This window comes from Condylostylus longicornis, unplaced genomic scaffold, assembly GCF_029603195.1.
Source record: "Condylostylus longicornis isolate FDR11 unplaced genomic scaffold, ASM2960319v2 ptg000010l, whole genome shotgun sequence".
Classification (NCBI taxonomy): domain Eukaryota; kingdom Metazoa; phylum Arthropoda; class Insecta; order Diptera; family Dolichopodidae; genus Condylostylus; species Condylostylus longicornis.
In genome coordinates, this window is record NW_026577979.1 from 7,913,851 (window position 1) to 7,985,939 (window position 72,089).

Sequence of the window (72,089 nt, forward strand, 5' to 3'; positions counted from 1 at the left end):
AATCTGCTTGAATTTTTATTTTGTGTTTTTTTTTTTTGTTGTTATTGTTCTGTTTTATTTATCATATAATTCTTTTTTTTTTTTTTTTTTTTTTATTAAAAGAGAGAGAAAAACAAAATTATATTATCCTGAATTTTAACCACATCTATTGATTTTGATTTTTTGTTGTTGGTTTAATGATAATGATAGTGATGATAATGGTTATGTGAACATTTTATATTATACGGTATAGGTTCTTAGAGTTATGTGGAAATATTTGGAATAATTTTTTTTATCATTATTTTAGTTTTTTAATTTTGTTTTTGGAAACATATTAGTTCTTATTGTAACTATTGTCTCTCTTATTTGAATAATGTGACATTTAATGGTACTATGAAAGTTGTTCGAAAAGAGATAGAATTTACTACATGCGAAATTCACGATAATGTTGATAATGTAATTAGAATATTGGATTTTTCTCCAAGCTCTTAAATTTTGTAGCCTAAAGAATCAAAAATAGTAAACGGTCTCCATATTTTTATCATAAGAGATTATTGAAGTTGCAGCTTAAAAGATATATGCAAATTTTGAATGAGAAAGACGAAAATTACAATTTCATATTTGAGTTTTGTATAGTTGAAGAAATTTTTCAAAACAGGAATTCAGAGTGTTTTGAAGAATATTACAAAAACTATTATTAATTGTTGATATTTTTAATAAATTTGTTGCGAAATATAGACCTAATTACGGTATGATCTATAATATGATATATTCAAAATATTCTTTAAATGTACTTGAATAAAGGCATAAAGTTTTGCATATGGTTTTTTTTCTGGGAAATTGAACTCAATTTCAAATACTGCAATACGGTGTTTTGTGGTAGAAAACCAAACCAAGTAGTGTTGAAACAAGGGCGCGAAATCAGCTAACCATGATATTGAAATGAAATTCTAGGAAATTTTTTATCAAACCTGGTGAAATAAGGTAAAATTAATAAAACTGATTTTTTACTAAAAATGTTGAAATTTTATTTGCAAAACAGAACCAGGAAACATGATTTGGTTACTTTTAATTAAACTTTTTTAAAATTCGCGTTGTATAAGAGAAATTATTGATTAAAGCATCGTATAAAATAATGAAGAGTTTGGGAAAATTTTTTACAGTTTACAACTATTTCAGTTTTTACTGTGTTGTTAGAATTTTATTAAAAAATTGTTCAGAATATTATTAAAACTTAATAATTATTCATTTACAAAATTAACTTTCGGTTCGTAAAACTGATGAGGAAGAACTGATGAGGTCATATAACAAATTTAGGGTTTTTGCATGTATTTCAAATGCAGAAGATTATCCAAGATATTTCAGTTCATGACGCAATTCGTCAGAATGTGCTTCAATTTTTAGAATTTGAAAGTTCCTACTTTGAAAAATTCTATTAATATTTGATGATTTTAAATATCTACTTTAAAACATTATGTATATTGAATTAGGAACCTTGTAACATTCAAATCAATCAATATCACTGTATCTTGTAAATTTTATTCAATTTCTATGTCTTATTTTAATTTTATAAGAAATTGTTGCATAAAAATTTCATTTTAACCTATAAATTTCTAAACTTATTTATTTTTATTTATTCTATACTGACTTACTTCTATACAATACTACGCAGTCTTTGTGACATGTTCTTTTTTTTTTTTTGGACATAGAAATAAAACCTGAATAAGAAAGAAAAAGGAAAACACAGGAAAATATAAAACAAAATGTAATGCAAAAAAAAATTGTATTTTTCCATTTCAATGTATAAACATGTGTGGTATTAATGTGCATATTTGTGTACCAGTACCACTAAAATTACATATGTACTCTTATTTCTTTCAATGATATTTTCAATAAAGTTGGGTCAAACCAATGGTTTGTATTGTAGCACTTTTCCCTTCAACAAGTAAAAATTCTGCTTTTAAATACAGTCTATGTGTACCTACCACACTATTAAAACTATTTTCATTCATATTTAACTATTTCTAGGATTGCCTATATTTAGGATGACGCATACGAGTATATGCAGTCTTTGAAATAAATCAAAAATTAATATAAAAAGGGGTTAACATAATGCTCGATTTTAAGGGTTAGTTGTGTGAGTTAAGAAAAATAATTATATTTTTTAATTTCATGGAATTTACCGTTAGCTTTTTGCGTTTATAAAAATTTGAAAAAACTTGCGGTTTCGGAAATATGAGGTGTCAAAAATTCAAATTTTACGAATTTCAAGAGGCGATAACTTGAGAGGGGGTGGAGATGGAAAAAAATTTTCTTCCAACGAAATGAACTGTTTGTTAATGTCTAAAAGCCCCTAAAATTTCAAGCTTCTGCAGACTGAGGTCTAGAAGAAAAACGACATCAAAAATTTGGAAAAAAATAACTGTAGATAACGGTAAATTTGAACGGCCATTTTGTTTTTCTAAAGTTTAACTATAGTATACCGCTCTAGGGGAAACAAGCCGCTGCCTTTCTGCGTTTTGAAAAATTTCAAAAATGCTTATGGTTTCATTGCAACAAATATTTAAAAAAGGCCATTTTTAGGGTTTTGGGGGGGTATAACTTCTAAACGGGGGGAGATAGGTAAAAATTTTGTTCCACGGAAATAAGTTTCTAGTGAAGGTCTATGTACGTATGAAATTTCAGCTTTCTATCTTCAAGGGTGTAGAAGTTTTGTAAACAAAAAAAGTGTCCACGGACGGACGGACGGACGGACGGACGGACGGACGGACGGACGGACGGACAGAGTGAAACTAATAAGCACTTTTTTCAAAAATTTTTTTGGAAAAAGTGCTAATAAGTATAAAGGTCATATAATAAGTATGAATTTCGAGAGTATTTAAAATTAGTGTTGTTTGCAGACAATATGAAGTACATTAGAAGAAAAAATTTTTCTTCCCTTACTTTACATCAGTATTAAATTCAGAGATTGTGTAGGAGAAGCATCCAGTGAATAAAATATGTGCCCACTTCTACTCTTTAATTCTATGTAAAATTTAAATATTGGCACTGGTAAAAGTAGAACTTAACACAATTGAAGAACCTCTTAAATTACAAATGTAGAAATGTTAAGTTAATAAAATACAAGTTCGATTTGAAGAGATTTGTTCATGTGAAGGAGGTTTAGCCATATATTTGTCAATATGGTTTTTTTATCCTAAAACTAGTTTCGAAGCCCTTACTTCATTTTATCCAAATATACGAGTATGTCTTATAATATTTTCCATTAAATATCACGTTCTATACAATTCTTTCGCCTAAATTTAGAGCATAGTAGAACCACGTTATAATTTCTTCATCCTGATCTGGCATACTCTATACTGTTCAATATTTTCATATGTGAAAATAGTAAGATGTTAAAATTTATTTTGTACATATTAAGTGCATACATACAACATAAATTTAAGGATACGTGAAGGACAAAAAATTTTTTTCTTAAAGAAATTTCATTACAATTAGAGCGTATAAAGAGATTGATTACATTTTACATTTTTCTTTACACATTTAGTAAATACATACATATACGTGTATATGTAAGGTATAATGTGGTTAACAAGTAAAAATAAAAAGAAAATTGAGAATTTGTCCCAGAAAATTAAAAAGAATCTTTTAAAGTTAAATTGTATCGACTCTGTTCAAATATTCAGAAGAAAAATATATTTTAAAAGGCAGTTTTATTTATTTCTCATTTACTTGAAGCGAAAGGAGTAGAAATGAGAGTGCGGGAAAGGGATAGGAAAACAAGTAGAGTGGTTTGTTTTATTATAAGTTACTGCAGCTTTTTAAAATTTCATAAAAGATTCTTGTAATCGTTTCTATGCTCATGGTTTTTTGGAACAATTTTCTTTTTTTATGACTAGTTGTTTTATTCTTTATGAGTACTTTATTTTTTTTATGTTTCTTTGAGAGCTACTATTGAAATTTAAGAAAATTTTCTATTCAATTTTTTTCTTTGACCTTCAACTTTAAGATATTGGAAATTTGGTTTTCTTAAAATTAGGTAAATGATTTTTAGATATTATTTGAAATGAGGACATTTTGGAAAGGAAAATATCGAAAATTTCTTTTAATTTTTTGTGAAAGAAATTTTATATAAAGTTAATTTCTTCTATATTATCACAAAGTGTCAGTGGTAAGATTTTAAGTCGAATCAATAGAAGATTTGGTAATAGAAAAATTTCCCGTATGAAATTGTAAAAATATTCTTAATATTACACGCTTGTATGTAGTAAAATTGCATGAAAAGAACGGATCAAGAGGAAGAAATAAGATAATCTTTGAGGAAAATACAAAATTTGCAAGTTCCTTGTTAATAGGAGTTCCCGATAACCAATATATCATAAAGTCTCTAAAATATGTAATATTATAATCAAATACTTAAGTCAGTTTGGGCTTACGGGATCCGATTTAGAAGCTGTAGGTACTAATTATTTCAAAAATTTCAAAAAAAAAACCTATTTTTATTAGAGATGATATAGAGATGTGGAGATGATAGAGATGTGGTCAAGCTCTTCGATACGTGGATAAGATGTTTATTCAAAAGTTTAAGTTTTTCGAATGCCGCATTTGCAAATATATTAAATATTAATTTATACAAAATTAGCTAGAGTAATACAAATTGAAAATCTATCTGGTATTGTTTGATTATGAACTATTACGCCTGTTTATCTTTATTCGCGCAATTTTCGATTGATTACTCATGTTATTCCTAACTTGGATTGACATGAAATTTGTTATTTGTACTTAATCTTTCATATTTTTTGCATTGATTCAGAAGGCATTTAAAAACACATACGGAATGATAATAATTTTTTACAATATAATAGTAGAAGAATGAGAATAAGCCTCAGGTAAATTTACCTAGAATCACAAAAATTTCTTCAAAGAGCCACATGTAACTCGTGAGCTACAATATTGCCACCACTGATATATGATCATATTATTTTGTTCAAAACTATAAACCTTAAGTTTGTCTCGAATTTTATCCACAATACATCCTTAATTCTTTAGTCTTATCAATACCACAATCGTTTAGCGTACTCTTAATTGAACACAGTATTAAGTATACTTTCCATGTTAAAGTTACTAAAGTTATTTGAGATCTAAAATCTAATCTTATTAATGTTCTAAATTTACATATACTGCTTATATTTTTCATATAAAATATACATAGACATTAAAATTTTTGAAAGAAATCACAAAATTTTCATATTAAAATTATAATAATTTCTCTTGAATCATAAGGTGTTTAAGTATTAAATTTAAATTTCCACATAATTAAGTTGGCTTTATTTAATAAGATAAAAAAGGATATTTGAAATACAAATTAGAAATACAAGTATATAGAGAAGTAGTATACTACAGCATAAAATAATGCGTGGTTTTTCTATGACTATAACTTAAATTATCCTTGCAAAAGATTAACATCTAAATTTTAATAGTGAATATTCAAATAAGGTATAAAAGAAGAACTTATACATTACATGTAAATTTTCTCAATTCAAGGATATAGTGATTTGCAAAAGATTTAATCTGAAGATGTTCTTATATTATAATTATTTTTGTATAATTTGTTAACATACATACACACATTTTGAAAATGGTTTTTCTTGTTTTTATGTTTGTCTAGAATTTTATTTTGTATTTGAATAATAAAAATTTTGAAAGTTGTTTTGGTGTTTTAGAAATAATTGTTAAAGTAATTGACCCGAAAATTGTGATAAGAGACTTAGTAATATTGTTAAGACTAAGAGATGTTTAGAATGAAAATATGTAAAAAATTTTTATGGATTTTGGAAAAATTTTATGTTATAATTGGTGTGCAGCAGCAGTCTAATTGACTAATGGAAATTTAACTTCAAATTTTAGTTTTGTACAATTGATGTTTATTTTATTATTTGTAATAGTTTTCTTAATAATTTTGTGTAGTTCTTTATTAGAAACATTAATATTATCTTTCTATTATATGAAATTAGTGCAAAAAGAAAAATTTACTTATTATTTTTGAATATTGAAAGAAAATTTTATAAAATTTTGAAATTTATTAGAGGTCGTTTAAGAATTCCCAGAACATGAAATTTGTTCTGTTTCAACCAAAGGAGTCACCATTTACCACATTGAATATATCTCTTGTGTCTCAGTAACCTTTTTTTTTTTTTTCCTTTGTTCACTTCTAGAAGGAGCATAGGGCTAGTGCATGATTTCTCATGCACTAGTTTCATAGCGTCATAGGGTTTAACTAGGTAGGTCACTAGCCTACCGTAGTTTTTATTTATATATTAATTATTTGAGGTTATTAATATTTACTATTGATTTTTCTTAGTTTTTTTTTTTTAATATCGAATAATAGGAATATTTGAAAATTACTTGTATAATATTTTTATTAGTATTGTATATTAAGTTATAATAATATTGAATATAATTTTTATAGTGACCTGACCGTGGTTTGAACCCGAGACCCTTCGGTTAAAGGACCGGTGCCATAACCACTGCACCAATGGTCAGTAACCTTATAACGACAAAAAGATTTTTATTGTTCATCATTTAGAAGATGAATTTTCAATTTTCCATCTTGTGATTAGTGGGTTTAACTCAATGGGTTTCAATAGCTTCATGAATGTAATTTTTTGAATATTATCAATATTTCCAGGGACAATTTATATTTGCTAATACAAAAGCTGACTTTTGGCTTTAATCTATCTTCTAGTTACGCCGAAGTTTGGTGTTCACATTTTATTGCTTTGTAACAATATCACTCTCATATTAAAGTGTGAAATATTTAATATTATTAAACAAGTATTATATGCAATAAAATGATACACCCGGTGTGATAACACAAGAACTTAAAATAATTTATCGAAAGAATAAATATGAGAATCCTCTTGTTATCATTTCCCTCAAGATACTATAGTGTATTAGGGAAATTACCAAAAAAATAAAGACTTTAATAAAATTATTGTCTTTAGATTTGCTACTAACCAAGAATACCCTGATAGTAGTCTTTGTTAAATTTTGTTAAGAATGTAAATATTAATAATATTAATAACAATTTTTTTGGATGTGCTAAACTGGCTTGTTTAATTGACCTGTAAAAAAATTATTGCATCGAAATTGAGTTTACAATTAAGATTTACTTGTAACTAATTTTATTTCTGAAACAATGTTAAGATTTGTTGACCATTACACTTGTTAAGAACCATACTTTTCATATTTGAAAATAATATTGCATACATTTAGGGGCAATGTAACTACTTCCTTTTAATATTTGTTTGTTCTTTCGGCTTCAATTTTGGACAATGCCAAAAAATATCATGTTGAGTGTTAAATATTATCAAAATATCAAAACCGAAGAAAAAAATAAGGTGCCCCGAAGTTTATGCAATATTTTTTTTAAATCTTTAAAAGTGTACTGTTCCTAAGTATCATGATTAACAAACGTTGACATTCTTTCAAAAATTATTAAGCGTAGAGCAATGCGTGTAAAATTTTATAATTTTTACAACTTTTGATTTTAATGTGTTTCAGGGAAAAACTTACAGTATTAAAAAATAATTTTATAAAAGAAAGGAACTGGAAGAAAAACTTAAATTTAGTAAAATTCTTTATTTAAAACTAAAATTTTTCAATGTCTTGTTTTGCTGTTTTTTTTTTTGCTGTCCACTTTCAATAAAAAAATATTTAAAATTGTAAACAATTTAGTGAATAATTGTTATGCAAGTATAAAGCAATAAAATTAATTTTCATTTTATTAACATAAACGTCGTAGACGGTAATCCCAACGTCAACATAGTCTGTTCATATTGTCAACATTTTATTATAGTCTATTTTGATAAATCAATTTAAAAAATAAAAATTCAATTTGTAGACTATAAAATTTTTTTATAAAGATTACAGGATTTATTAAGACATTTTATAGTACTCTTATATAGTTACATTATGTAGAACTACATTCACATAAGAGGTGGTATGGTGACTATATTATATAATTATTAATGGACAGTACGTAACGCAACGTTTAATATCCTCAATATTATTTGCATAATTTTCTTTTAAAAATCTATGTGCTTATTAATTAAATAGTAACAGTCCATTTAGGTTTTTATTGATTATATTTCCGATATTTTGAACGAGAATACAGGGAATTGATAGCAGATTTAGAAAATGTTTTGAATTTCAGTCCTAGATTTTTAAAATTTTCATTGTTTGAAAGTTTTCTGAATAAAAATTACAAGAATTTTTATAATAAAATAATTATCTCTCTCAGCGATTGCTGTTGTTCTTATATTCTTGTAATGATGTTATTGCACTCTTCATGGTTCATCGTCAAATGCATGAAGTCGCCTATGTTTGATATGCCAGCCCAATTTGTGTCGCTTCTCAACCATGATAATTCGTGTAATAAGAATTTATTCACGAATGCAAGAAAAGTGATACCGTTATGATATTAAAAATTCATATTGGCATGGCAATATTGTTGGCATTTTGCTTATCTAATTTTTTTTACCGCCGGCATTATTATAGAAGAATTATTTTAATATGGTGAGAAAATTCCCTTGACTTCCCCATTTTATTTCTTAAAGTATTTTCTTTTAAATATTGCTTAATTTGTTATTGCAAACAAATGCCCAATTTACTCACAGTTATTATTTAATTGTTTCTGACAATTACTGACTACTGACAGTAATATTATTGCCTTATTGCCAAGCCCAGAAAAGTAAAAAAGATCTTGTCGCTTTTTAAAATAACAATAATAATTTCTCATTAAACGCAAATGTTCCATTTTCAAGTCATTACTTCGGTACAAACTTGTTTTTCTTGTGTTTTAAAATTTTATTAACTAGAAAATGTTATTAACTTTAAAAGTTTTTTTCTTTTTTTTATTTTAAACTTATTTAAAATAAATTTTTCCTATTATGTAATTGTATATTTATGTACGTATGTATATTGTTATTATTTAAATGCAAATGTATGCAGTTATTTTTTGTGTACTTAAATAAATTTCCTTTCTTTTTTGTATAGCATTGAAAGTGCATGAGATCTTCTTATTCTAGCAATAAGTTAATTCTTTTTTAAATAATATATATGTAGGTACCGTTAGAGAATTTCTCTAGAAAAGAAAATATAAACGAAAAGTAATTTTTTAAGCAATTTTCTATAATGTTTTTGTCCATCATGTTCCATTTTATGTACGAACGGTTCCAGTTCCATTTCATTCTATTTATAGTTTACGAACATTGGAAAAACGTTTTTCGTTTACGCTCACTCTCTCTCTTCATTCCATCAATTTCACTTCATATTTTTTTTTCTCCTTGACTTATCAAAAAAACTAGTTGTGTTGTGTTGTATAAGCGCTCAATGCACTCTGTTATTCCTGTTTATTGTTGTTCTTATTTTTCTATCTTTTAAGTTTTTAATTTTTTTCTTGCTGTTGTTGTTGTAGTTTCTTCCATTTCTTTTAAAGTTTTGTTGCTTTAATTTTTTTATAATTTTTTATCCTATTCATTTTTATTTTTTGTTGTGTTTTTAAATAAAATTTACTTTTATAAAAATATTATAAATACGCGCGATGGATGTGAACAGTGTCTGCAAGTGAAACTTTTAAACAATTTAAATTCACTTCTAGTATCATTGTCCTGTCTAAGCTATTAAGAAACTTAAAAAGGATAATAAAAACCAAAATCAACAGTATAATAAAGACAAAAACAAAAAAATAAAAGAAAAACCAAAAAAAAAAACGGAAATTTTTTGAAAAAAAATAAAAATGTATAAAAAATTATAAAGAAATGAGAACATGAAAAAAGGACAGTTCTATGAGAATATGGACTGGGTGAGGAGGGTGACGAAAAAGAAAAAACAAGAATGTTGAATTACAAAATAAAATGCCGGATGCTGTGGCTGTGATATAATAGGAAAAATATAAAAATAAAATAAATAAGTAAAGTTTTTAAGGAACAGGAAAATTTCTGTATTTTTGTTTTGGATTTTTTTCTGTTTTTGCAAAATAATAATTTTGACTTTTCAAAGTTATGGCGAGAGAATAAAACAGCTGCAAAAATTCTTTATTTTGCGGGAATAGTGTTGATTTCGTTTGTGATGTAAGTAATGTTTCCGTTTTAGTGTAAACGTTGTCAAAGATAGATTATTATTGCAAAAGTATTGAATTTCCGAACTATCAGTTTATTAAAAATTGTTTCAATTCTTTCAATTAGTAATTAAGGAAAATTCTGTGTAAATTATGAGTTTTTGATGCGTCATCAACTGCTTACCTATAAAAGTATCGATAACTTTGGATTTTGTGTCAAAGTACCGGTAAATAAATTATAAATTTGATAAAGATTTATTGAAAAAATTACTACTTTTTTTATTTATGTATTTTGATCTGATTTAAGATATTGCCACGATTTGGTTTATTTCTGCAGAAACCTTTGGCAGATAGGGAGAGCGTACAGGTATGGTCAATCAAAAAACAAGGATAAGATTAAGGCAACGGAAAGTAATTTTCACTGGGCATCGTTTCTTAGGTAAGATGGTGAAGAGACTGGGTTTTGCAAAACAGGATATTTGTCGGGATTTCCGGTCCATAGGGAGCTGTTCCGTCTGTTATGGAAAAAGAAAAAATATCTCGTGCGGAACCAGTTTAGAGATTTGTAAAAAGTGTGTTGAGATTTCTTGAGTGCTACTTCTTTGGGCGAATGTAAACTTTAAGGATTTCGGCCGATTTTGGAGAAGCTCTTGCTGGTTCGAATGAGAAGAGAACGAAAAGAAGACTGGCAGACGGCAGACTGCGACAACTTAACCTAAGCTAACTTGGAGGTGTTGGGGGTTGTTCATGGATGATATGTTGTGTAGGTGGCGTACTGTGCTTGTCGTTAAACATTTTAGTGAGTTAGTGAGGCGGCGTTTTCTCTCTTACTACTTATATTATAATCATTACTTCTGCTGAAAAAAATATTAAATATGCTAGTCTAAAAACTGTTCAACGGACACCCACATATAAAATTTTTAAATTCTAAAAAGCATTTGTATTCCCTATATATACCTCTCATTAATATAGGTTTTTTTTTAGGAGTCGGCAGGTTGCACATGGTAATGCCCGAATATCATATACTTATAATCTTATTGAAAATTTATTTATTACATTCGGAAATTTTCTTGTTTTTAAACTAAATATCTTAATTTAACATACAAAAAAAAAATAGAAAATTTTATGGTTAAATTAATGAATTCAAGAACTATATTGTTTACATTGCACTATTGTATGTAAGAGTCTAGTAAAAATATTATTAAAACGATTTCAATTTTCAATGCAATTGTTTCATAATTATCACTAATTGTTTTTTTCATTTTACACTTTGTTAAAAATTATTAATTTAAATTATTATTAAATTTCAATTATTATAGCGAGATAATGAGTAATATACAGTATGTATATTTCACCAAAGTGAAATTTCAAATATAAAAATATCACACCTCAAATCAAAATTACCCTGAAATCTAACATAATCTTGATTACTGATCAAACCTATAAAATAAACTTATAATGCTTTAAATGACAATTTTTTATTATCTGGCTTTCAAGCTTCAAAAATTCTTAGATTTATTAAAAACTAAGATTAATTAATTTTTCTAAGCAGACTTAAACATGAGAAAATATATTCGAATTATTCATTAGAAACTTCTTCTATAATATAAATCGTCATTCAAAATTTTCTCTCCATGAATCTGACCGCAGAGCGTTCATTAAAAATAAAATATAAAAACCTAGTTAACGAAATTTATTTAATTATCAATTGCATCCTATACACTTGTGATACTTGCATTGCATATAAGAACAAGTTGAAGCACCAAAGTTTTTTCAAAAAAATTATCATTTATGCCTTAGTTGTAACAAGCTATACAAATGTAAATTATGTAAACACAGTAGAATATATAAATTATTTGAAATTCTTAATAAAATTAGAAGTAGGAAATAGCTATTTTTCGAAAAAATATTTCTCAAAAACCTTAATCAAAATTTTAATATAAATAATTTTAATATAAATAAATTGAGCAAATAATTTGGTGTATACAACATGTTATAGGAAAATTGCTTGGTATAGTTGGCTGGTTGATGTGGCAAATGTCGCAGGTTCGCACCCCAATTATCACAATTATTTTGCTGCCATTATCCCGTGATCATCAGTCCTTCATTGAGCATACGATAACGGGTAGCCCATCTAAGCCTATCTATTACTTGGTATAGTATGGGAAATTTTTAATTTGTTTAATTTTCGTTAAAAGGCTATTGAAACACCATAACATTTTATTATTTTTAATGGTCACGGTTACATAATTATGAAACAAAACTTTTAGGAATTTTTAGTTGCATTGAAAGAGAAGAAAATTATGTTCACCTACAAAAAACCAAAAACTTCAAATATTTTTTTTAATATACTTTTAAAGAGAAAAGAAAAAATTTAAAGTAAGAAAAAATGAAGAAAAGAAAAAAATTCTTCAAAAGGACACGATTTTCATATAAATATCTTTTGTTTCATTTATTTTTATTATTTTTATTTTTTTTTATTGGAAAATATCTTCTCCCTCATTTATCTGACAAATATACTACATATTATATTAAAAAGCACATTGTGTATGTGGCAAAAATGTTAGCTAACGCAAGTGAAATTTTTCATTTTATATGTGAGTACCATGGATGTGTTTAATGTATATGACTTTGTACATGTGTTTCTACATGACACGTGTATATCTATATAATGATATCGTATATAATATGTGAGTGGCTTTAAATGGATTTGTGTGTGAATATAAGTATGTGCGTGTATGTTATACATTAAAATCGGTCGAAGTGCTCATAAATCTAATATAAAAGAAATAAAAATCCTGTTAGCTTCTTTCTTTCTTCGAATCTTGTTTTTTTTTCATTTTTATTAACTTTTCTTGCTCTTTTAATACTTCTTATATGGTGTGTATTTTGAAAACTCATTTTAACGCAAAAATTATAGCTAAAACGCGTTGGTTGTGTTATCGGCTGGTTTAATACTCAATAACGTTATGATGCCATTTTTTCTTCCTTCTTACCAGTTTTCTTGTCTTAGCTTTTGTTTCGCTGTTTTTTTTGTGTTTATTATTGTTGTGTTGTTGTTTTTTATTTTGAATAGTTCGTTGTCGTCGCGACGAGACATGGAGGATCTTTTTTTTGTTTTTATATTAAATTTTTTTATTTTTTTTTCTTTCGCGCTTCGAAATTTTTTGTTTTTTTTTTTTGATTTTATTCTTAATTTTTAAAGGATATGGTTTTGCGCTTACTGTTGATGTTATTAGTAGGATTCTTAAATATGATATTTTGTTGTTCTTGTGTTATCTTCATTTTCTTCTTATTTTTATAAGAAGAAATTGAAGATAACATATGTGCATGTGTGTGTAGTTTAAAGAGCATTCTGTTTTGTATTTTTTTTAAAAAAAAGTAATAAACTTATGAAATGCATTTTGATTTTACAGTCTATCAAAAGTCTGGCAAAATTATTTTAGTTGAAGTTGAATTTTACATATATGCATGGATGTGTGTGTTTCAATAAATTAATTATACAAATGAAATTTCGAATGGAATGAGTGCAATTGAGATTTTATGAAATATTTTGGAAAAATTTAATATTAAATTAATTTTTATGTATTGTGTGAAGTTTTATTTGTTATAATCTTTAAACTATGGGATACCAGGAATCAGAATACATTATGAATGTTGAGGTTCAAGTCAAAACAGGCTATTCAAAAATGAGAGTTTCTTATGTTTAAACGTTAACAGTGGTGATGCGAAGAAAACGAAATAAAATGTTGTTGGCTATTTGTGAAAAATTTCTTAACTTAGGTACATAAAATTAGAAATTCAGTTGAATTCAGTTGAACACATACTAAAATTGTTTTAAAAAATTGCTGAATGTAATAAAATTTCGAATTTCAAAAATATGTTTGTCTGCCCCTAAAGCTATGCAAATTTATGTGTATTGTATAAGCCATTTTTTAGATGTAGGTTTATTTTATTTAATTAATTTTACAATAAAGCGTTTGGTAGTTTTAAAATTATTTGTGGTACGTAAAAGAAACGAGATGTAGTAATTTTTGAATAAAATTCGTCTAGATTTATAGCAAATTAAAAGTATTAAAACTAGTAAGTGTGCATGGTGATCACACTCACAATATTATGAATTTTTGATTAAATCTGTAAGGATGGCAGTTTTTTAGAACAAAACTTCAAAATTACAATCACTAATAAATCATTAATTTTAGACTTTTGATGAAACTGCAACGCCGCTGCAAATTGTTTTAGGGTTTTCTACTATGTATAAAAACTAAAACAAAAGTTTATTAACCCAATTGTAACAAAATATAATATTTTCCGTGAAATAATTTGTAAATTGCATTTTTTCGATATATAACTAATTGAAATGAAAACAGTTGAGAAAAGGAAGTTTTAAATGGGAACGATTGGGAAACAATGGGTTAATTTTCTATTTTCATTTTTTTTCAACATCTTTTCTTCAAGAGCTTTTCTTAACAGCTTCATGTCAATAAATTCAACTTAATTACCCGTATACACAACCGTTTGCAAGATTTTTGAATGCGCTCAATACAGATTTGCTTAAAACTCATGTTATGAAAAGGTCCAACAATATTTCTCCTATATTAACTAAATATATGTGTACAGCTCTGGGCGCCCAGACTGGTCACGTGAGGCAGAGCAAGGTTGACGAAGCTATACGAGATATTGAAGATCATTCAATCATCGCAGATTTAAATAGATTCTTCAAGGGAACCGTGTAGCTTAGATAGACCACTTGGAATCGAACGTTCAATAAAGATCTAACAATCAGCGTGTAGTGGTAGCAAAATGGTTCATTTCTGCAAATAAGAGTGCAGTGGAACCGCTGAATCGGCCAAATCAATCAATCAAACAACTAAACATATTGTGTATGTATAAAAAATCAAATTATATTTCATAAATTTTGACATTTATAAAAATTCAATTTATATGCAAATCAATATTATTTCTCGATCTTATATACGAAATATAAACGTAAACAATTTTTACTTTTACAAATCTCATAAAATTATTGCAGTAGAGATTTGTTATCAGTCAATGGAATATTGCGGGAAAAATTTACTATAATATTCAATAATATAAGAGTACTAGAGGGACAATAACACTAGGGACAATTTTCTAAGAATAATTGAAAAAAATATTTCAAATCTATTTTTTTTTTTTTTGTTATACAAGTGTGCATAGCATCCTTATTAAATTGATCTGTGTGTATATTTTTATTGTCATTGTTCTTATACATTTTTTTTTAATAAAAACTATTGAGAAAAAGAAGATTTTATTCAAAGCTCGTCATCTTGGCCCTTGAATGGCATAAATTATGTCTAATGATTCTTACAGTTATGAGTGTAGACTTCTGATGAAGTTTTATTATCATATTGAATGAAAAAAAGAAAAGGTAAGAACTTTTCTTTGCCAACAGGGTGACAAGGATAAAAAGAGTTGCAGTATACTCTGGAAAATTAAAAGTAGAAAAATTTTAATTTTTTCTCCAATTTAAATAAAAAACCTGAAATTTTATTAATTTGATTTACTTTTGGTAATAAAATTTTAATATTTTCGTACTATTGTTGTGCTTATAGCTTTAAGGGCTAACTTGAACTATCTGAACTTTATTCTTAATATTTAGCCGACTGAACGATTAAATGTCTAATACGCTATTGCAAACCTATGGATATTGGTTTGATAACCTACGGATATTCAGCAGGTGATTTATAAACACAATACGGACATATGGTATAAAAGAGAGTATAATTAGAACAAAATAGACTGCGCTATTAAATAAACATAATATGTGTCCGGCTCTGGGCAACCAGACTGGTCACGATAGGCAGAGCAAATGTAACAAGGCGAGATATCGAATACCATTGAATTATCGGGAGTTCAGATAGATAACTCAAGGGACTCGGGTAGAATAGTGTAGAACGCGCTGGAGTGTTTAAATTTTGTATAGTTTTTGGCCCTTTCCCAGTATGTCAAAGATTTGACGATCATGTCAATCACGTCAATCGCTTGATTTAGCAAATGACAATCACCTGTAATTTGAGCAATTTTCAAACAAATCACTTATGCATTAGCCTTTAAAAACATGCGAAAAAAAAACTAAAATGACAATCAATTGCGTAAGCAACATATGTTGGGATTTATGACGCTAGCGTCATGTTGCCTTGGGATTCATGACTAACGTCAGTTGCATGCATTTGACGATACTGGGAAAGGCCCTTTTTAGTAGCTCATGCAGGTATCATTTGAATTTGAGCTCATCGTGTCATACTTTTCTTAATGAATTAAGATTTGATCTTATCTAGCAATTTGATAACTCTTGTTTGCCTCTTGGTTTTTAGTGTTTTAATTTTGAATAATGTTTAATTTTTTTATTCTAGTGAAAGTCCGATAATTGGTTCAAGTCGAAATCAAAAAATATGACTTTAACATTACTTCAAATCTTCATATTTCTCATTCATTCACAATAAAGTTACCACTCTGTCATTAATGCGGAACTTCAAAGAGCAATTATTTAAAAATTCTATATGTACCTACCTACATGCTGGTACTCGTACATAATATTGGTAAGGAAACACCCTTGTATTGTATATAATTTTTTTTTTATTTTATTTTCTATACACTAAAGAAGAATATGATATATTTAGTAAAAAAATTAAGTATTTTTTCATATTTGTTATTTTGCATACAGCAAGAACCATATAAAATCAGAAAGATGAAAGGCAATACTTTATTCTTATATAAAAAGAAAAACTTGACTATAAAAATTGTTTAGTAATTGTTATATAGAATAAGTTCTCGTGTACATTTTTCTTTTTTCATGATAAAATATAGTGTTGAAAGTTCTATATTACATAGATATAAGGAGCAGGACTTGAAATAATTTCAATAGAAATATGAATGAGAAAATTTAACTTAATTTTTAAAGTGAAATAATAAATTTATACTCTTAAAAATTCAAATACTAAAATAACGGTTTAACAAAAAAAAATCAGATGAAAGAAAGACGAAATAGGAGAAATAAGGGGCGGTTGCAGAAGACGTTACAGACGTTTTTTTCTTTCTCCTTGTATAGATTTTCTTAATAAATATGATAATAGTCTACACAAATGTATCCGTGTGTCTTGGAAGGAAAGGAATGTGGGGGGAGAGGGGGGTAGAAGGATGATGGCAATACTGTGATTACATTGTTATTGAAATGTGATACCAGAAGTCTCTAAAATATTTTTATTACAAGAAATTATTCCTTCTTATTAGATTTATTTTGAGCGAAAATTAGTAAAGAATAGTAGTAAATTTCAATGAAAGAAGAAGTCAATTTGTTCTTTTATTTTTTTATAGCTTTATTTTTATTTCTGATATTTTTAGATTAATAAAGAAAATGAAAATGATTAAATTATTTAATTTTATTTTTCATATTTTACCCCTGTTTGGTAGCAACGAAACAAATCAAATTTTTAAGGATCATATCATGAAGATTAAAGTTGTAGTGCACAATTTAATAAAGAACAAGTAAAAACGTTTCAGTCGGTATAAACCGATTGAATTATACCCTGCACCTTTCGTTATTGTGTAGCAATTACTCGAACCTGTGAGATCATTCTATAGAAACTTCACGGACATGTCTGACCTATGATTGGACATCCGACTGCCAAGTTTCATCAATCTGACCTTATAATTTTTCAAAATATTTAAAATTAGCTTTTGGAGTTGTATGGTAAGTACCTAAACCTGTCAAGCAATTCCATCAAAACTTCACAAATATATCTGATCTATAATCGGACAAACAACTGCCAAGTTTCATGAATCTGACTTTATTATTTTTCCAAATATTAAGAATAAGTTTTAGACTTGTATGGGATCTACTCGAACCTGTTAAGCAATTCAACCACAACTTCAGAAATATGTCTGACCCATAATTGGACACATGACTGCCAAGTTTCATGAATCTGACTTTATTATTTTTCCAAATATTAAGAATAAGCTTTTAGACTTGTATGGGAGCTACTCGAACCTGTCAAGCAATCGCACCAAAACTTTAGAAATATGTCTGACCCATAATTGGACACACGACTGCCAAGTCTCATGAATTTGACTTTATTATTTTTCCAAATATTTAAAATAAGCTTTTGGGGTTGTATGGCAAGTACCCGAACCTGTCAAGCAATTCCACTAAAACTTCACAAATATATCTGATCTATAATCGTACACACAACTGCCAAGTTTCATGAATCTGACTTTATTACTTTTCCAAATATTTAAAATTAGCTTATGGAGTTGTATGGCAGGTACCCGAACCTGTCAAGCAATTCCTCCAAAACTTCGGAAATATATTTGACCTATAATTGGACACATGACTGCCAAGTTTCATGAATCTGACTTTATTATTTTGGCGAATATAAAAAATTTGCTGTTGGAGTTGTATGGCAGCCACCCGAACCGGTGCAGCTATCCCATTATAATTTTTAGAGCATGTGTAGAATATAATTGGACACATTTATACAAAATTTTATATTTATAGCTTTATTAGTTTTTGAAATATTTAAAATAAACTCTTGGAGTTGTATGGCAGCTACCCGAACCCGTTGTCCGACTTAATCCAATAACAATAGGGTTCGTCCTTGGCACAAAAGAAAAAACTTGTGAAAGTTTGGTGTCGATTGCATTATTCGTTTTTGAGTTATCGTGCGATCGGACGGACGGACGGACGGACGGACGGACGGACGGACGGACGGACGGACGGACATGTCTAAATCGACTCAGAATTTTACGCTGAGCAAGAATATATATATATGTCCATACCGCAGATGACTCCTTCAAGTAGTTACAAACTCCATACCAAAGTTAATATACCCTTCACGAAGTGCAGGGTATAAAAAGAGAAAAATATTTTAAGGCCTTCTCTTTTATTATGTCATTTAAAGAGTAGGCAATGAAAATTAAAAAATCATTTTCTGACTGTTTTGTTGGTGAATAAAATAATAAAAAGATGTGATGAGAAAATTCTCTGCGTGCCTTTTGAAGAAATTGTCTTGAATATTTTAAACATAGACTTGAACCATTATTTTAAAAATATGTGATTTTATGAAAGAAGCTTGCTAAATCTAAAGATTTTGTTTAAAGTAAATTAAGTTCAAAGTTAAGATTTATTTTTGTTTTTAAAAATAATCGTTGCTTTTTTCAATCCACAGGATTTCCCAACTATGTGAACAAAATTAATTAAAATAAAAAAATTAATTGAAAATTACGGAAAATAATTGAAAGTTAAATTCATTTTAATAAAAAAATTGTTGAAATTTTTAACTATTAAGTAAATTTATTTTTAACAAATTTATTATTAACGAATATTGACAATACAGAGATGAAACTATGAGAATTCCAAATTAAAGTGTAAGCAAAGAATTGCAAGATTCGACTTGATTACTTGTGAGATTTTCCACATGTACGCAATTTGCAAATTAAAGCAATACGACTTTCCCCAGAAATCTGGGGAAAGTCGTATTCCAAACACTGCTATTTCATATTTCAACTTACTGTATATATAATGAAAAAGAAGCATGTAGTTTTTATATTAACGTTGTGGTGTCGGGTTTTCTGGAAAATTATTCGCAGTTTTTTTAGAAAAATTATTTCGAAAATTACTACAAATATAATTCGCTACGTGGATAACTTGTAATGTGTTCTACTACAATGAAATTGAACAAAAAGACTGATAGTTAAACCTTAATATTATTTCAATAGCTATGTATATCTGATATATTCAGTATAGCTGATTCAGTATAGCTAGTTCTATTTATACATTTAAATAATAATATATACAAAATTTTGACAAATAGCTTTGTTAAATTTGAGACGCAACATACTTGTGTTAGTCCTGAACTCATAACAATATCAAAAATTTTAACACATTTAGTTAGATATGTATGCTTCAGATATAAAAATTGTAATTACAAAAAGTAAATTCTACTAAAAAATTTACTAAAATAATTTTCAGAAAATGTATTCATATTATTATTCTAAGATAATATTGAAGTTTTTCTAAAAATAAGTTTCTTTTTTAAGAAAAATTACTATAAAAATGCTTATATGGGGGAAAATGTGTTGATCGAAAGAAAAGCATTTTAAAAATGTACCGAAACTATAGCAATACTTGTAACACTGCAACAGTACAAATTGTGACAAAAATTACGATAACACGGCATGCTCGATAACAGAATTATGATAAAACGGCATCTTTATATGATGCTTTATTTTGAGTAAGTCGCGCTCATTTTGCGTAATCAAATTTATTCACTCGAAAACACAAACTTCTTAAAAGAAGACTACTTCATTTAAGCATTCTATGTAGTTTCTGTCTGCTATCTTACAAAATTAATATTTTTAGTAATTAATAATGTTTCCTGGATTTAATCCTTAAATATGACAGTTTTCCACATTCTGTTATTACAAATAATAAGGTACCTATTATTTTTTTTTCAATTATACATTATTAAAATTTCATTTTATATTTTTTCTTAAATGTAGTTATTTACGTAAATAAATAAATAAAAATATTTGGTCACAAAGAATTCGATTTACTTTGATCAAAAAATATTATTTTACATCTTGTTACTCATACAAAGTAAATTGGGTCAAATATATTTTCACTTAAACTTTACTGTAGGCTGCCATTATAAGGTTATGCACAATATTTAATTTTTCGTTTAATTATCGAAATACAAATATAATATTATTTTCTCTTAACAGAATTACAAATTAAAAGAAAAATTTAATTTTAAATAATAATGATGAATTTTATTTAAAATTAATTTTTGTATGGGTAAGCAAAACTATAAAAATTAATTAAAATTTCAGTTTTACAGCCATTTTTAATGCTTTCAATATGCAAGTATGAGATAAAATAAAATTTTTGATACAAAGAAATTTTGCTAAATTTGAAATTTTTTTGTCATTAAATTGGAAAAAAAATTTAAAATAAAACTTAAAAAGTTAATGAACTTTTTTACCAACAAAAAGAAAGAACAAGTCAGAACTGATATTTTCTAAAAATATGAATTTATTTTTATTATTAGGTATTCAAAGGGAATTGCCTAAAAGTATGCAAATTTTATTGACTAGACATTTAATGATTTAATTTTAAAAAACCTTTCTGGTTTTTAATTTTTTTATTTATTTGTCATTTATTTTTTCATTGCAATTAACCCTATATTCGTTTTATCAGTAATTTCAAATCTTGGTAAGGTACTAGGACATATGATGCTCCTATATTTCAAACTCAATTGGATTTTAATTAATAAAATAAATTGTATTTTCATTCATTTTAGAAATTGCAAAATTTTCTTGCTGTAACAAGATGTTTTTAAAAGTAGCACAGGTCTTCTTGATTCTATGCAGAAGATGCGGTGAAAGTATAGCTAGAAAATTACACGTAAACTTCGCTAGATTTAATAATTGACGATTGTTCAAAATTTTAATTTAGAATAATTATTTATCATTTGAACAAGATTTAATTGTTTGAAAGAAAAACTTTTTGTTCATAACAAATTGCTTAGGAGAAAATACAACAATAATAGCAATATTTTTCCGTTAAACTGTTAATTAATTTTGTTACATTTAATTGATAATTAAGATAAATTTCGGAAGAATTCAAGTTCAGTTTAAAATATGAACAATATTGAACTGAAATATGTGATATTAAAAATATTGACTCTTATTGGAGAAAATTTAAGGTGATTACATTCAAATGAACTGAATTGAAAGGTGGAAATCTGAAAATATTAGTTTTCTAATTTAAATACATTGATTTTTGCCATTAATACAGATTTAATTGAAGCGTAGAATAAATTTTCAACAATAAAACCAATTTTAGCTCAATTACAGTTTCTGTACTCGTAACAATTTTTATTCAAAAACTTGAAAGTTGATTTTCATCAATAACATTTAAGGACGTTTCTTCTTTCATATATTGAATATGATATCTTGATATCTTGAATCTCATTTTGCCATCACTTTCTAAAATATTTAATACCGTGCTCTAATGCAGCTATTTTTAGACTTTGCAATTCAGTCCAACAATTGCCATCCAAATTTGCCATTAATATTCTTTATATTTTTTTCTATAAAATTGAAAATTTATTTTAAATTCTTATGAGTCAACCATGAACTACATTTTTGTTTTTTTGCTTCTTAAATAATTCAAACGGCCGAAATAGGTTAAGTGTGTATAAGAATATAATAAGTATTTTGAAATATTCAATGTCCTTTTTTGAATAAACAAATTTTCAATCAATAAAAATGATAAAAATAAAGATGATTATATTACAAAAAAAAAAAAAGTAAAGCCAATGACCAAAAATTTGTTTTCCAGTTTCAATTCAAAGGATAAAAATTTTTTACTTTTGTTTTCGTTTGTTTTTTTCTTATATTATAAGTAAAAGGAGACAAAAGACCAAGTCATAAAATTCATAAAGTGTCTGTGATTTTGCATAAATATCCAATTTTTGTTCTTGTTTTTTTAGAAGTTAACACAAAGTACACATAATAAATTAACAAGAGCAATACACAAAAATAAAAAAAAAACAAAAAAAAAATGAACGTAGTAACCGAGAAGAAGAAAAAGGACAAAAAGGGACGAAAAATTAAGAGTAAAACTTTTTCTTTCATGTTAAAAATGTTATTTTTTTTTTAATTTTTTTTTTTTTGTAAAACCCTGTAAGGTTTGAAAATTGATCGAATTGGAGCATAAAATGTACATAAATCTTCCAATTAAAAAGGTATTGTGTAAAAATTTTTATAAGGACGAATTATTATTGCAAATTGCTTTCAGGATTCAAAGTGTATTTTGTGAATTTTTTTTTTCTTAATTTTTATTGTCGTTTTTTTTTTTTTTGTTATAATTTTTACTCATATTATATTTGTTATGTTTTGTTATTTTTTGAATCGGAAAAATTGAATTTCAATTTTCTCGGAAATTTTTTATTTTAAAAAAGGGATTGCAAATTTTACATATACTTACATACATTTGTAATATTATTATGATTTGGAAATGGCGGAAGTGAAAAATTTACAAATTACATATACGTTATACAAACATATGGTTTCATGTAATATTCCTGTGTGTGTTTGTGCCTTTATTTGATATTTTTTTTGTTATGATTTGAGTTTAATAAAAAAAATTATTTTTATTTTTTTAAGAAAATATTGAAAAATTTTTCAACTGAATTTTTTAATTATATAAAAAACTGCAATCATATATGTATGTATATGTGTGTAATTGTTTAATAGGTAAAAAAAAAAATATTTTTATTTGTGTTGTACTCAGGTAAAATTCAATTGTTCATTTTGATGATTTAGCGAACCGAAACTATTTTTATTATTGAAAATTAAAAAAAAAAAAATGGATGAATTTAAAATTTTTTTTTTACTCTTTTAATTGTTTTTTGATAAATTATAGAAATGTGTACAAAAAATTGCATTTGCTCATTGGTGCTTTGTATGGTTGTAACGATTTTTATTGCTAATTGTAATTTCGAAAAAATCTATTTTAAAAATTGACACAAATCAAAGCATGGCATTCGAACACGTAATTTCAATTTTTAGAAATGAGCATAATTGTTTTCCATATTTTCAGTAATCCTTTGTATTTCGAAGACATATCAAATACAGAAAAAAATAATTCAATTTCGAGCCCTTAAACAGAAGCACGTATGAGCAACAAGTACCTGTAGTTTTCAAATTGTCTAAAATTGACACCAATTTCTAAGTAAAAGTTTTACCAATTTTGGATCCTCTCACCAATGGTATATGTGTTGTATAACCTTTCTGAATCACTCTGTATATTAAAATACACTATTGAGTAGTCTTTATACAATGATTAAAATAGAATTTGAACCGGACATCCTTTGGGTTTCCACAACTAAAGAACTGTTTTCGTAACTACTGCATCATTGACACTATTGAATGGTTTAGATGAGTGTATTTGTAAGACAAGCAATCAACTTACAACAAGGTATTGAAAGCATGTTATATACCATAAAATCGGCTAATTCTGTTGAATATTTGACAAAACTTAGAAAAATTATTAAAATAAAGTTCAAATTTTAATGAATTCTAAAAAAAAAATAATTTCGGAAATTCCGAAATTTTGAATATTTTCAAAATTTTTCAGAAATGTCCAAATTTTTGACTGTCATCAATGACTAAACAATCTGCGTTGTAACAAGTTGTATTTTATTTTTGAATAGCCTTCATATACAGTTTACCATAATATTCTTTTATCATCGTTCATTTGCACAAGGGAACTTTATATTTTAATTCTGTTTTTAGTTAATTATATACACCTATTTCATATGTGAATCTAAATCTATGTTAAAGATCACATTTAATATTATAAAAATAACTATTTTATTTCACCGTAACATTGCATTAAAAGTACAAAAGCTCATAGGACACACTGATTGACCTTTATAGTATTATAACATTATCATATTCACTTTATCAGTGCCCGTATTCACATTACAATTATTGTCATCATCATCAGAATCATCATCATTATCGTTGTTATTATTTGCAGTTTAAATGTTTGTTGTTTCAGCAATTGATCTATGTATAACATTCAGATTTAGTATTATTCTCTCCTTTCCTTCTCATATTATATACTTAAATTGAATTTCCCAAAAGTCATATTGTATACGAACTTTTAAAGGATATTATTATCCTTTAGGTATATATATATTGTCTTTTATTTTTTTCATTTTATTGTTATTATTTCTTATATATATATATATATATATATATATACACCTACAAGTACGTAAAGTACTTATAAGTAAAATTTTGCCGAGTTTCGCTTAAATACTATAATATACCTTCTGTTGGTTTGGTTTTTTGAGAAAACCGCATTCACTCAGTAATTTCTATTATATCATAATATAATATTACACACATTTTATTTGAGCATAGAAAAATAAAGAAAACAATTTACATGGCAACAATTACGAACTTATATATGTAAATATGTAGAAATACATTTATTAGGAGAAATGAACATTTAAATGCATACACACATCCTTAAATATTTCAGAAGCTATAGAAATTCTTATATTTTCCTTATAAAATGTCATAATTTTTGATTTTCCTCCATAGGCAAAATGAGTTCATTTTAGACTAAAAAAAGAAATAATATGAAATAAATACAGAAAAAAAAAATAAATCCGTTGCGGTCAGCACATGCCCGACTAATTTGTCCTATTTTCTGATTTTTGTATCAAAAGTAGAAATTCCTATATTCCAAATTTTAATTAACTAGTATGATGTAGGAAAATATAAAATTTGTTAATTCTTGATAGAGTTTTACTTTCTAGAATTCGAGTTTTTCCCAGAAATTTGCTAGATAGTTCAGTAGGCAAATATAATTTAAATATTATTAAATTTCAATAAATTTTCTTCTGGTATTTATGATTAAGGGGAAAAAATTATCCAGATATTTGTTGTCCTACTTAGTTTATTCTGTGTTCCACCAATCAGAATTAAAATATCATATTTTAAGAAAATTCTTTAATTATTTCTGTTTGTACATGAACAAATACTCAATCAAACCCATTGTCAAGCCCAAATAAAAATCCAATTGCTCGCACCAGATTAATCCAAAATGCTTGACTGCTTCTCTCCAGAGAGAGAGAAAGAGTTTGCTGATATTATTTCAAGAAAATCGGTTTATTATATTCTAGAAATAATAAAAATCAACAAATTAGCTCGTGCTAAAACTCCAGTAGTTGGAACTTGACATACATCAATTCATCAAATTGATTCAGATGAAATTTTTCCATCAAAACTATCTTAGTCAGAAGTGAAATCAGTGAATAGACAGACCAACAGTCCGGCAAACTAAAAAAAAATAACCGTCATTCATCTCTGCTTATATAATTTGATATTATGACAATACCACCCTTCTTGTATAATGCAGTGTGGTCCCGATAATAAAATAATACAAAAAAATTTCATGGGTTAAAAAAAAAATAAAAATTCTATACTATTATTTTTACCTAGTTCTAGTATGTCATTTCCCAAAAGTCCATTTAACTTACATGAAATATAACAAGCAAAATAAGAAAAAACAAGATACATTAAGTGAAAGGACATTACTTTCGCAAAGCAACAAACAAAAAATCATAAAAACAAAAAAGAAAGTACATAAAAAAATCGCATAAAAATACTGAAATTTTGTGGATTTTTCTTAAACTCATTCATATCTCTCCATATTTTTACAGACGTGACATCCCTAGCAACAAAAAAAAAACCATAACAATAACTGAACTACCCAAAAAAAAAAAAGGTCAAAAATATCAAAAGCACGTATCCGTGAACAATTTTGCCCCTTCTTCTGATTATTCTTCCTTTCATGTTGTTACTGTTGTTCCGCAAAAAAGTTAACTTTAACTTAAGATAAAACCAAAATTTAGACTGTATATACAGGACAAAAATTAAACACACAGAAAAAAAAGATATTAGAACAATATGAGAAAAGCACGCAAAATGAAATCATGTCAAACCGAATGCCGAAATATCTTTATATTCTAAGTTCCAACAAGATATTGAGGACACACATTGAACATTTTATGTGTATTTTGTAAAAATGAAATATAAAAATGGAGAAATTAAAATGGAATGAGAATTTTAAGGACTCTATAGATAAGTTCATATGTAAATAAAATATATTTGAGCAAGAGTATTGCCAATGATATTAGAAAATCTTAATTAAGTATTGCTGAAGCAGTAAATGTCATGAGAGTTCTAACACATAACGTTTTTTCTTAAAAGTGATTAATTTTTAATTTCAATCAAATTTAATGATGATTTTACGGGAACTAGCTTTCGGCTTAGTTGACTCAATAAGAGGAGAGAAAAATATGATGATATTGAAGTTGATTTGATTGAAACAAAATGCTTATATTTCAAATACGAAATTTGTAATTGACTTATGGAAAAATAGAAGGAATACTAGATTTATTTGTAAGCAGAGGAACTGAATTTTGGCTAAACGAGTTTGTTTGTAGAGTAGCACTTTGCTTTGACCAAATAAAAACAGATATTTAATAAACAACCATCCAGCTATTTGATTTCTTTTAAAATATCAAAAAAAATATTATCTTACCATTTTTTGCATACTTTTGGGGGAAATAATAAAGAATTAGAGAAAATGTTAAGATATTCTTTGGATTCGAGATTATTTCAACACCCATTTTGTCGCTGCTATGTTTGACTACGAAATTTCGCGATAGAAAAATCAAGCTGAGAACCTAGCTTTTATTCTCAGTTTGCTCCCAAATTTCAAAAATCCTTATAGTAAAAATTTCCAACTGGTAACTATTTTACAAACATAAAATTTTAGAGAAAAGATTTTCCTTTGATAACAAACACAACAAATAAAAATATTTTTATAGAGAAAAACAAAGAGGAAATCGACAACATGGCACGGCATGTCGGCAACGATGACGATAAGTTTCTTTTCTATTTTATGTTTTTTATTTTCACCGTTTCATATACAAAAAAAAAACAAGAACAACAACCAAAATAAAAAACAAAAAATGGTATTCATTTTTATTTTTTATTTGTCTTAAATGCTAGTTACTTTAAATAAAAAAGGTATGTAAGGATTCATTCTCTATGTTATTCTGAATGACAAAACAACAACAACAATAAGAAATAAAGCAGTAATAAAAAGAATATTGAAGGGAAAAGAGAAAGGAATGTAAAATCAAAAATAAAAATAAAATAAAAACAATAAAATAAAAGGAAAATCAACAAGCGTTGCAAAATGAAAATAAAAAGCACACAAAAAAAAAAACAAGCAAAATAGAGGAAAAACACATAATTTGGGTAACACTTGCCCTCAAAACAATAACAAAATAAATACAAATGGAAAGGAACGAAAATAAGTACTAAAAATTTTGTGTGCATATCAACATTATCTACGCTATGAATTGTGTGTGAGTGTGTGACTGTATGTAGAGTAAAGAAAGAAAACTTGAAAAAAATACGCAGACTTAAGTAAATATTAAAGCACTATGGAGAGTATCCATTGTATAGGGTAGAAGGACGTAAGTAAGTAAAAACAAAGTAAGGTCTGATAAAAGAATACAAGTTACTCTCCCATATAGCAAACAAGAAGAAAACAAAATGAAAAACAAAATAATTTCATTTCCATTTTTAGTTGATTTTTTCTTTAAATTTCCATGTTTACTGTATTCTGTTTCTGTGTTTGTGTGTGATCCTCTAAATAAACTTGTACAATAATTTTTATTCCTTTCTTCTTAAAAAAAATATGAAACTTATATAATATTTTTGCAATTTTAAATCAAAATATTATGCAATATAAGAATGAGAATTTAATTTGCTACTTTTAAATTATAAAAAATACAAAATCTGTTCTACTTTTATACTTTACATACGTATACATTATTTACATTTCTTTTAAATGAAAATTTTTCTACAAAAATTCGATTATAAATAAATTATAATGTTAAACAGAAAAGAATGTACTTACATTCACTTGCTGTTGTTGTTGGGCGTCCATGAATTCCATAATATATACTGGAAGATTAAAATTATTTTATAATCATTACAGCAAAGTAGATACGAAGATTAAAACAAAATGGCTATACAAGATCATTCGAAAATATTATTTTTTTTGTAATTATCTTGGTTTGGAGTTTATTAAAAAATATTTTTTAAGAAAGATAATTTTAGGAAAAAAAAATCAATAGAAGCTATAACCAAGTTTTGAGCTGTTTAAGGAACTGCAAAGTGTTGAAACAGTTTTGTGGAAATTCTGAATCATTTGACCCCAAAGTGTGTGAAAATTACAATTTAAGAATTAATATTACTGATCGTGTGACAGTTGCTACAATTTATAAGGCCTGCTTTAATATTTTCTATTTAGTTATTGCCCCAGGTTTATACAATGTTTAACCGACTTCAGTTTCAGATTGAAACTGAAAATGAAATTCTTCAAATAAAAATTCGCGTCATGTTTTCTTGAATAGCGTTAGGGGATGGATTTTGGGTTATTACCACGACAATATTGAGACTCAATTGGTCACTGTTGTACAAGTATGTATTATTGTTAAATAAACAATATAATTTTGTTCTGAACATATGATCACAATAAACGAGAATTTTTCGGTTTCATTTTAAGTTTTTTAAATATTTTTCTACCTTTATTATAACGGTTATGTGTATTGTGTATTAAACTTTAGTCCTTACACTCTTCTCATTCAGATTTTTGTTTTGCATTCTAAAGACAGAAAATAAAGAGCAATCAATTGCTTGTTAATCGAGCAGTTACTCTATGTCGCAAGAAAAATCTGGTATCTCTTTTTCCAATAAGCTGTAGTCGAAAACGAGAATATTTGCACTGCACCCACGCATACAATTTTTTGCTAGAAATCAATCAAAGAATCCCTGAAATTACATTCCATCTATGTGATACACCTTGTATATCGAAAAATATTTTGCTGCAACTTAATATTGTTTTTCCCTTCATTGCTTCGTATGTCATATTATTTTATACTTCTTTTGCTTCTTTTGAGCAAAATTATTACCATAACTGAAATAATTTTGTAAAATATTCAAAAACCATTGTCGAAGAATGATGCTCATATATATTTTGTGATTAAGGGCTTAGAGATTTTAAAATTTCGAGAATATTTGAACACAATTAGTTACAATATTAAGCTCCGGAAATTCATTATCCTCGATTTTTTTTCTAAATTTCTGAATTTTTATTTTATCGAAATCATTTATGCGATATATAGTTTGAAAGATGGCAAAATATCAATATAAGAGTAATTTAATTATTGTTATAATTATTAAGATAAAATTTGATAAAATTATTCATGAACATTACATCATAAAATTTACAAACTCTTTCATTGGGAATTCATGCTTTTAGTTTTAAAACCAGTCTTCAATTTGATTCCAATTTAGGTTGATTTTAAGTGAGCGGACTCACCAGCAGATGAACTAGTGAGATACACCAAGGCAATCTGGACAAAATTTACAAATAATACGTCGATTGATATATGTGTATACAGATATATATTTAACCTAGACAAAATAAATATAACAGAAGTTAAAAGGCTTAAAATAAGGCCTAATTTATTCTAGCTATCATTTAGAAATTAATTTTTAACTCATTTCATTTGTTTTAATAACCATAAATTAGGTGAAAATTTTAATATTCTAGTTTTCCCTTTTTCAAAACTAATTTTAAAAGTTAGTAAAGACAAAAACCAAATTAAAATTTAGTTTTCGTTTTTTTTTATGTGTTTTTTTTTCATATCGCATTTTTTTCTATAAAACTTTACTTTTGACGGCGCACAATGAATTTAGGGCGCTTAATATTATTAAAAATTTAATTTTTTAATTCAAAAATAAAATTAAAAATAGTAGGTAACCAAAAACAAAAGAAAAATTAAAAAAAAAATAAAAAATTTTCTTTTTGAGAAAATCGTCTTTTGCAAGAGTACGAATAATTTTCTGGCACTTGTTATACAATAGTATAAGACGTTATACGCGACGCAAACGACGTTTTTCTAATTTAAGTTCATTTTTCTACTTTATTTTCTTGTTCTGCTTCTTATTTTTTGCTGTTAATTTTAATGAAAATTTCATAATTTTCTTCATTAACTAAATTAAGGATTTTTAATAATAATAATAAAGAATAAAAACAAAAATAAAAGAACACAGTGCAAACACAACCCATCAACTATTTTTTTTTTTAATATTAAAGTCTAAAAATAACTTTTAATATAAGTTTGAACATCTTAAATGTTAGTGGTTGTACAAAAACTACAAAATTTTCTATATATATGTAAATGTATTGTGTATAGTAGTGTGTATTTATAAATTATAATAACATTATAAAAGTTATTTAAAGGCGAACTACAACTAAAGCATGCAGTAACAGAGTTAGAAGGAGAAAGTGAAGGGGAAAAAAGTGCGAAATGTAAAAAAAACCACTGAAGAACAAGTAAATAAAAATGAAAAACAAAGAAAAAAAATCAGCAAGCAAACAAAATCTAAACAAAAAATATTAAACAACGTCCTTCGTGTCCTTATAATAATTTCCTTACATTTTTACTTCTGTTTGAATTCGTTATTCTTTTTTTTTCTCTTGTTTTTCTACCGTACAACTTGCTATATGGTTTCTTTATTTGTTGATATTTTTTTCTCTCTTTTTCCTCTTTTTATGTTTTTATTATTCGGCAATGAATAATATATTAAATCAGTTATGTTTTCTTTTGGGGCTCAACGAAAAACCTCTTTCTTAATAACATATTCTTGAAAAAAAACTGAAATGAAAAAAAAAAAACAAAATTTAGGAAAATAAAAATAATCACAAGAAATTGCTATGGTATTTTTTTTTCTCTTCTGATATTGATTCTATCTACATCTTTGGTAAACCAATGTAGGAATTATAGGCTTGAAAGAGTATACGAATAGTACTAAGAATTGTATAGAAGAGCCCAATCACAAAATTATAAATTTACCTAATATATTTAAGAGTTGTTGATTGCATTTGGCGTATCCAGAATCAATGTTTTCTAATTAAATTGCAATGATATGCGAACCTTTCAAAGACAAAATGAGATTGGTTGAACATTGAAAAAATCGAGACAAAATAACCGTTCAAATTAACTGTTATCAAAACCCATTTTTTTTTTAAATTTTTTATATCGGCTTTCTTCTAAAAGGCAAGTTGCAATGGTTTTAAATTTTAGAAGCTTCTTTTTTTCAAGCTATAGACTCTTGTAATACGAAATATTGCTACTTTGGCACTTTTTATTTTAAGAACTGCAACATTTCTATAAAAACAAAAAGTTAACCGTTTTCTGCAATTCCATTTAAAAAACATAATTATTTATCTAAACTCACCGGCGGTTTCGATCCTGGCTTCAACTTATTTTCTTTCATCCTTAAAGTATTCAATTGTTTTATATATTTGATACATAATTGCGAGTAATGTAAATAGCTAATTGCTTTTAAAAAAAATTGTTTAACAAATTAATGGTTTCATCTGAATTTATTCTTCCTAATATTCATTTAGATATTATGTTCCAAAGATAAAACTTTCGGAAACTCAAAATTGAATAATATCTTTTGTCTGTATATTCAAATTAAAAATTATATTGTAATTTGTTTACATTGCACTTGTTCACACCACATTTTGTATAAATTTCCAAATACACAACGGCTGATTTTTTTTTTGCTAGTTAGATTCATTGTTTTGATTATTGACATGCTCATTCACTGTGGTTCAATCGACCCAGTTTGATTTCCCATTGACAAACTATGAAAAGAATATTGAAAACAGAAACTGAAGCAATATTTCATATTACTTGCATCTGCCTTTGAACCTGTAATGGTAATTTCCCGAGATATTCTAAAAAATTGATTAAAAATTCAACTATAAATTTTTCCATATTTGTTTAAATTTAAAAATCAAATGCTTTGAAAAATACACTATTATCAAAGAAAATATTATTAATTGCCAATATTTTTTGAAAAACCATATGAAAAATTTTAATTAAATTTACATTAATCATGTTATACGAAATTTATTTTTATTGACACACTTTATTACTTACCTTAAAATTTTCAGAAAAATTTCGGGGAATTCCATTTATTTTCTCAATATTTTATTTGTTTTTTTATATTATTTAAGGGGACATTGAGCCAGAATAAACAATAAATTTGCAGCTTGTAAGTTTTCCTGTACGTTCTTTAAATGTTGTTGTATATATATTCGTATAATATAGGTACGTTTACAAATGTACAAACAGTAAATTAAATAATAATGAAATGAACTGATCTGAAAATTTTAAGTACATATGGTTGGCCCATATATAAAATATTTCATAGAACAAATTATTCTATAGGATTCCTTCTTTATATTTTTTATTATTATATTTTCTTATACCACCGTTTCCACTAAATTATTTCCGTCCAAGACTACAAAGTTAGTATGTTTTTTCTAAAAGTTCATTGAGTTTAGTTTTTATATCTCAAAAATTCATTCATATAAAATTAAGAGAATAAAAACAAATACAAGAAAAAATAAAATAAATGAAAAAACAAAATAACATCCTTTTTACCTTTTTACCGTAAAACATTGCAAAAGGAGGTGAACAAAGAAAAGAGAAAATGGTATTTAAACTAAAATAATAAAATGAACATACGAACGCATCAATTACACACGCACATACAGAATCATATGACTTTTAATAATAATATAAAAATGTAAAATAAAATAAAAATAATAAAAATGTTAAAGAAAATAGAAAGAAAAAATAATGAAAATCAGGACGACCAGAACCAGAAAGGAAAGTGATTTTAATAAAATATGAAGAATAAGAAATAAAACGTTGTACATCTGCACCAAATGGAATTTAAGCGTATATAAAAGTCGCAATTCAAAGTAATAAGGACTCTAACAAAATGTAAAAAACACCAACAACAACAACAACAGTGTGTACAGTAGAATTAAAAACAAGGAAAACGAAAAACATAAAAGCAAAACTGCTTTTATAAGTGTACAAAAAAATAATTTAAGGAAAATCATATAAGAATAAAGAAGGGAAATTGAAATAAAAATAAATAAAATGTAAAGAAGACAACACGAGGTGGAGGGCGAGAAAGATATCAAAAAGGAAAAGAAAAGGAAAAAATTAAACAAGATGAGAAGGTTAAAGGGAATAAGAGTAATATAGAGTTACGCATTACCTTACGCATATTATTTTAATATTCAGTTCAGCATTGTTAACTTATTAAAATTGGTAATTGGTGTGCAAAAAGAATCTTTTTAGATTGCATTACTATTTGACCAAGCTATGCGTACATGGGCTCTTGAAGACTTTATAATGTTCCAGCTTGCATACACGAAAGATTCGGGAAAAATTCTTTAAAAAATTCTTGAAAATTTTACAAAATTTTTAAGTTTATCGAATTGATAAAGCTTATGAATAAGTCTTTTCTTCAGCTCGTTTAACTCTAAAATGGCAATAGACGACATTCTAAGAGGAGGTCAATGATATTCTGATATAGCTGAGTCTTTAATTAATAATATAATTTACCAAAGTTCCACATTTTCCTAATTCAGATAACCTTTTAAGACACAAAATAAGTAGCTCCTGTATTGCCATACAATAATGTTAACCCAAGATTGTCGTTACTTTGGAATTTCGTTAAGTTTAAAAACATTGATACATGCATACTATTGTTTAAAAGAGTTGCTGCTTGGCGTAAATTTTACTCATAAATTATTATAAGGCCTTACATTTGTTTTTCATTTTTAAAAAGCTGCTATTAAACACATAGCAATAATATAAAACAATAACCAGTTCTAATTAGAAGGTGGCAAAAGTGGACAAAATGTTTTACGTGTAATAAAACTGCTCATGTTTCAAAAATTTTGGTATTTTCGTTACAGTTCTATTATACAGCGCTAAGCTTTACTGGTATTGGAATTTATTATTTAAATTTTTAATTATGATTTAAGTTATTGTATTGCCTGTAATAATAGCGTATAGACCTAGAGCCTACACATGATTACCCGTGCAACTCTGCTTTGTACTTATTTGCATTTAAATACGAAAATCTTTATTCAAGGTTTGAACTTTGTTCAGACGCGTACAAAAAATTTAGGTTTGCAATTTATTTCAAGAGCATGGCTTTGCGTCAAAGTCAAGAGCTTGAAAACGCCCAAATTATTTCAGCGACATCGCTTTAAAATTTTCGAAAACGATTTATAATTTCATGTTCAAAGAAAATTTTCTTTAAAGTTGTCCTTTTCTTTTTTTAATACCAAATTATGTCCTTTTTATCCAATATAACAGTTATTTCTTATTTATTTTTTATTAAATTTTTTTTTTTCGTATTTTCTTAAATTTTTATTTTATTTTATTTTTCAAAAAAAAAAGAAACAAATACAGATTTAGAGCAATAAAAAATCATGTTAAAAAAAAAAAGAAAAGAAAAAGAACAAGAAAAGTTCAAAGTGTACAAGGAGTCAAAGCATTTATCTCTCTATCCCAATATCCTAAATATTCTGATAGCGGGGTAAAGCAAGTCGTCACTTTCCAATTTTACAATATTAGACTGCAAAATTTTGTAATTTTTATCAAAAATGTACGATTTTTTTGATGGCCCAAATTTACTGATTTTCAATTTTCTTGTTGCGTTATTTATTTTTTTTTTCTTAAGGTTCTTTTTCTAATTTTTAATTTTTTGTGTTTTTTCTTTAACTTTTTATCAACCTCAAGTCCTGTTGGAAATCATTTTTTGTTTTCGCATCGCATATAGGATACAGGACGGTATCATTTTCTTATCAATTTTTTTATAAGACTTGACTGTAATTTCAAAATATAGAAGCTTTAACAGTATTACAGTAGCGAAATATACACACTCAAGGATATACGCGCATATTTGCGCATATACGTATCAGTCGTGGCTTTAATAAAATTGAGACACGTGGATTTTTGTATTTCAATTGAATATTTGTAAATTTTGGTTAAGAAATAATAAATAAATTTTGCTTAGAAACTGTTGCGAGACGTTTAGAAATACGAAAATAAATTTTTTCATTCAATCTGGAAAGCGCGAAATTTTGGCAGAACTGGGACTTTAATATAATTTTGTTTCAAAATTTATCCATTAAATTTCGTGACGAATTAACAATTTTTTAAATAAGAAACTAAAACTTATGCACGAATAGCTTTGAAAAGCGGTTTTTCTCTGTATTAGCAAGCTTACACTAATTCCTTGAAGGATATTTACAAGGATATTGTAATTGATACTGAGTATATTACCCAGATAGGAGAAGAAGGTATTGTAACTCCTCATCGTCATAATGACTGAGACTGGTAAAAAGAGAACGGTTCCCTTAAAAATATCTGTTTACAATTCTAGAAATATCTTAAATCTAGAGCTTACCCCTTAATACATTTAGGAAATGTATTAGGCCTAGGGTGTAAAATTTAATCAAAAATATAATATTTTTGCATATATTTAGGCATTTACCCCATCTCCTGCTGCATATCGTTTAATTTAGTCTGAATAATATTATTAAAATTTCTAAAATTATTTCAAAAAAATATTTAATGTGGTCGTTTATGTGCTGCTCAAGTCCCACTTTTTTTTATCTTTGTTTTTCCAATATTTCTTGTTGTAAACGTTGTTTTTTTTTCTACTTTTGATGAATTTTATTTTTTAAAGTGCTCGACTTTGATTTTAACATTTCACCTCAATTAATTTTTGATGAGGTGAAAATGTGTGAAGAAATTTATAGCAAAAAAATAATAATAAACAAAAAATGAAATAAGAAAAAAAAAAGTAAATGTGAATTTAAAAAATATTAAGGACCGTTAGTCTTTTTGTTTTTTTTATTATGTTACTTTAGTAAGGAATTATGTATGTATGTTTGTAGTAGGTAATATGGCCACTTAAAATCTTATAATATCTAAATAATATTTTCAAGGAATTTCACCAAAAATTTATTTTTATACTTGACAATAAGAACAAAAAATAATTTTTTAAAAAATTTTGTTTAATTAGAAAATTTAAAGTTGGAAATTTACCGAAAATTATTAAGTTTTTATTTAATTCTTTAATAATTATAAGGTTTATTGTTGAGTGATATTTTTCACCTAGGATTCGGTTAGGAGTCTATGAAGCAGAAGTCTTTTACATAAAATTGCATTGAACTGCATTATGAGCCTAAATCAGTTTATGCATTAATGTAATAAGGATATGAAACGAATTCAACAATTTAGACTATTAAAAAAACGCCATGAATTCATTTTGTGTTTAATATGGTTAAACGAATAATGTAATATACAAACGGACTGTCCGAATTGAAAATTTATTTTCGTGACTATTATTTTTCTGTGGAAAATTTATGATTGTACGTAAAGGAAGGAGCCTGGCGAAAATATGTAGTAATTATGAAAGTGAAATCAACATAATTGAGCAATAACGAAAATTAATAAGTTCGACTATTAAAATTTTCTGAATACAATTTCTTCCTTTTATCAAACAGCGTTTGGATGGCGAACACCAGGAAACATGAAACTTACATCAAAAATTCATGTGAGTAACACAAACAAAAATGAAATAATATGCAACAAGACAAGGAAGTTGTGGCCAAGCTTCTCACAAGGGATCTTATATTGGCGCGGTAATAAGGATTTTTGCTGAACACTGTTTGATTGACGATCATTCTAGGAGGATGGGTCGCTCCACAAACGATCTCTGTAGAAGCTGCTGTAACGACGAGGAAAAGGAGAAGGTGACCCACTTGTTAAGTTCGCGTTCGGCGTTCGTAGGTTTCAGGCAGAGATTGCTCCGGTCCTCCTTTTTTTAGCGAACTACGAACTTAGCGAACGCAAATGCTAGCGACTTTGGCCGGTTTTTGAGGAACTCTGGTTGGTGTAATGAAGGGGAAGGTTAGACATTCGGCGCCACCACAACTAGCCTAGGTGGTTTAAGTGTGCTTTTCGGGGGGTTGCAGAACCTACCCTTACCACTTCCTCTCATTCAGGTTCATATTTATGATTCTAAATAGCGGCAATCAATCTTCATATTATATCCGACCACTGAACTTATATAACAATTTTTTCAATATCTTGTTGAAATTTACCTGCATTTTGAAGTGTTATTACTTATTCTCTTTTCTGTTGTACAATGAATAGATTGTCAATTCCGAATTGATAATCTGCATCAATCAAACTTATAATGAAAATTTTAAAAATAAATTCAAAAAATATTTTTTTATATTGACTGTATATGAAAATACATATTTAAACAAATTTTTTTTTTCACTTCACATTTTTACAATATTAACCGTTAGAGTGCCGATCGTCGATTTTCGTCGAATCGAATGTTCCAGAAAAGTGGCGATCGTTGATAATCGTCGATTGCGCAGGCGTCACTTCCCACACACGCTCCCGCGTACAATGCGCATTTACCGGCCGTGTTTTTTCTTCACACTGTAAACCTAATTCGTGTTATTCTTTGAATTATTTTTGAAAATAATATTTTATTTTATTGATTCTTATACGTAAAATGTCGCGGTCAAATACTTTGCGAAGCGTCCGAAACTTGTGATAGTTCAAGTGATGATTATACTGACCAAAGTAATGATGTGTCGCTGTGCGGTCTATAGTCACAAGGATGGTGCGGGCTACGTCGATCAACATGGATCTGCATTCGGTGTAAGAAAGGGGTGCACATCAAATGTTCAGGAAAACACAATTGTTAATTTTTTTTATTTCATGTTTTTTTTTTCTCTTTTTTCTAAATAAAATATTATGTTCATTGTATTGTTTACTTTATTTCAATAACTACTATAATTCTTCAAAAAAACACAGAAAAGATCAAGAAAATCGGTTAATTATCGATGAAAATTTAGAAGTTTTTAGAAAATGATTTTTATTTTTAAAAAGTCACTTTTTATACGGCATTTTGAGGTAAAGATATGCAAATTTTTGGCACTCAAACGGTTAAACACATTTGCTTTATTTTACTGGTCATACTTAAAATATTGACCATTTTACCTACATCATAAAATAATCGTTATTCATTACATAGAGTGAATATAACATTTTTTTCCAAAATTATTTCTGATAACATAATATTTTTACTTTTTGGCAACAGTATAGTGATGCCTAAATGTAATTACAAAGTTTGGTGGTGTTATGTGATATGAAGGCAATTGGCTATGTTTCTATATTAACCACTGTACGAGACTTTTAACACTAAAATTTACATAAAAATATATTATATAATAATATTCAAATTCTTCTATATTACAGCAGACCCATTAATACAAGATTTGCTTATATAAAGAATTAACCTTAGAATACAATTAAAATTATGAGTACAAACCATGAAATTCTGCCGCAATCAAGTCTCAACTGTTTTAATAGTTAAGATTGAAAATATTCTTGCAATAAAATCCCTTAGATTAAGAAAATTTTTAATCAGATTTTCACATAGGTATACGAGATTTTCTTCTTGATATTATAAAAATTTAGTTATGATTAGAATAAAATGCAGAAAAATATGAAAAGATTGAAAAGAAATTAAAAAAGAAAAAAATCATCCATCGTTTTTTTTTTTTGATTTTTGATTTTTCTTTTTTTTTCAGCTTCAAAATCATTTAAAAAGTAACAGAAGGAAATTACAGATAAGAAGCGAAGTGGGTATAATTATAAAGAGAATACAGAAAATTCATACTTTTCTTTTGAAGTTTTTCATCATCTTTTCTTATATTCTTCGAAAATAATTTTTCTTTTATTTTCATCGTTTTCCTTTTCCTCGACAATTACAAATACAAAAAGAAAAAGAAAACAGAATAAATTTTTATACTTTTTGGTTTGTGCCCCATACTTAAGACTAGTTTTTTTTTTTTTTTAATTTTTTTTATCTATTTGATCAGTTTTTTACTGTTTTATTTTCTTTTCATTTTATAATTTCTTTACTGGCTTTCTTGTTATCCTGTTTGGTTTTTCTTCTTTTGTTGTTTTTTTTCTCAGATGATCAAAGTAAAAGAATCAAGAGTCCTGATGGAATTAAACAACATAACATCAAAATCACCAAATTGTACTCTATGGTTGGTTAATATAAAAATGAAAATTAGAAAAATGGTGGTTAACTATAAAACGTTGAATGTAGTATGTTGTTAAAAACGCACGCATAATAACGATTTTAAAATAATAAAATAAGAACAATTTAACTCTATAGGTATTATTGTAGGGTTTCAGAAGCCAGTTAAGGCTAAGAATAACTCATTTTTTAAAATATGTATATATATATACAATTCTTATGTATTAAGTATATAATGAATAATTTATTGATGATGATTATAAAATATAAGAAAAAAATTATTATAATACCGTTGATAACAATGATGATGATGAGTATAATGATTGTGATGATTGCAATGATTATAAATGATGATTACGATAATACCACTTGAAAGATTATGTGTATAAAGGGTACGTTAAGAAGAAGTTTAAATTTAGTAAAATTTATACGTACACTGTAAAAAATTTTGTATTCAATTTTATTACAATTACAATGGAAAATATGTTCTAGGTAAGTGGGAATATAGATTTTCTCTAAATCTGTGCAAGTAGGGTATGAGTAATTTTACACAAGTTTTGTGTATGAAATTTCTTTCTGATATAGAAGAAGAAAAAATAGAAAATGCTTTTTTCTCTGGTTTTGTTGTCAATTTTCAAGTTTACTTTATATAGAACTTGAGCTCACTTGATGCTTATTATTAGTATTAGTATAGCGTTGAACAAAATTTTGCTTCAAAAAGTACGTATAAAAAGTAATTATTCAATTTGATTTTCAAGGAGGTACACTGAAAAAAAAAATAATGAAATACAACATAATAAAGCAACCGTTGGCAAAGTGTGGGCCATTCAACCTCAAAATGCGGCCCATCATTTTGCTTGCAAGAAAAAAAATAGTCGACTGTGACTAGTAAAATTTCAAGAACGCAATCGTAGATAATATACAGACACTAAATGTAGGTATATAAATTTCATGTAAATTTATTATTTGTCAAAATAAAACAATCAATAAATCCAGTTGAAAAGGTCATTTCTTCTTGTAAGTGAGTAATGCAAGAAACTCAAGTGGTTCATATACTTATACTCACATCGTACATATTTGCTCATAACCCACAAAAATTTGCCGACGGTTGGCATTGACCATAGAGAATTTTGATTAATATTGTAATTTTCTGTTATAACTTCGGTAAATTTTTCATTATTTTTAGCAATATTCAGAAAAAAAAAATTTCTAATTAAATAATTTTTAAGTATTTGTTTTTTTTTGTAATAATTTCAAATTAATTTTTTACAGTGTACTATTTGTATTTTTAGAGTACTTACTTCTATATAATTTCTTTCTTATGCTTAATTCTTCAAAAAAAAAAAATCATAAGAAATTTTTCATAAAAGTTATTAAAAAAAATCATAAGAGTGGAAAAAGGTTCCAAACCAAAGTCAAATCATATATGAATAAGAAACAGCGAATTTAATTTTCGATTCGTGAATTTCTAATATGATAAACGACCAAAAATAAATTTATTTATTTTTTATGTACTTTTTATTTAATAACATTTCACATGTATACGCACATCCTTAACATTATATGAAAAAATCTCATTTCAAAAAAGAAGGGGGTAAAGGAGTTGAATTATTCTATCAATCCGATAATAATAATAATAATATGAGAATATTAAAATATTTTTATTAAAAATTTTAATATTAAAATTGAAAAATTGAAAAAAAAAATCCTTTTTTATTTTATTTTATAAATTTGGAAAAGAAAAAAAAAATTATAGGATGAAATAAATTGCGATTCATTTGATAACATTAGGAACCAATTTTTGTGCTCATATTTGAAATTATAATGGGTTTTTTTTTTATAACATATGGATGAATAACTCCCATCTTCCTGTATGGATAAATTATGTAATATATAGACTAAAAACAATATTTATTTGAAATTAAATCAAATTTAAAGTGATTTTGAAAATTTTCTATTGGTTTTCGTTGACTTTATTCATCACTTCTTTAATGACTTACCAAATTTGAGATCTATATATTGTAGCTCGAAAATGCTTAAAGAATGCCTCCTAATTGAAGTTTAATCAAAATTTTTGTGTAAATTTTAAAATATCGCTCATTATGTATACATAGTATGAAAATTATGTTATAGTTTTTAATATGAAATTGTAGGTTATTTGTAAAAACTCAGTTTTTAGACTCGAATGTTAAGCGATGATCAATGATAATAATTTCTTCTCTAATTTACAAAATTAAGAAATATTTCCTAAAATTAATTTGCCGGCCCAAATTAGAATCGCAACCAACCTATATTTTAAATTGGAACAAATTTTGAACTTTAAATCTAAAATTCATCGCCGGATACGAATAAATGTACAGCGTTATTTGGAATTATTACAGGGTACCTACTACTAGCACCATTTACTGACTTTATTTTAAATTTAAATGAAACTCTTAATTTTCTCTAATTTACTGCATTACACCAAATCCCTCTGACATTTTGTAAATTTTTGAAAATACACTCGTATTTAAATTAATTAAACTTATTTGTTTAACCACTTATTCCCAATGTTTAATTAGTTTTCGTTAGGATTACACAAAAATTGAAAATTCAGAAAAAAAATTCTGTTTTATTTTTTAATTACTGTAATGTTTGTTTCTAATTTTAGTGGACTGATCTTTTTAAAAGTGAACAATTTTTAGCTATTACAAACAAACTGGTCCACTAAAAATATAACTAAAAATTTGAACTGAATGTTTTAACTATATTAAAATCGGAGAGTATGAATAAAATTTTATTTTATCTTTAAAGAAATTTTTATTGGGAGTTTAGAAATTTTTCGGATTTTATTAAAAAAACCTTAAAAAATTGAGTCGCCCTTTAATACTTAATTTTAATAGATCTAATTTTCAATATTTTAATTTAGAAGCAAAATTTGCAATATCAAAACCATAATATTTTAATAATCATTATTTTCCAATTTAAGCAAAAATAAAAGAAAAAATTCTCTCGCAGTCCTTCTGAACAATGAACAGTGTTCGATTATCAAAATTTACTATTAAATATAAGAAACCCTAAAATTCGAAATTTTCAATTCAAATTAAGTGAAGTAATTATGATGAAATAAGGAATAAAAATATTGTTAAAGCTGATAGAAGTTTTGCAAATTAGTAGGAATGCAAATAACATTCGCAAAATTGGTAGAATAAAATTACAGAAGAAATATAGTTTTCAGTTTTCAATTAAGATTTAGTATACAAAATAAAGTTCTTTTTTTTATTTAAAATTCATTTTATTTAAGAATTAAATAGCAATTTTGAAAAAATTTTAATTAAATTAATTTCTTTTCATCACGTCACAAGAAAGCAAAACAAAAATTCTGCTGAAACAACAAGTATATAAGCTGCGTAATGTGTATATCATCAAAATATAAAGGACATAAAAGGATATTTATAATTATATTATTATTAATTTTCAAACACTTAATATGTATATGTGTGTTGTGTACCTCTAATATTTATTGAAGCGAGTATTATAAGGTTTAGAATTTCATTTTAATTCAACAAAATTCAACAATATTTTCATTTTGCATATTTCAATGTTAAATAACTAGAGAAAAAATTTTTGCAATAATAATTGTCAAACTTATATGGAGTATACATACTTGAATTTCATACAAATATACAAAAAAAAAATTATCTTGTAAATCTAGTATATACAAAATTTATTACAATTTCTTATAAATATTTTAAAATGTCAAATAAATTTACAACAACATTACATCAACAATATTATAATTTTTATTTGAGATTTTAATGCGCATGTAAGAGAATTTTTTTTTTCATATTATTCTGAGACAAAAACCAGCTGGTTTCGTCAAATTATTCAAATTTTTAGACCAAAATTTTGGGAATATGCGCACAAATAGAGAAATAAAAATCTCAAATATAACATTTTAAAATATTTGCAATTCTCCTTAATTTTGACATACTCTCTTAAGTTGATTGTTGAACTTGTATTGTCAAGTTTACAATTACATTTTTAAAAATATTGTTGAAATTTTTAAATATTTTTAATTCAACAATTAAAATCTCCTAAATTTTAATTGGTGTATTGAAAATTATGTTTTTTCTAATAATATGAAAATTTTTATGACTTATAAAGTCAACAGTTAAAATTATTCTTTGAAATATAAATCTGTTAAATGTTAAAATTTTGAAGGTTATTACCGACATTTTTAATGTAATCGATTTTAAAAAGGATAAAAATTTTAGCAACAGGTTGATTAACTTTTAGTTAATGTGAATTGTTTATACTCGTATTATGGTGCTATTCTATAAACTGTTAATTTTTAATATTTCAAGTTTACAGAATGGAAGTCAAAGTGTTATAGTTGAAAGAATGTATACTGTAAATAGAAATTGTCTGTTGTTAATGTAGTTTTTTAACTTTATGTGAGGTTAAAAAGGATGTAAGGGGGTACACATAAAGGATGTTATTATAAATGAAAATTATAGCACCATTTCTAAAAGACATAACAGTCTTGATTTGCTACGAATGTTAATTTTAAATTTTTAAAGGTATCAATTTTATTTTATAAAAATTTTTATTTATTTTTTATTTTAAAATTCCAAGAAGTTAGTGCAGGTATCACTAGATTATTGTTTGCCTATATAGTGCTGCAAGAAAATTTTAATTGATAAGAAATTCAAATTCAAAAAATCTACTTTTAAACAGAAAATTTTGTGCTATCTTATAGATTATGGTATAGAATTTTAGTATAAGATATTTGCAAACCATATAAGAAGCTCTTAAGATTAATTATAGTTTCAAATAAAAATCGAAATGTTTGTCATTATTCTATCTCAAAGGCAAATCAAAAACTTCTTTTATTAAGAAAAGGGTAGCCTTTGTACTCTCTTCTCAATTTAAAATGAATCTTAACTTTCAAAGTTAATTTTGTTCTTAATAAATAGGTACATATAATTGTACTATATTGTTGTGGTAATTGTACTGTGTAATAAATTACTGTAAAATTCACTTTAAATATTGAAAAAGCATTAATTATGTGTCCTGCCTGCATAATATTAAAAAAAAATTTTTGCTCAACTTTTTTGCATGTTTCATGATAGTTTAAAGAATTTCTTGAAAAGTTTTGAATGAAATTCGAATGTATCACAAATGGATAGTTTTAGAAACTCTTACTGCCAGAAATTAATTTCTTAAACGAATTCTTTAACACTAAACATACCATAACGGGTCAAATGACCCATTTTGAACTTTTGCATTGAAAATGCACGTATAATTTTATTGCGTTTGCACATTTCACTTCATGACTTTTTCTAAGTAATTAATGTACAGTTATAACAATTTTTTTTTGTTTGTTTTGTTTTGTTTATTCTGAGTAATTCTTGTTGTATACCGATATCTACCACAACGGGTCATTTGACGAGCTATGGTAGAAATAGGTATATATTAAGTCTTGGTATGATTAGTGTTAAATAGAAAATTCCAATCATAAAAAATTTCGACGCTTTCACATATTATAATGTGTTTGTCATTTTTCACAAGAACCGAAAGTAGTTAATGATCCAAATGCAGCTTATATGATAGGACAAAATTTCCAATTTTTTAAGACGATTTTTAAAGCTTTAATCGATTAAGATAAAACTTTTATAGATATTACATGCTTTAAAAGACAACGGCCCAGTGCTCCGTTATTGGAAAATAGCACATAACCAATAATTGGTGGAATATTGGATAAAATATAATTATTATATTTGAGAAGATTTGCGATTCAAATATAATTTTCAAAACAGTGTTAACCTTAAGAAATAGAACAGTTTAAAAAATTTCACTAGAAAAGATAAATAAGTTGCAAATAGGTTTTAGTATTTAGAATAAGTTTCGGAAAACCAATGAAAGAATAATATTAATTATGACAATTAATTTAATATTAAAGTATGACGGTAACCATAATATTGCTTAATAAAGTAACTGTCCGCAAATAAAGAATTGGGAGACCGCCATACCAAAAAGTTTCCAATAAATATTTCTTTCAAGTAGATTAGGCTAGATTAAGTTTATCAGACTTACGTCAGATAGGCTCATTCTCATACCTCTATATCTCCATAACCCTCTATCAAATTTGCCCGAATCTTTTGTTCCTGACATTCACATTCACCAAGAAACATCTGCTTTCTCTGTTCCAAAGCCGGGCACGAACGCAGGAGTTTCTTTTAAGTATAAACAAAAAATAAACGAAATATTTCTAATTTTATCGAATTTTTATTTTCAAGTTTTTAATCCAAGAATCTAAATACTGCACGTTGTAGTTTTGTATGAGAAAAAAAGAACAGTCTATTGAAATTTCTAATCTTTTGTTTGTTTAGCATTTTATGGTATACAAATAATCAACCCGAGAACTGGAATGACACATAATTCAATACATTATTCTTTGGAATATTGTTTAAGAATACTGTAATAATTAGAAGAATTAAATAATATTTAATTTCCATATGGTTTCAAGGATTTCGAATCCGATTAATTTTGATTGTACAACAGCACATACCTATATAAAAAAAAATTATTAATTTACTATTGTCATTTTCTTGAAAAGTTTTGTTTTGCATATAGGTGTATGTAGGAGCGAGAAATGCTTCGTCATCGTCTTCAGCGTCGCAGTATATTGCATTTGAAAAAAATTAAAGAAAAACATAATGATGATAATGTTGGATTCATCATGAGAATCAATTTGACGTAACTGATCCGATTTTTTATTTATACCTTTTATCACTTGCGATTTATTTCGTTTGTATGTTCGTGCAGTGCGTTTTTTTGTTTCATGTCTTCTATATGATTGAAATGAATAACTTTTTTTTTTCCAACTTTTACTCCTTTTGTTTTTTTATTGTTTTTATTGAAAAATTGAGAAAAAAAAAGATTCACAGTGCATAATATTCTTATTTGATTTCTATATAAAATTTCAATCAAATTTTTTTCATTATTTATTTTCAATTAGATTTTTCCGATTGAATTTCTATTTCAACAAGTTGCTCTGAACAAAATACATACATACCTATATACAATTATCATCTACACTCTTAATATAATCGCATAGAAACAGTGCATAACTTTGAATATGGTATATGTATATTTGTAAAACAATAGTTGATTTAAATATTTGCTATTGTTTTGTGTACTCTAGAGTGTTTGAGTATTTACACATATATGTGAGTACATACATACATTTATGCATATAAAGTAAATATTATAGTCGCGAATCAATCAAAGTGATGATGAGCTTATACAAACTTAATTCATCTCGATAAATGTTCATTGTTCATAAAAACAAAAAAAAAATGGGTTGCAGAAATAAAATTTTGCTATTTTTGATGAGAAAAAAATTTTTTTAATTTTAGACGACTGCTTGCCGAAATTTTCCCGATTAGTTTTTTTTTTTCTAATAATTTTTAAATAATCTAATTAAAAATCTTATTCTGATTATTGGCAATGAAATAGAACCTTCTTAAAAAACGAAATGCCGAATGTACCAGAATATTGTCAGAGATTTTATTCCACTTTTTAATTTTACAGTATTGGGCGCATTAATTCACTTGAATTGATTAAATTGAAAGATATACAACAACATATACCATGGAGTAATGATGTTTCGGACACCATGGGGTAAAAATTTTGTTTCGGACTGGATGCCAAATTGCCAAAACTGCCAAGGGTTTCCGAGTTACAGGGATTTTAAAGAATTCTCATGAAATTTTTTTTGTCCAGGTTTTTTTGGTTATAACTTCCGTTTGAATCCAAGGATTTAATGATTCCGGTTTTTAGTTTCCTCTAATCAAATAATTTTGTAAGAAATTTTCAAATTTTTACAGAATTTTGAGAACTTTAATTAAAGCTTCTTAAATAATACAAAACGATGCCACAAAACTTCAAATCAGAAACTGGAAAACAGAGGCTAAAGATCAAGAAGTGTGGAGGAGGATAGTAGAGAAGGCGAAAGCTTTTCAGGAACTGTAGAGCCAGAGAAGAAGAAGAATGTCTTCTTATGTTTGGAAAGTTTTTTTAAGGTGCTTAAACATCAAAAAATCTTTTGTGGTATGGACGCTATAGAAAAAAAATATTTCTGTCAAGATTTTGAATGCCCTCATAAAATGTAGATATCTAAAAAATTGTCACTGAAACAAACTCATCTGATATTATTTATTAAAATTAAATTTCAAATAGTATCCAGATGATTTTTTAATCGTTATTTGAATTTTAATTTTTGTATTGAATTGGGACGATCTACAATGATGCTGAGGTCGAGAACTTATAAAAATAATTATTGAATTGATTACAACAATGTAAATTGTGTTCAATCCCTAGTAATTTTTAAAAAATAACAATATTTCTGAAAATTATTTTATTTTTATTAAATGAAAATTTCATTTTAAAAATAGTAGAGTTTTTAAGATACGGAAACTAACACAAAACATTTATTAAATGAAATCATCAAAATTTTTTTTTATGTTTTTATTGTTTTGTTAGACAGAGCTATCACTAAAAACTTTATTTAATTTGATTTTATTTAATTTAATCTTTTTTATACTAAACAATTCTGAGAAATTAGACTGTTTGTTTATCTGTAGAATTATATGAGAAAGGCATTTTTGTATGCACTGAGATGTTGTTTCTATTAATATTGTGTGATATATATACAAACAATAGAGAGAGTGAACTACATATATGATATCCGGTGAGGAGTTGCGGGGCTTGAGATTTCATTGTATATTTAATAGAAATATGAGAAGGTCAAACCCTTTATTTCCTCTAATTTAGTTTAACCTTTTATATTTGTAATAAATATTTGAATATTGAGAAACAAGTTGCCACAGGAATAGCACAAAGTTTTTCAACAAAACAATGTTTCAGAAAAATTATTTCTGTATGCTTTATTGTGCAGCATGAAACAACATTTTCCAAAAAAATATTGGGAATTTTTTGTTTCTATACATAAATTACTAACGTTATAATTTTTATAAAGTATATACACGGCAATAATATCCTTTAATTTAAAAATATAGAAATGTCTATAAAGGATATAATATTTACGTGAAAATCTAGAAAAATGTGCTTAAACATTTTTATGAATTTGTTTACATTTCTATTTTGTTCAATTATGAGTAAAAATTTTTCGTAACATTTTTTATAAACATTAACGATAAAACAAATTTATATACTGAGTAGTTTTCCGGTAAAAATTTTAAAATTTTCATTCACACGTCAGTCGTCAGATATGTCACCTGTATCCTGGTGTTTTCCAAATGTTTACCTTACGGCTAACACAACTTACGAATTCAAAATAGGAAATAAGAATTAGTAATAATTTGTACTCAAGAAATTAATTTTAAAAATTTGAATTTTCTTGCATACGAGTACTTAACAATTTTTGTTTAATTCGATTAATTATGCGCCTCATTCTTACGTCATCGGCTGAAAAGAAGGTTAAGAAAAATGGGTATTGCAATTTCCATAATATGATATGTAAGTAATTTTCAATTAAGATGGATTTTGTACGTTGTTGTTTTTAAAAATTTTTAAAATTCGGTCCTGATTATTGATTTGGAAAAATTGCAAGAGATTTGTGAATCTAAAATCACTCAAAAATGTGACACAAGAAGTAAGACTGTACAGAATAATGCTATAAATTACAATAATTGATGACAGTGTTTTTCTTAATTTCTGTATAGAATTTTTCTCAAATACCTGTAGAAGCGGGTAAAAATTACTACGTTTATATGGCCACTATAATAGGAATATTGTTTTATAACATTATTTTTTTATAAGAATTACCATTTCTAAAATTGAACGCCTGAAATTATGCAAAATTATGAAAAATTAATTTTTATTTTTGGTTTTATTCTTATTCTAGCTACCTAGCTATATTTTTCAATTTTAGAATTTCTATTTTCCGATTAACGTTAAAGTGCTAATTCTACTGTCACCAATTTATTTTCACATATTTACCATCAACTTCATTTTGACATATTTCTAATCAACTCATAATTGTAATTCAGTTTAATTTAATTTTAAAATATGTTAACAATAAAATAGAAAATTTACTCTTCGCAAGTTGTTAAAATTCTAAAAACACAAGTGAAACAAACCAACAAATCTGATAACGAGCCTAAATCTGTTTTGTGCTTATATGACCCGCGTAATTATATTAGAAATTTTTTGTTTTTTAATTATTTTACATATTGTAATTTTATAACTAATTATTATTAAATAAAAATTATGAAAATTATTATGTAATATGTCAATTTTTATTAGATTTTCCGGTTTTTTACGTTTCTTTTTTGCATTTTACGTAAACAAAATTCCTTTTGTTATCAAATTAGGGTATGTTGCCTTTGTTGTTTATTAAAATTATGAGGTTTTCCACTGCAAGTTTTTTCTTTTATTTCTATTTAATGTTTTTTTTTCTCTTTTGCCAATTTAGATAATAAAATCCTAATTTTAAAAATATTTTAAATATTTTATCATGATTAATGTCAAATATGTGCTGTTTTTTTTTGGTGTTTGTATTCAAAAACCATTTATTTGATATCAAAATTATGTAATAAATTTAAAAAAAAACAAAAAATAGAAATCAATGTTAATACCACATCTAATTATACAATTTATTAAATGGGTCTACATATTCATATGTATATATTATACATACAATTTGTATGTAGTTAACATGATTGCATGATTGCAGTTTTGCATAAAATATATTTTGTATTTAAATTTATTAAAATAAAATTAAATAATTTAATTTAAATATATTATTAAAATAAAATATTGTACGATAACATGTAACTATGATTTCCAGTTTATAATATTATTGATTGTATTTTGTTAATTTAATCTGATGCTAGGCAGAATGAGCTCTTAATGAATTTCTATGTGCTTAATATATCTTTTGTCTTTCATGATAATCGAATATTATTCAAAAGGTCAGTGTTCATATTTTTAAAATTTTCACAAGAAATATTCCATATAGTATAGAGCGCTCTGATCGCTTTAATTTTTTGCTAGTTTTTTTATTTAATTTTTTTTGCTATATTAGCCACTTGAGCAAACAAAAATATATCCTAAGCCATGTGCACCATGAGTTCGTATTTGTGTATAGTGGTAAATATTACAATTTATGTATATATACCATCAAGATGAAACAAAAGTCAAAGAAAACCCTGGAATGTAGTTCCAAAATCATCATTGTGTTATTGAATATTATGATTTCAGTCGTTTGAAAATACTGCATATCTCATTATACAAAGTTCTGTTAAAGTATGATAGTAAAAGTTGTGTGTTAAAAGTTTGCATTGTATTCGATAGAACCTTGATATAGCCGTTGTAGAAGTAGTATGTGATCTTTAATTTTGTTTGCCATTAAAACGTTACGTATTATTTATTGGCGAAAGTTTTGAATCCGAAACAAGATTAAGAATTATAACATTATCAAAAGGAAATCTTTCTACAGCCGAAGTTGTTTTGAAGTTTGAATTGGCAATTAATTTAAATTTGCTTTTAAAATGAAAACTTCTTTAGTGAGTGGCCAAGTCAGCTGCAGTTACTATAAACAAATTTGCTTCAGTTTCACAATTTCCACAAATTCTTTAATTTGAGTAATTTTAAATTTCTTACCAAGCTTTAATTTTGCCATGATGGTTAGAATATATTTGATCCTACCGCGTAAGGAACGTTTAAATACAAAATTTTTATTATATTTTTGTTTTGTTTTAAAAAAATTTTTTTTTTTATTTTTATCTACCAAAACCCATTTAAATTATTTTAAATTAGAATATTGCAGGAAAAAATTTTTTCTCTTTTTTTTTAGAGAGAATTCAATGCACCTCCTTCATGCATATATGCTGTGTTTATATGTAAGTTTATACATAGTATGTTGCACTGTTATACTTGGTTATCTCTCATAAAAATATCACTTTTTTAAGTTAATGGGAAATGAGCACGAAGGCTATTTGAGATGTAGTTTTAATGTTGAGATGAAAAAAAATAAAAATCTATTATGAAATTACTAAAAGAAGACGCCTTATATTGTAAAATGCAAAAAATTTGGTTACATAAAATTTAAATAAATTATCATTTTTTCTAGGTTATGAAAATGCAAAAATTAAGAGTAATGAAATTGTAATTCCGTGTTGTCAATGACCATCAAATTATTTTCCCATTAGATCATTGACGGATCCACGTACCGAGTTTTGTCAAATCCGCATAAAACAAAATAGTACTAATGCAGCTCACTCACACTTCCATTTGTTTCTGCCGCACTAATTATGGCAAATTGGATAACATTATGCAACCTGTATAGTTAGCATTACATTGTTTTTGTTAACTAATTGATTCTTCAAATTATTTTCATTTTGCATTATTTTGATTGCATTAAAGCGCAGATGATTAAATGATTGCAAGAGAACAAATGATTTTGACAGGCCACAATTAATCCTTAATTGCATTTAACTATAAATATGGTGTTAGTATATAATTTTTTTTTGGTTTGTAATAAAATCACGAAATTCTATTAATGCTTATATAACATTATATAATTTAATTTTTATTGCAGCCACATGGAAAGTGCATTAAAATTTTCACAATTTTTCAACTTCCGACATAATGAAAGGTGATTTCTTAATTAAATTTTAATATTTTGTTTTTTTTTAGATCAGGACTAATTATATTTGTTAAAATAATAATAAGTATATGGTTATGAGGAACTTAAAACAAAATTCAAATATAATGTTTAGCAAATTGAAAAAAATGCTAATTTGGCTTATTGGGAATCAGATTTTTTATAATTTCCTATTGATTATCTTCTTTGCTACCATAGAGAAGAAAACTGATGATTATGAAACCATCAAAATACAGAAATTCTCTATTGCTCTCAAGTTTTGAAAGTGATTAAAAGTGATTAACACGACTAACTCAGATAGAAGGATATTTTTTGAATTACTAGAATTTATGCTAGATCAAAATCCTGTTTTGAGTAAATTTCAATTAATTTCAAATTATACAGTGTTTTTGGCATGAGTTGGAAAATAATGTTAGGAATGACTTTTTTATCAATTTTTTGCAAAATATCATATGAGGAAAGGGCGTGTAGATGTACACATTTTCAAGCTGCAGCCTGTTTACCTGTTTTCGAGCTAAAGCCTGAACACTCTGTATACGATGAATATAATTTGTCAAATAGGAAAACACATATAAAGGATTTTCACTGTAAATTAATGAAAAATATTGCGCTAATAACCTTTTTTCTTATTCACGTGATGATATTTAAAAAAGATTTCGCGTTTTATACAAGACATTGTTATAAAAAATTTATTGGACATCTTAATGTTGCAGTTATTGTTGTTCATTTTTCTACTGTACCATTTTCCATGATGAATCCTAACCAGAATCATTTTTCGCATTACTTTTGATTAAACTATCTCACTTCACTTTCTTAAGTAATTTGCCTTTATTTTTTGTTTCTCATGGATTGCCTTAAATTTCTTCGGTATATTCTGTTTCACTTAAGACATCTAGTGTTTTTGCCTTCTTCCAAAGTTTAAAGTCTGCTGTTGCATTTTATTTACTCTTATTCTAAAACATTATTTTCACGACGTTCTGTTTTACGCGGTTATTCGTATTGCTGTATGAAAAATAAAATTAATTTAAAGTTGCAATCAGTGACAATCACATAAAGAAGCTTTATCTTTGTAAATTTTGTTAATTAAATAAGCGTAATCTAAGTTATATAAACTAGTACTAGAGTAAGTTTTTTGTCGCATCAAATAAAGTAAAATCATTAACAAGAACTTAAATATTTTACATTTTATTGAAAAAAATTAATTTTCAATTCACATTTTTATTATAAATCTAAAATAATATTATTTTAATCCTTAATCTCAAATGAGAATGTTTATATAATTTACACCTTCACATGTTTTTCTATAAATCTATATGAATAAAAAAAATTGTCGTATTTGCATTTTAATTTTTTATAACCGGATTAACTAAAACCGTAACATAGTCAATTATAATTTAAAATCAGATTATTCTACTATAAAGGATATTATTATGGCCCTGGAAAATAAACATATGACAATTATATTTTTTTTTATTATTTTCTTAATTACATTTCATTCTATTTTTTAGCAGTTCAAGGTGGACTTGTATGAATTTATTTATTTACAAAATATTCATGAATTTTATTATATAAAATTAATAAAAGGAATTATTTTGTTGTGCAGTATATTGCAGATTTTAGGAAGATTTGCAAGAAAAAAGAGAATATTCTTAAATGAAATAGCATTTATTGGGATATTTGTATATCAAAATAAAGGATATTTTCTGTTTCTGTTCTTTTGTTAGTTGGAAGTTAAAAAAAACTTACAGTTGCTTGTATCATAGGGTTTGCTTAATGAGTTTACAATTTTTAACCTGATTCTCGTGCACATTGCGTTATAAGACTTATAGTTAGTCTTCATGATAATAGATGGCACAAAATTTTTGATAAAGTATAACTCAGTCTGGAGACTGATTGATATAAAAATTTTTCTAACAAAATTTCATTTCCGGACTATTCAAAATTATATGTGGTTGTATTTTTATTGGTATAAACACTGAATAAAATGTATTTCAAGAATTCCGTTACCAAATTGACAAACTACATATTATTAAAATTATTTCCATTAGATTTTACGTTTCAAGATTAATTTAAAGAAAGAAGGAAGTTTTGACTATATACTGATAGCTTGACTATTTTACCAAAGCAAAATTCCTTTTCAGATTTTGAAATTCTTAATTTAAAATTGTAGTTTTATTATTCTTACCATTCATATACGTAATACTTATTTTGTAATGTGTACATATTTAGTCACATATTTAGTACTCTAATAATATCAACAAATTTCTCTGGGGTCGAACTTGAAATACCCAAAAAATCAATGATTCCGAATAATTCTTGAAATATCAAAATCATTTTCCATAACTTCAGTGTGGAAGTACGACATTTTTCGGACAATACACGCAAAAAAGTATTGTAAACCAAACACAATTCTATAATGGCATTGCATAAACCAGACATAAGCTTTTTGTACTTGTGTATAGCTATCACTGAATATTCATTTATAGATTTTTGCATATATGTATATGTATGAATGTATTAGTAAGGTGTGTGTGAAAATTGCATTGAAGTCAAAATAAATATGTTTTAATTTTGACAAGCATATGGTCATTTTTTGTTTCCATAAGAAATTTTCATGTTAAATTTAAATAAATTTAATTAAAGATTGGAATATAAAATAGTATTTAAATTTTTGGTTTTCATTTTCTGTTTTTATAATAGCAGCTTAATTTAAATGTTAAATAAAAATTATTATTTTTGAAATATAATATGTAACAGTTTAAATTATAGTAATAGTGTAGTTGTAGTTGAAAGAATTGTTGACAATTTTAGTAAAATATTTTAAATAAAATTTTGTATCACGAATTAGTATAAGCACAAATTTTATTTGGAACAACTATATGGAACACATTTTCAAAATTAAGGCATTTAATTAAGATCTAGTTTTAAGATATTTCTCAATTATTCTAAAATATTTTTGAATATTTTTTGCATGTAACCTAAAAGGAACACATAATAATACAAGAACTCACAACGAATAATATAATGCCTATTTAATTTCTTAAGATTTTTTAAAATGTCATAAGTCAGTGGGTCGCTCGCTCTTTAATAAATTAAAATCAAATTTCAATTATCTGATCTAATATTTAGAATAAGAGTTTTAATGAAGTATTTTTCTAAATGGAGAAATGAAGTTTGAGAATCCTTTATTTCTAGATTTATTATAATAATTAAATAAACTACTAAAAGCATTATATTGTCTAATTTAAAACCAATTTATGTTGCTATAAATAAGACCCCATCCTCTTACCAGATAATAGATTGAGCCTCCTTTCAATTATGCAAGCAGTCACGATCTAATTTGGTTTTATAAATTACAAAATGTGCTTAAATAATAAATAAACCCTAAAAATAATCATAAAATAAAAATAATTTTTTGATATCCTTAATTTTTATATTGACTTTGTTAAAATTATAGGTTTACGTACCCTGCACTATAATATATTTTGTCTATTTTCAGTAACCTAAAATTAAATTATTTAAATAAAAAATCAACTTATTGGGTAAAAACAAAAAAAATGCCTTTACGTACATTAATAATAAATCAATGCACTTTTAATACAAAAAATTATTTCTTGAATATTAAATTAAAAAATTGTAAAAATATTTTTGAATATTGGGCTATAATTTTTATATTGTGTATTAAGTATAGAAGATGGTATATGTGTTTGACTTAAAAAAAGAAATCAAAAATAAAATCTCTAGATTTCCTTGTCCTAAAAATGTCACAAGTTACCTTCTTTCTACTTGTTCTTTTACGAAAAAAAAATTACATTTTCTTTTATTATTTTCCAAAAAACTATTTCGGGAAAACTTTGATTGAAAGGTAATAAACTTTTGAGATTTACATGAATAACTTAAGGTAACAAAAAAAAAGAAAAACGAAATATTAAAATTGCTAGTAAAATCCTTGGAACTCAAAATAACAGGGTGGATTGCAGATTTATTTTGTAAAAAATAAAATGTGATTAATGGTTTGTATTGTAGCACTTTTCCTTTCAACAAGTGAAACTGCTGCTTTTAAATACAGTCTATGTTTACCTACCACACTATTAAAATTATTTTCATTCATATACGAGACTATTTCTAGGATTTCATATATTGAAGATGAACAATTTATGCAGTCTTTGAAATAAAGTAAAAATTAATTTAAAGAGGTTTTAACATAATGCTCGATTTTAAGGGTTAATTGCGTTAGTTAAGAAACCGTTTCGGAAATATAAGGTGCCAAAAATTCAAATTTTACAAATTTGGAAAGGCGATAGTTTGTGGGTGGTTGGAGGTGGCGCAAAATTTAAATTTATAGAAAACGGGCTTTATTCACTTTTTCTTTTAATTTTTTTTGGAAAAATTATTAAAAAGTAAGTTTTTGATTTGAAAATGAGCATTCTATAGCGCAGCAGCTCATGTTTTTTAATATATAATGTCATAATGATATACCAAAATATAATTTTGGATATAATGAATGAATTTTGTAATATAATGAAAGCAGCCTGCTGCATATATTAAGATTATTCGAGAAATGATTGATTTTCATTAAGTTTAATTAATGTAAAAGGTTTCGATTTAGAACACAAATGAACAGTGAACAGAACGCTCAATAAAAGAAATTGTTTTTCTTCCATTTCACTTAGTCTGACTTCTTAAGTATCAAAACTAACTGGTAGATAATACACACTTTGCGATTTCATAATTTTAGTTGAATCACTCATATGTAGCAATACATGTTCTTATTTACCATGCTCCTAACTCCTTTACCATGAAATTCATTCTAAAGAAACATATTCACAACAAACTCTTTGAACTGACCTCCTACCTATTGTGTTACGTAATAATATGCGAGCCACCTTTTGAATATCTTTCTCATGCAAGTTCTTCTGATGCACTTCTAGTATACGCATACTATCCGATATAACCCCCTGTTTTGTATCGAATATGTACACATTTTTGTTGACCGCATTAAATGCAATAACGACGGTATTGTTTTGGTAACAAATTTTATAAAATTGAGATTTTAATAGAAATTTTTCAATTTTAAAATTAAAAAATTTAAAATTTTTAAAACTAGTTTAAAAAAGTTTGTATTTACTTAGAACAATAATTCCAGTCATTTTTCAGTTGAATGAGCTTATAACCTTTATGATTTAATACAAAGAGAATCGAACTTAATTTGTATTATTGAAATTTCTCATTTGAATCCTGTTCATCAATGGAACAAAATCAAATAAATTTTTTAAAAAGCTTGTATTGCTCTCTTGACAAAAAACTTAATTATTTTCTTTCTTGGTCTTTCTTCAATATCAAATTTAAATCATTGAACTTTTTGGCCGAAAAATTTACCCTGATCCTTCTATCACGTAATTTTCCTATTTTTTCAAGAAATATTAATTCCGAATTACTATGTTCCGACGAATAAAGTCGACTATGTTCCGACCACATTCAATTTGCTTTTGGATTTCCTATTATGTTAGAAAAAAAGAAACCTTTTAAGAATCTACCAAAAAAAAAGTATACTCGTATGAAGAACGCCCAACTTTCAAAACTTTATCTATTTAGTTTATGCAATAAAGTTATATTTTACATTATTAGTTATTTAAAAAAAAAAAACAAAAAAAAAACATCCAAAAAAGTAAAATTTATTTTTTGTCATATTCACTATCTTAAAATACGACATACCCATACATATGTAAAATTATTATCCTTAAAATGAAACTTCATATATGCATTAAGTATAGTGTGTAGAAGGGGGAATAAAATACCTCAAGTCCTCAAGTATAATCTAATATGACGTTCATGCATACTTTATGAAAATATTTTCTTCTATTTTATCTTACTTTTTTTTCACACACATACAATCATGTATACTTACATTAATATGCATATAATAGTAACTAACACATATAGATGCACATTATTTGTGCTTATGTGTGTTAATATGACAAGATGAATTATTTTTAAACAGATTGATGTAGATATCCTTTGATACATACATACAGACATAATGTACTTTTTACATTAAAATCTTATGTGAAAAATCAGGATTGATGAAAAAACTATAAAAAAAAACCAAAAATAAAGTAAAAATGAAAATATTTTTGATTCTATAGAATGAAAATTTTTACAGTCTTGTGTGCCATTGTCGTCGAAGTCATTTCTTATTGAATTCCTTATATTATTAAATTTTCTTTCATTTTTCTTCTCCTTGTGCATGGAAAGTTTATCTTTTCCAATCAAAATTTTCCTATCAAAAGTTTATTATCGAAATATTTTTTTTTTTTTTGGTTCACCTGAATAATAAACTTCCTTTTCGACATCCACAAACAAATTTTTTTTTATATTGTATGCATGTATGTAAATATTTTATTTATTATTAAATTAAGATTGCCAATCCTGATTACTTTTGAAGTTTAAACAAAAAATACATATCTATTATTCATTGACCATAATTAGTAATCTTACGGTAGGCTAGTCATCTACCTAGCTAACTCTCTATGACTATAGAAACTAGGGCATGATAGATATCATGCACTAGCCCTATACTCCTCCTAGGAGTGAAGAAGGAAAAAAAAAAAATAATTAGTAATCTATATAATGCACTACTGTAAAATTGAATTCCTTGAAGTGCTAGTGCAGTGGTTGACTACAGTTTTGTAAAATTTGACTAGAAATAACTCGCATTATAAATTCCATTCGACATTAAGTAAAACAAGAAAAAACAGAGTTTATCCCATCTACTATGTGATACCAATACGACCTTGCCACTGTTTTGATTACATTTAATTTAAGTAGGACACCGGCATTAATTGTTATAAATCAGTTGTGAAAATTTGGTAGTCTTAATTATTTATAGTAGTCTTCATTAGTTTATATGTTTTCTTTATGACGCACGGACAGACTCAGAACTTGTCGTTGACCAAAAGCATATACTTATTTCTATATGACAGACCATTATTTCTTGGCGTTAGGTAAGGCAAATTTATAATAATCTTCCAATAAAAGTTGTACGGGCGTAATATAAGACATAAATTTTGTTAAAATATATTGTCAATAATATTTCAAAATTTTTACAATTTCACATAACTATTTGCATGTTTAGTTTTTTATTGAACGATAACTATAATTTGAACGGAAAAATATTTCTAATAATTCCTATGTCATAATTGTCATATTCTTGCCATAAAGGTTGAAAAAACGGTTTCAATTCAAAGTTCAATTTACGAGCTAAGTGATTTTTTGAAATCTTTATATAATTTTCATAAATTATGGCTATATAAATTTACATATATGTATACCAACACTACTGAAAACGTTGCATGTTTTATGCTGTGCCAGAGTTTTCATAGAAAAGCCATAATTTTAATTTTAATGCAATTCTAATGCAATTTTTATTTTTATGTGAAAATTGCTTTAGAAGAAGCTTTATCCAAAAAATTAACAAACATTACATATGGGATATTAAGTATGTAGTTTATTGTCCTATTTTAGAGCATTCAAGTCATTTGTAAAATTTTTGGTACAGGAACTAAATCTTAAGAAATCTTAAAATGTTCAAGATAAACTAAAGCATATTTTCGGTACCGTAAAGTACTCGCAAGTTATGTATTTATAATAGAAAATTTCATTTATCATTTTTTGTTTTACAAAAGCAAATAAAAGGAAAAATTTAAACAAGGACATTTTTCGTGAAATCGTTTCTACGTTTAAGGCTTAGTTGTCCCTGTTAACGCTATCGTATCAAAAATTTTAAAATAATTTTGCAAATAAATTTCATTTTAGTCAAAAAATTTACATTGTTGTAACATCTTGCCCATTTTCTAACAGGATGGTAACCTTAATATTTATAAATATTTTCTTATAAAATTATTATTATAAAAAAGTAAAGAAATAACATAAAACCATAACTTTCATATTAATTCAACTTTACCAAAAGAACTAAACTATTTTGAATGTCTGAATAAGTAATGTACAAATTATTGTTAACATAATGTTTGTGTAAAAATGTTCATAAAATTTAATCAGTCATAATAATATAACACACATACAATATATTGAGGGCATTGCTTAAAGTAACTAAAAAGGAAAAATTTTGATGGCTTTGAAAATTTCAGTTTTACTTTTAGTTTTTAGCTTTTTATTGTAATAAAATTATTATAGAATAAAGGATATTTTATTTTTATACTTATTTAGTTAGCGGCACTTAAGAAAACTTTAAGAAATATCCGAAAAAATCACTTTTTTTTTAATGTACTGTATAAACACTGTAATATTCTTATAATGATAATGACGATATTCGGTACTATATAAAGTAGCTAGATTTTAACTTTCACATATATGGGAGTAAGGTAAAAGTTTTTTAACTTTTCCTTTTGGAATTGGCATTTAAACAATCTATTGAAATTTCTTGCTATTTTAATGTAAAAGAAGAAAGGATTATTAAGGATATGTTTTTAATCAAAGACTATTAAAGTAAAATTATAATCTCTTTCAATATTTATGAAATTACAACATAATATTGCGTTAATGTAAAGAATTTACTTGATAAAGTTGACAAAAGTTACAATATAACATTAGTTTTCGAGTTTGTACTTAAGTATAGGTTAATGTACAGTAATAATATCTAACCATATAGGAAAATTAATGCGATTTAAGAGTATTCAATCTTGGAATTTGCGTTTAGTACATTGAATAAAATCTTATATTGGGTTGTTTAATTTGGAAGTGAAAATTTTGATTTCCTTGTTCCCCACACAATGTATGCGTTTACTAAATTTCCGTCAAAGTCATAATAGAATTTTTATGAAGGTAACTACTCAAAAATATTACGTTTACCGTATGTGCTATTAAATATATTTATATGTTTGGACTCCGGGTCATTTAAAAGATAAATTTCAATCCTGATTGGTCATTCAGCTATCAAATATTAAAATCGAGCACTTCACACCTTGGAGATTGTGGATTTTCAAAAAAAAAAACGCTCTGTCCGTTTGTCTGTTTTTCTAATTTCCAAAATTCTTACACTGTTCAAAGAAGAAAACTCAACATTTTGTAAGTGATCAGCTCTTAGTCAAAATATTATATTTTTAAAAGTAAATTTTTACGTACTCACTGCTTCTTCTCTCTTCGATTTTAAATTGAAGTCTTTGATAAGGTGTTGTATGTAAAGGAAAAGCAGCTTTGCTAATTATGAAAATATTAAGAAAAAATCAGAAATTATTAAAATTTTTTCTACATAAAAAAAAAACTTGCAAGTAAATGTCAATTTGCCGAATTGTTTTATCAAATGAATTGTTATTAAAACAGCTACTTTTTTGAGGAATTTTTCTCCTCTATTTAGAGGGAAAATTTAGCACGCAACTATAGTCATATTTAACTCCAAAGCGTGTAAACGCTCTAAACTTAAATCGTTAAAGAAAAATATGCTATTTTACAAACCCAAAGCTTATAATTAACTTAATCAATTTTTCAAAGTTGCCATAATTAATGACAATTTCCTTATTCTAGAAGCGAAAATTGAAAAAATAAAATTTCCTATATAAAATTTAATTAAATTTGCAACTTTTATATTTTTAGTAAATTAATTAATTCATTAATCAAAATAATTTTTTAAAATGGCTTCATTTATTGGTACATAACTAAATTCTATCGGGAGCACTTATACTATTCCTTAATAAAATTAATTATATTAACTTTGATTAATAGTAGGACATTAAATGCCAACCTTAAACAAATCCTCAATTTATAGTGAAAATATAAAAATTTTTATAATTTGTAATAAAATTTCTCAAAAATTTATCGTTAAAAGAAAAGTCATAAATATTTTAAAAATTATCCTTTGAAAATTATATTGAAATTTTATAAATTGTAAACAATTTGTTAACAATATAAGAGTTTCCATCCAACTGATTGATTTTATATTATACGTATTCGATTTTATTTATATTAATAAAAAATTTTATTTCAATAATAATTTAAGTTTTATTGAAATTTTTAATAAAAAAGTTATTTAATCAAAAATGTCCTTATAAATTCATAAAGTAATTTTAATATTAGATTAGTGGGTTTAAAAGATACTCACATTTTTATTCTAAGTATGGAAATTTGAAAATCAGGTGTAGGATGTGTAAGAAAATTTATGATAAGGGTAGTAATCTATGCGGCATTAACTACAGCTTATAAACTATTAAGCGTAAAATATTATAGAAAAAACTAAAATATTCTCATTACAATGGGTAAGCTTCAATATAAAGACGAAAAAAATTTTTAAATTTTCTTGATATTTTAACAATTAACTTTTAAATCAATAATCTCGAACAACTGCCCATACAAAAAAATTAAAAATTAAAAATCTCATTTTTCGTGTCACTCTTTCACTCATTAGGTAATGCGTGTATAAATATGCGTGTAATTTATCCCTATTAAGTATTTCGCTTCTCCCGAAAATATAAGTGAACTTTAACGGCTTTTGCATTTTTTGAGTTTTGGCCCAAGTAATTAACAAAGTTTAGTCAAATTGTTTTGCAAAGCTAATAAAGCTAATTGTCGGTAAAATGTATTGAAAAAAAAAAAATAATGAACTCATTTGAAGAACTTTTAAATAAAATAACTTTTTAATACTTTTTAATAACTTTTTAAATAAAAATTAAGAAGTTTAATTTTTATAAATTCGGATCAAACCAATGAGGCCTTGAATATATTTCAAACTTAGCACACTTTTATACTCTGTCGGGATTGCTTGTTAATTAATTTTAATGTATTAATTTTTTTCAATCGGCTAATAATATTATGGAAGAAATAGTAATTTAGGTCGAGACACCTTTTTGGTAAAACCAAAAATTTTCATCTGGGATTTTGAGGGTTAACAATTTAACAGTTTTTTTTGTTAAATTGTTAAATTGTTAACAATAACCCCCCGTGAACAATTTTTTTCCTGAAATTCCACCTTTTTGTCCCAAGAGATTATACCACATTACAGGCCCACCCTGCATAGTTTTTAATATAAGTACTTGCCGTGTAATAATGGTTATTATTATTTTTTTCTGTATAATATTATCGTTCACTATTCTACTACCAAAACTGTGTTTGTATGTACATGATAAGAATCCAAATATTTATGCTATGTATATGCAATTACATATTTATATAAAAATATTTAAAACCTTTAATCACACTTCTCATAATGCCAATTTTAATAGTAAAAAATTTTTTTCTTTTAATAATAATTATATAAAGTGAAAAAATTTTTTTTAAAATGTATTTAATTTGATTTTTAATAAAGGCGAATTTTTTAATTAAATTTGTTTTTTAATTTTTCACAATATTATGTATTTATTATGATTATACTATGCTTTATATATTATATTTTTCTCTATAATAGTATTAAATATCAAGAGTGTTAAGACCATAACACGAAAAAAATATATTGAACACACACCAAAAAAATATATTAAACACACCAAAAATTATTCTACAGGAGAGGCTGTATATAGTCTATCTATGTCACACACACACACAGCTTCATTTCAAAATTTTACAGTAATAACTTCATATTTTTGAATTTATGACTAAACTTATCAGTGTGAGCATTTGATTTCGACAAATTTTTTGTACATTTAATATAATCTTTTATTCCAAATACTTATATTCTCATGTCAAATACATAAATTGTCATTTCAAAATTCCTAAAAATAGAATTCAACTATTTATTTTTAAACTAAAAATTTTGATCAGAATTTAATTCATCAAAAGATTCACTAATGTTAAGAATATTCTATTAAATTATTGCTTGAATTTGAACTTTAATTTTAAAATCATATTGAAATGCCGATAAAAATTGGCTTGAAGATGAATCTAGATTTATTCTCGTAGTAAATTGATTAGATTCTTCTTAAGATCCTGTTTATTACTTTCATAAAAAATTCATTTATTTGACATTAATATTAATACAATGAAATTAAATTTGACGATTTGATTTTTGATTTTTGACCCTAACATTAAATATTTTATGAAAGTATATAGCTTGCTTTATATGTAGGTATATGTATGTATTTAAATGTGTATGATAAAATTCAAGTATAGATCTAAAAAAAAAAAATTATACAGACAGATAAATTAAAATGTATGTATAATTCGTTTAGCCCATTTTAATACCGTTATAATATATGAATACACACACACATAAAGCATAATAAATACAAGTAGTATACAAACGCATTTACAGATATTATACAGTTATAGAATGGGTACATGAAATGTAAGTTGAAATTGAACAACCAACCATTCTAGAAGTAATTTGTAAAAAATGTTTATTTTTTTTCTTTTGTTTTTAATTTCTTTTTTTTTTTGTAACATAATTTGATTTCATTTCAGTTAAAAGTGCTTTTAATATTTCCTTTTTTTTTTCCTTTTATATTTTTTTTTTCATTTTATACTTATTTTCTTCTTATTTTAAGCTTCAAGTGAGAGAAGGTGGTTTTTCAAAATAAAAACAACAAAAAAAAATGTAAAAAATGAGAGTTGTTGCCTTAGAAAATGTTGGGAAAATAAAATATTTTTTTTTTCTCTCTAAATAAAATTTTATAATGGTCGCATCCAAATTTGATTACGGTACGAAAATTTATTACTTTTCTCATTCCGTTCTTGAAATAGAGAGAGAAAAAATAAAAGAAAATTTTTTAGTAAATTTCCACAACATTTTTTTTTTGATTTTTTTTTTGTATTTAGAAAAAATTAAAATTGCTAATAATTTCTTAATATTATGGATGGTTAAAGATTGTTGGTAGTACAAGTATAATATAAGAGAGAAAAGTATAATGATAAAATATTGAATAAAATTTATTTGAAATTTATCTCAAGTATAAGAATCTTATTATCTATGGTTTATTTTTTTTTTTGCCTTCGATGATACTTTAACGATAAAAATTCATTGAATTTGAAAATATGGTTTGGAATATTTTTGTTTCCTTGCTAACTGTGACTACATACAATGACTACATTGCGGCATAAAAATCATTAAACTGTTAAGCAAAATATTTTTTGATAAATATGCTCAAATTTCTCAAAAATTTGATTTGTTTCAATCATACTATGTATACTCACTAATATTGTGACGTAAGTTTAATGTTATTTGCCGTAATTTTATATTGATTGCGGGAAATTAATTTTAAAATTTCTATATTTTAATATTGAATTTTTTCACCACTTAAAATTATTAAATAAGTTCAAAATTTTTTAATAATTATTGTTAAGCGAGTATGGAAGCAAATTGATTTCAGAAAAATTAATTAATTTTTTTGTAATTAAATATTTTATGTTTCACACGCGGTTTTTTCTCTAAATGCTATTAATTTTGTTTGATGCCAACACTTAATGTCCATATATAAAATTTAAACAAAATATTGATTTGTTTTTCAAGATTTAATGTCACAATTTGAAGTTGAAATAAATTGAAATAAATAATAAAATGTAATTAAAACGAATAAATACGCAATTTGTAATTAATAACAGGCTATTACGTAAAAAATATCAACTTTATACAGGGTGATTCTGAAAGTTATACAACAACATATACCACTGGTTAGAGCATCGAAAATGAGTAAAATTTTTGTTCCCGACTGAGTGCCAAATCACAAGGGTTTCCGAGTTTTCCAGAGATTTTAACGAATTTTCACGAAATTTTTTCTTATCCATTCCTATTTTTCACTATATTTGATTTTTATTGACTTTAAACGCTGTAATTATCAACTTTAACTAATTTTTTAAGACAAGAGTCTTTCGAAACAACAACAGACATTTTTATAAGCCGATAAAGAATCTAAATTTTAATGTCTTTATTGAAATGTAACAAAATTGAAACGAAATTTTATACAAACTTTTAATTTGAAAAACAAAAATTGAATTTAAAAAATTCAATTTTTGAAAAGAAAAACTTTTGATTTTGTATTACGAAAATCAAAAAAAATCTAGTAATAAAAAATTTTTTTTCGAAACTTTTCTTGGTAAGGAAAATTGATAATTTTTAATTTTTCCCAATTTTTATAAGAAATGGTACCTATATGGTTTGAGATTTTTAAATGCATTTTTCTCACGCTAGGAGCAATTTAAAAATTTGAAAAAAATATTTTCGAAATCTAGACACCATTTGGCATCTGAAATTATTAAAATTATCCCTTTGGAGCGAATTTTTAAAGACATGCCATATAATTTTGATATTTATTTGAATAAAGAAAAATTTTTTTTTTCAATAGGAAAGTTTAATTTTTTTGAACAAAATGAAGTACGTAAATGGTAATATAGTATGACATTATGAAGCTAATAAATAATTAATAAATAATTTAATGGGATTAACAAATCTTAATCATATTTCTACAAAAACTAAATTTGGGTACGGTTGATGCCACTAAAGAGGAGTTCCAGTGAGGCAATTGATTTAAAATATGCAATTGAATACGTGCGATTGAATAGAAATGCGATTGAAGAAAAACATATATTTTTGCCGAATTTGGTGAATTTCATAGGAGAATTTAGTGTTATATTAATTTAATATTAATTGAAAAATAATTAAAATTATAAAACAAATAACAATTTTCAATAAATTTCTAAAATTTGCGCATAGATGAGTGATTGAGACTTTAAATTTCTTTATTTTTATAAATTTTACGAAATTTTTTTTCATTTATCAAGCGTGAAAACGGATTTATTTATCTTTTAATTAATTTCCAAATATTTCTAATTTATAACCTGCAGCATATTTATAATCACATCCACCCTAAGTGGTATCTTATGTTGATATATTTTCAATAATTTATTAATTTATTTAATAATTAACGAAAATAATATTCTCTACTATCCAATTAGCTTCTTAAAGATTTTTCAAACAAAAATTTATTAAAAATAAAATATTGGAACCATTGCCCAAATTTTGCAATTTTTCAGATTCACTCAGAAGTAAAATGACGTAATTTTAAATACAGTAAATAAATAATGTATAATTTTTGAAATTTTTGTAAGAATTATTTAAATTATGATCGGAAAAAAAGCATTAAATGCATAGCCAGTAATTGTATTGATCACGGATTTAGAATTATTAATAATTTCTGGATCCCCAAGATATTAACACCAAATGGCAATGTTAGGACTATAATCTGTGACCTACAAATAGAAATCGCTTGGTACTATTCAATCGGTTGAGTAATCTAACTTTTTGCATATCACTGACGATTTATACGCTATAATATTTTTTCTTTCATTTATGTTAAATATAAATATGAAATGCATTGTAAATGCAATTTTAAATATTTACTTAAGGTACCCTCATCTACATTTTTCTATTGCCTCTTTTATTTTTTGTTCTATTATAGTTGGTTTACTTGTTTTTGTACACTAAATCTACATTCATGTGTATACCTATTATATCTACATGAAAAACTATTGTATTTTCAATAACTATAATTGAATGCAGTAGGAGAGTGATGCTTTTAAACTTAAAATGTGAACAGAATTGCATAATGGTATTAAAATGTGATATAAACAAAAGTGCGATCATTGTCTTACAAAATAACTATTTTTGGAGTCAAGGATTTGTAAAATGATTTTGCCTCTTATTTTTTTTTTAACCAGTAATCAAAATGAAAATTAAAATGATATTATTTTGTAAATGGAAAATAATTTTAACTGTATGTAGTTGAAATTTCTTGGAGATTGAAATTTTGTTGAATATTTTTATTGTTATGAATTGGTTATATAATCAAAATGTACTTCAGAAATTTTGAATTTATGTCAATATACATTTTATTAGAGTTTTTTGATAATAAATTAAGTTACAAGTATCCTGAATTCTAGATAATGGAAATTGCTGTAACGGTGAAGACTCTTACATTGAATATAATTGTGTTACAGCTATTTTATAGTGTTTATAGGATGATTCATCCTGCCCTTTCTTAAAATTTTATTTACATATAAGAGTAATTGTGAAAAAATATGTGGTTTTGAAGATTTTCTCACAATATTGTTTAAATTTAATCTAATTTAGTGATAAATCTGATTAAAATGTGTACAATATGAAACTAGCTCTAGTAAAATGAAATGAAATTTAACAAAGTTGGGTCAAACCAAGGTGTAACTTTTCTGAATAACTAATACAACGTATAGTTGTTTAACCAATAAGTATTGTCCCTATTACACTAATAATATTAACTTAATGGACTTTGAGGTTCGAGGAGAAAAATGTTTTAATTTTTCTGCTTTTAATACGTTCGCTTTATTACGTTATCTTAATGTTCTACAGTTGTATGAAGAAATTTCCATTGAGTTAATAGCTCTTTGCTCTGAAACAAATGACAATACCATTTTTTAGAAACAATTTACTACATTATTTAAGTTATTTTCATTCAAATACAAAAATATGTATATTGCATACTTTTAGGATGAACAGAAAAAATTAAAATAAATGTAAGCATAATTTTCAAATTCGACGGTTATGTAAATAAGTTATAATAAATATTTATATTATATTTTAATTGCATGAAATTCACCGTAACCGGGGAATTCAAATTTTAGATTTACGTTGGCCGGGAATTCAAATTTTAGAAATCTATGTTGGCGACAACTTGGGAAAAGATGAAAGTGGAAAAAAATTTTCTTTTAATGAAATAAATTATTTATTAATGACTATAAGTTGCAACAACTTAGAATTATAAGCTTCTACAACCCACCGACTAGAAATAGGTTTTAGTCAGTCAGATATTATAGGCAAAAGAAATTAGGAACAATTTAAATTTAAATAATATTAGAACCATTTATAATGCAACTATTGCTGTTTTATTTTGAAATAAAACCTTTAAGATCTAATAAGACGAACATTGATATCGATAAAATGAGTAAGATTCAATAATAGTATCCTGTTTTGGATTGATTTCACATTTTGTCTATTTTCCATACTATGTCGCTATATTTTATAATGATTATATTGTGAGGCATTCCTTATGAACAGTATTACTTACATAATACTTTGTCGTCTCTTATGTCGACATACTTACAAAATTGAAATCTTCTAAAAACTCACATAATACTAGTTTTATTAAAGCAACCATATAAATACACATATCCTTAATCGCTACATTCTTATTTAATATAAGACACAAAAATAATTTAATTAAATTTTATAATATTATTTAGTGAAATCTACATTATGATGGAAGTAAATTTAGACCATACAAGAGGATCCTGAACGTTAAATTAAATTTAACTTTGAAAATTCTCTATATAAAAGGTATAATTTTCGTTAATTTTATTTTATTGATTTTAAGTAATTTATTATTTAATTAATTTTATAATATTATTTGCTCTTTTACTTGCTACATATACATATACCATATACATTCATCTATATACCAAATATTATGAGAGTGCGTCCCATATTTTGATTGAATTTTGTATAATTAATAAAATTAGGGTTTCAATATTGAAGATATATAAATTTTTTATTTGAAAAAATAAAAGGAGACCATAATCAATATGTGCCCCAAGATTTCTTAAATATTTTATATCACTATATAAATGTAATGTTATATACATTCATATATGAAAATATATAGGAAAATATTTATTATAATTAAGTTCAATTCGTTTTTGGATTAAATCAATATTTTAAATTAAATTTTGCATAATGTATTTTTAATTTAATTAAACAATCCTGCGTATATGCAATATAATTTCTTAACCCTCCTTTATACCTTGTGTAGAAACCTACACAAAAAGTTTTTTATTTATGAATTTTGCGGCAACTATTGTCACCAAAATCAAGAAACTTCATGACTTTGTTAGTTTCTCTATTTAATACCAGAAACACATAATTTTAAAGACTTTAAGGTAGACGTCACTGCTTAATTTAAAAATATCTCTTTTTGTCCCATGTGTGTAGATTTCTACACATATGAGATTTTTGGTTATTTGATGTCATTATCACTGCTTCAAAATATAACAGAACAGGATTCTGATTTTGAAAACGAAGCCCCAGCTTCAAAACGCCTAAAAACCATTCCAGAACAGCTCAAAGGAAGAGGTAGATGCCACATTTGCTACGAAGAAAATTCAAAGAAAAAAAATAACGTACATGAGACAATCTGCTGTTGTTGCAAAAAATCATGTTGTAAAGCGGAGCACAATAGATATGTTTGCACAAAATGTTTTTCAAATAAATTAATTTAATATATTTTCACTTTTTTCTACATTTTGATTTGAATAAAGTATAAAAAAATAATAGATATTTCATATGTGTAGAAATCTACACATGCAGTATAAAAACGTAGTTTTTTTTTAAGAACAAAGGAGGGTTAATATTAATTCTAAGAATGTCTAATATTGTTGTTTTTGAATTTCATTAAGAATTTTATCCAAAATTAAATTACATTTCTGTGTATACATATATAACTATGTATTGTAAGGTATATATAAATTACATATTAACTTTTAATTATTAACCATATACGTATAGATATATGTATGTTCTTCAAATTATAAATTTTGTGGTTTTAATAATTTCAATTTTAAGAGAAAACAATTAGCAGACATAAAATTAGAGTGAAATTTTAATATTAAGAAAAACAACATTATATTTTCATAATGAATTTATATAATAATTAAGGAAAATGTTCAATGTAATGCGCATTGTCATAATATTTTCATTAAAAGCAGTTACCATCATTAGGATATTCTAAATTTTTATTCGTTTCCGTTTACTTTAATAATTATTTTGTCTTCGTATTTGTCACCTAAGTGTTTGGTTATTAAATTATTGAATGATTTCTGTTATTTGTTCCTTTAACTACATCATGGTGATTTTATGTTCCATATAAGTATTACATGTAATTTTGAATAGTTTTAGTGTACTTAGTTTAAAAATTAATTTACACACTGTGCATTTAAATACACCTCAAAATTTTAATTGGAAATAAAAAGAAAAATCACTTTGAAATGCAGAAAATTACAATTTAAAATTGAAAAATACAAGCTTGAAATGTAGAAACTGTGCAAATTCTAGTTCTGAAACGTTGATATGCTATTGTAGCTTTATTAATAATTATTAATTTATTAATTTGAAGCAGTTTTGATGAGGTATAAGGAAATAGAAAGTTAGAATCTGTATCTTGTTATGAAAAATTTTGAAATTTTGAAAAGGAATAATTAGTGTGTTAAAATTTTTGGCATAGGTGTATATCAATCTGGTGATGACAGTCTTCATCTTGAGCAAAGCGATAATTATAATTTAAAATAATTCACATTCTACCAGATAGATTTAAGTTGAAAATTAAAATTTGTATTGGTATGTGAAGATATTCTGAGAAAGTAGATACAATAAAATTGGATTTTTACATTTCCTTGTAAATGATCTAAAATTACCCAAGTTTGGGATTATTGTGCCATTATTTTAAGCATTCCCAATAATTTATTTTCTTCTACTTTGATAATTTAATTCAATAGTTTTTTTTTAATTTCAACCTTACGAATTTAATTTAATAATGTAAGTGCGCCAATCCATTTTCGATAGAAAATTTTTATGACATTCTTGTTAAATTTGAGTTCGTTCCAAGAACTCCAGGT